This window comes from Anabrus simplex, chromosome 7 (genome assembly GCF_040414725.1).
Source record: "Anabrus simplex isolate iqAnaSimp1 chromosome 7, ASM4041472v1, whole genome shotgun sequence".
NCBI lineage: Eukaryota > Metazoa > Arthropoda > Insecta > Orthoptera > Tettigoniidae > Anabrus > Anabrus simplex.
In genome coordinates, this window is record NC_090271.1 from 171,086,240 (window position 1) to 171,147,187 (window position 60,948).

General features: G+C 40.8%; 1 protein-coding gene across 1 annotated transcript; it reads left to right on the forward strand.

The window, feature by feature from the left end:
- The first annotated feature begins 10,289 nt into the window (after window positions 1-10,289).
- On the forward strand, window positions 10,290-60,399 carry LOC136877418 (cytochrome P450 6k1). Its single transcript, XM_067151439.2, has 6 exons — window positions 10,290-10,413; window positions 39,069-39,329; window positions 42,477-43,165; window positions 50,631-50,852; window positions 56,339-56,590; window positions 59,406-60,399. The coding sequence occupies exons 2-6, from the start codon at window positions 39,076-39,078 to the stop codon at window positions 59,576-59,578; spliced, it is 1,590 nt and encodes a 529-aa protein (XP_067007540.2). The 5' UTR covers window positions 10,290-10,413; window positions 39,069-39,075; the 3' UTR covers window positions 59,579-60,399.
- Window positions 60,400-60,948: the final 549 nt, after the last annotated feature.

A 60,948-nucleotide genomic window follows, 5' to 3' on the forward strand; every position in this document is an offset into this window, starting at 1 on the left:
CATCAAAAGTGACACAGTTCTAAAACTCCAAAATTTACAGGTAGTGACATCTTCTGAGAAGGTAGAAAATTAATAACGTCAATAAAGTTCAGACTTCCTCCAGCAGAGGAGTTTTAACTGGCGCGCATTTAAATTAGCGGCGTGGAGGTGTACCACCCGGTACAATTATTATTATTATTATTATTATTATTATTATTATTATTATTATTATTATTATTATTATTTTGTACCTTCTTACAACGCGTTGCTATGAAATTGTTTCTCTGTAATTGAGTTTTTGTCCACACCAATCGTGTCGGGTCTTTAGCTCCTTGTTGACAATACGGCGTGAATCACAAGATGCATAGTGGGCAGACCACGCATAACAGTTTTGAGGAACTGCGCTTCTGTATGTATCACCACATGTAAGCCTCACACAAAGCACTTCGAATAACTAAAGAATATCTGTAACCTGGCAACACGTAACAGAGTAGGAATATCTGTACTGCCTCTAAAGTGTTACAAAATTATCGCTCGCGCCTGCGCAGGAGTGCGCCCTTAAAGCAAGCCGCTATGCTTCTTAATATCCGTCAGCCAATCAGAAACTCCTACCCTCCCCTTGGGTTCGTTCAGCTAGAGATGGGGAATCTGATTCTTTTAGAAGAACCGATTCACTAGAATGATTCGTTCATTTGATTCGTTAATTCGTTCATTCCAATACCACGTAACGGAGAGCCGAAAGCGAAACCATGGACTCAGAAGAACCATTCCGTTATTTTCTTTATAACTGCTACTACTTTACATGTTTACAGGTTACAAGAAATGAAATGTTCAAGGTATAATAATAATAACTGATAGCATTTTAACAAGAGTAATATCCTTTTTAGAGGTTACAGTCGAAAAATGCTACAGAACACAACTGTTCGACTAATCCTTTCTAAACTTAAGTAGCCATTATTCGAAATTATACGAGAATCGAATTTGAAAATTATAGCAGATAAGAACATTTTTGCGGCCATGTTTCACGCGTTAGTTCACGAGAACAAGAACGTGAACGTGAACCTTGAAGTAAACTTAACATTTCGCAACGAGCTGGAAGTTGAGTGTACAGTATATTAAAGTTCCGAGAAATGTGTGACTTGAAACGACGTGATAATTTCTTATTCAAACAATTTTTTCTTTTTTTGTAAAGTTAAGTTAGGAGTATTTGACTTGTGGACCGGACTTTTAGTTCAGGTAAAATAAAAAATAACAGAGTCGTTCTTCACAAGTTGCCTTTGATTCAAAATGGTGGCTACCCGATTTGGCGATGTGAATCAGAACGAACGAGGAACCAAGGAACGAGTTGCGGCTTTGCGGCTGCCATCTCTCGATTCAGATTTCGATTCACATACGAGTCAATTCATTTCGCTCACTGAACCATGATTCAGTCGTTCATTGCAATGATTCGTTCATTATGAATCACTCGTTCAGAATGTCCCCATCTCTAGCTCAGACAGTTACTTTTTTTATTAGGGTCTCCGGAGGAACATAATATTTCTGGAACAGCTTAGACTGATGGAATAGGATACAGTAACATGTTACGATATGTAACTCCCATCTCTAGTATGTTCTAATCTTTCTGCGGCTTCATTTACTTTTTCTACGTTAAGTACACGTTTTTCAACACTTCGCTTCTTATCGAGTATAGAACCAGTTCATCTAAATTTGTTTACGAGTTTCCGCACGGTCTTTCTATGCGGAGGGCGTACACCTAAAAATTGTTACAACTCACCTAACGACTTCCCTGCAAGACTCTGTTTTCATATAATTATCGTACATAAATACCCTTTCCTGTACCGTGTACGCATGTGGAGACATTATGAGAATTACACCTGGAAGAAACACTTCACAACTCGAGAACAGCTAGAGGCAGTTCAACACTTAATACACGTACTAAAGACGGACCTGAATTGCAAAGTGTGAGCATTCCCGTGCTGTCGCTGCGCTTTGTAACGGGAAGTGATGAGTCAACCGGAGGCAGACAAGCTGGGTGCGCCTGCCGGCCAACAGATGAGCGAAACTCACTGTATCTATAAATTGACCTCCTTAACAAGATAATGTTCCTTCTGTTTCTATTGTTTTTAGTTCTTCGGGATGCTTTTGGAGGTGGGGTGTGTACTTGAATTTCGACTTCTTTCTGTCGCAAAGGAAGGATAAAGGCCACCTTTCACTATCGCTCCATACCTCCGAATGGAGTGGTGTCACTCCAAACTCCCGAAGTGCACGTGGGTACCGCCGTCCGTTGGTGGGGGGGGGGGGGTGCGATGAATCTGAGGGATTTCTGTCGCGTTCGAAATCCAGCAGACCGCTCCAACACGCCAGTCAACGCGTCGTTACTTAATGAATGAGGAAATAATACGTAAAACGGCTCCAAGCCACCACGCAAACTTGCTAGTCAGTGGGGAAATAATCGTTCAAGTAGCGTCAGTCCATTGGAAGATACCGTCCGATACTCTACATGTTTCGAGGTATGTCTGGGGCGACTTTGTTTTGGAGGAGAATAATATAAACAACTAGCACTTACCCGTGGCTTCGCTCGCGTGGGTTTTGTCATCTGATAAAAGTAATCGTTCCTCGATACTGTACTAAGACATTATCTGAAAATCCCTAAAGTATAAAAACTCACCGAAGAAGTGAGTTTCATTTACCCCACAAAGTCTTTGTAAACCACGTTTGTTCTATTGGCTTTTGGGTTCTAAGATGCAATTTAGAACTGTAAGTGTGAGAAATAGTCTTCTCTCAAGTCGAAAAACGTTTAGTTTTAAAGAAGATTCCAAATATCTCCACCGAAGAAAATGGAAATTGCAACACCCAAAAGGAGTTGTGCTACATTGCTGCAATTGAACATGCAAGACGAGTGTTCGGTTGTGATTCGTTGATTACACTTTCAGGCCCCTCTGACCGCAAGTTTGGACAACAATCAATACAGGATGTGCCCACCACGAGCTGCAATACATTGATGAATTCGTCCAGGCATGGAGTCAATAAGGCCCTGGATCGCTTCTTGAGGAATTGTGGCCCATGATTGCTGCACTGCACGGGTCAGTTGTTCCAGAGTTGTGGGTGACTGAGGAGGGTTGGCCAGTAGTCGACCCATCATGTCCCACGCATGCTCAATAGGACTGAGGACCGGGGATCTGGCGGGCCTTTCTGAGGTTGTGATGTCGTGGAGAGCTTCTCCGGAGACGCGTGCAGTGTGAACCCGGGCATTGTCCTGCTGAAACATCCCATTAGCAATGTTCGCCATCATAGGGACAACCACTGGATTGAGTACCCTACCAATGTACCGTCGAGCAGTCATAGTACCCTCAACAAGCACTAATTGTGATTTCACATTAAAGCCAATAGCTCCCCAGACCATAATACTTGGGTTGGCCCTGTGTGCCTCTCGACAGTAAGATCTGGGCGGCCCCTCTCCCCGGTACGTCGGCGCACACGATTCCGGCGATCAATGCGGGCAAGACAGAAGCGCGATTCATCACTAAAGACGACCCTATGCCATTTGTCAACCCACGTCGATCTTTCTCGACACCAGGCCAGCCTTACACGTTGCTGTTGTGGGGTCAATGTAACACCTTCTGCAGGGACACGGGCTCATAAGCCAGCTGCACGCAGGCGATTACCAACTGTTTGTTGTGTAATGTGGGGTGCCACGGCTGCTCGAATTTGCGCTGCTGTTGCATGGGGTTCCATCCGGGCCATCCGAATGATGCGGCGATCCTCTCTCACAGTTGTCTGTCGCGCTGGGCCTGTGCCAGTTCTACGAGTGTGGGTACCTTCATTTGACCACTGCTGCCATACACGTTGTACCGTAGATACCTGTAGGCCAACACGTGCAGCGACAGTCCTTAGCGATAACAGCCCAATTATCCGAGCCCTCTCAAAAGGCGACAGTTGTTGATGGCGTGCTCTTCTCTGTCGTCGGAGCATGCTTGACGGAGAACTCTTCACTGCACAGACTGCAAGTCAACTATGCTAGACCAGAGTCCGTATACTGGAGTTTAATCCTCCACGACCAATCACGTGGGGAGACCTGTAGCAACAATCCAATGGGTCTGAAACTTTGATCGTTTACATGCCTACATGGCATCGTTCCATACCTTGAAAATCAGCACAAACGACCAATGCCTTCATGGTGTTGCAATTTCCATTTTCTTAAGTGTATTTCCACGTCAGTAACATCTTCAGTTTTTGAGATATAAGTATTCCCATAAAAATAATTCAACCCCTTTATCTGTCCTACCCCCTTCCCCAATCTACACAAGTAGATTTTACGAAAACAAAGAAAATACATATTTCTTTATTTTTAAAGGAGATTCCAAATAACAATTTTCACGTTTATAACATTTTCAGTTTTTGAGATGCAAGTACTCTTGTAAAAATAATTCATCTAATGTCTCAGTTATTCCCCCTATGTGGATTTTCCGAAAACAAAAGGAATCGTGTTTCTTTATTTTTAAAGGAGATTCCAAATACCAATTTTCACGTCTGCAACACTTTTAATATTTGAAATATAAGTATCCTCATACAAAGAATTCAACTAATTTTTCAATTCTTTCACCCCCTTAAGTGGATTTTCTGAAAACAAAAAATACGTATTTCTTTAATTTTAAAGGAGACTCCAAACACCAATTTTCACGTCTGTAAATTTTTGAGAGAATGCACTCCCTTTTCAGTCCTTTTCACCCCCTCTCTTAAGTGCTTTTTCCGGAAACAAAAAATATGTGGTTCTTTATTTTTAAAAGATTAAAAATACCAATTTTCACGTCGGTAACATATTAAGTGTTGAGATGTGCTATCGATACGCTCAATTTTAAAATTCATCCCCTTTTTCAATTCCCCTTATGCGGATTTCCCGAAAACAAATTACCTGTGTTTCTTTACTTTCACAGGACATTCCAAATACCAATTTTCACGTGTGTAAAATGTTACCTTTCTGAGAAATACTGTAGATATATATACAGGGTTATTCACCTAACATGTTACACGCAAATAACTTCTAAACCGTTAAAGATATCAGCATTCTCTTTTCATTTTCGTAAGTGGTACGCAGGGTCTTGTAAAATAACGTGCTACTTAGTCTCAAGGGGTGATTAACAACCGTGATATTGATACTAACTCTATATTTTTAAATGGAACGGCACAAATTTATACAGCTGATTTAAAAGTTCATCTGCGTACAAGTTCAAATATGTAAGTATTTTCAAAATTAGACAATTACTTTTTGAGATATAAATAAGAACAGCATGCCGCATCAGACGGCGTGAAGTCGGGCAGGACATATTGAGGCGCAAGCTGCTTCCTGGCCTTGATTTGTAACTGGCAGGACGGTTATAAGCTAAAACCCGACAAAGTTTTGGAGAAAATAGCCAAAAGGATGCCTCCTGATGCTTCTGGTGAACATATAGCGGAAAATTTGTGGTCAATGAATCTTACGAAGGTTCCTACTGTGTGTTTGGTGACGTGCGTTTCCTTACGATAGTTGGTAATTTGAATGCAATTTTAAGGGTTCTACCAACGCTACCAATGAGGCCCCCAATACCACATTGACAGCTCTTTTTGGACGCCACAAACAACCAAAGATATCATTAATTATTGCGTTTGTATCTTTTAATTTTGTTTTTATTTTTACTTTTTGTACTTCGTATATTTGTTATTGAATAAACCGGTTATTGTGAAGAAAATCAAACATTTCAACAATTCAGATTACTTTCATATATTCTTATAAGCCTAACAGAGTCCCGGGTATCATTACACCCAGCCTTTTTATTCATATTTCAGTGGGGTATTTCAGTTCTTCATATCGTTTGCTGAGAACAATAGTGACGAAAATCAGATAATTATAGCAGTTCTGAGAAATTTGTCTTCGAAATTTTGGCGCAAATTCCACCTTTCATTCCGCCATCACCGGTCAATATTTTTCAGATTTTTTTAAATTTACAGACAGTAAGTACACTTCAACTTAACGTAATATGAAAGTATTTTTGCAGTTTAACAAATGATTTTTTAGTTTTTCTGACTTATGTTACTAATGAATTACTTGTTATCATATTCCAAGAAAATATGGATGCATGCAGAACTGTTTACTCCCCAAAACACCACACATATCGACAGGATTATACAACCAATAAATGAGAAACAAAAACATATATTTGTTACAGCAGGAACATTATACTTTAGATTTCTCACTGAATAAAATAAAAAGCAATTATTATACAGGAAGTAAAATATAATACAGGGACTCACATCAAACCAAACGAAGAAACTAAATTGAAATTATAATGATAATGCAAATTATGTCTGTCAGTCCACATTTATGAATCAGATTTTTGTATCCCACTCGCATTCTAAGCTTGAAAGAAAGAAGCATGGAGAGACGGTATGGATCTGTTGCGAATGAGGCTCTGTAAGTCGTTAAATTTCTTCGTCGGGATTGGCAAAGGTCCCGTAGAATCTTTGATTAATCCATAACTTCCTATATGATTTGCACCTTTCCTTTCCTTTCGGCGAATGATTACCGGCTTAAGTTCATCTTCACTGTACGAGCCTTTGTAGATGTAGCGGTCCAGATGGTCCTTGGTGATTTTCACCATTACGATGCTACTGAATTGAAATTTCCCTCCATCAGCGTTTTCACTGAAGTGACAGTAGATCAAATCAGATGTAATTTTCTTCACATCAACGAAATCGGTGTGAGCACTACTTATTATAGCTGAAAAGTAGGCTGGTTCGTAGATGGGTCTAGATTTCAAGGCTTTTTTTTTACCTTTCTTTTTATAACGGAATGGCAGGAGTCACCTTCATTTTGACTGTGTTCAACTTCCAAGAACTTCAGAGTAATACCTTTGATTTTGTAGTAGGCTACCACGTACAAGAATGCAGAGAATGTAAACTTATTTTTCCCCTGTCCAGAAAAAAACAAAATAATTTTTACTAATTTCAAATAAATTAAGCACATTTAATAGAGTCACTGTTCCTTTCTTCCATTTCCTCTTCAGGTTCACACTGTAATAATGGAGCACTCATTTTGTGAAACCGCATTTGCACTTGGTTAACATAGGTCAGTTAGTTTCATGGCAAATTTCCCGAGGCTCTTACTTTTCTTCCGACAAGTAAGACTTTTCCTTATTCAGACACTCATATCCGAGAAGATATCTTCTGCACTTCCAAACTGATTGCCACGCGGTGACATGTGCCTCTCATGCACGAAGAGGGGGATGAATTCCCTCGATGCAGTACTGACGTTGAGCGCTCCGTAGCGGCTCAAGGTCACGTGGAATTTTTTCTTATGCTAGTGGCTTTACATCGCACCGACACAGATAGGTCTTATGGGGACGATGGGATAGGAAAGGCCTAGGAGTTGGAAGGCAGCGGCCGTGGCCTTAATTAAGGTACATCCCCAGCATTTGCCTGGTGTGAAAATGGGAGACAATGGGAAACCATCTTCAGGGCTGCCGATAATGGGATTCGAACCCACTATCCCCTGGATGCAAGCTCACAGCCGCGCGCCCCTAGCCGCACGGCCAACTCGCCCGGTACGAGGAATTTACGCTGCTTATGGAGAGAGGATTATGTTGTGGTGGACCCGCTCTTGCACCACGGATTAGTGACAATATGTATATTACTAATTACTTGAAAAATCTGATTAATTGTGACGTTCCCATAAATCGCCACTCTATAGAACACAAATTCTGATACTTCAAATTATTACTTTTAATTAAAATAGTTCCGTGGTTACCCATCCAAAATTAACATTAGTCCTCTCTTGTAAGGTGACTGGGCGCCAGACGAGAGTACTTGCGGTACTTATACTATTATGTAAGTTAAGTGATGTTTTGTAATTCCAGGAATTAGCTAGCCTCCGTTTAGGGTGAGTAAATACCACTTGCTGTTGTCGTGAGTGCTCAAGTAAATCGTTAATTTTAGCATGTATGTTAAATCCCGTAAGCCACCAATGAAAACAGCCAAGAATCTAATGGATGCTGGTTTCAATTTAAAAGAGGAATGGAAAGAGCAATGGTTTCGTACAGCTCCGGAGTGGCCAAGCCTCGTTAATCCAAACCACGCCCCAGCTGGTTTCAGTTTCCCAAGAAAAACGTGGGCATCACTAAACAGGTTTCGCACTAATTGTGGAAGATCTGCATTCTCCCTTCACCAGTGGGGCTTCAGGGACTCTCCAGCGTGTGATTGTGGTGCTTTAGTCCAGACCATGCATCATATAATGGACGAATGCCCTCTGCGTGCTTATGGTGGAGACCGAAAAGACTTTGCTGATGTCTCAGTATCCCTAGCGCAGTGGGTAAACAATATAGATATACATGTATAATTGTTCCCTGCTTACCATGTATTCTTTGCAGGGTTTTCATTTGTATAATATTGTATATGTTTGTCCATTTTTAAATTCCATACGCTTAATAATAATAATAGCATGCATGTTGCAATATACTACTTGTATGAAACCTTTCTTTTCAGTTCTCGCTAACATTTACCATGCAATGTAACGGAACGAAATGGTAATATGAAATAATATAATAACCCAATAAATATATCTCTATATAAGTAGATATAACATGATATGAAATGGTATCAAACACCAATTTAAATTGTACACCCGATAAAATCTTTCAGAGGTCTGTAACGACTTGGATGTTACACTGTTGTGATGATTTTTATCGACTTAACTCAAAATCGGCTATTTTTGCGTTACGTCACTATTATTCTCAGCCAGCAATATGTACACCCGGGTTCCAAAAATCGGAGAGTCGATTAAAGCCTCTCATGGTGGGGGGGGGGCCTTAATGCTTGTATGAAATTAGTATTTTGATTTTTAATAATAGAAGAACTCCAGCAAATGAAAATATGTTGGCTCTTCCATGCTCGTATAATTTCGCCAATTCTCTGACTCCAGTGACAACTGATGCACATGAGAATTATTAATTCGATTGAGGAACCATTTCTTTGCCCACACCCTTCTCTTCTTTTTCCTTGTCTTCACCGAAGGCACCAGCGATCACAATTCCCTCATTCAGTCCTTTACGTCAAGCACAATAGCTGATAATATAACTAAACGCACAGTAATGGTGATGGGAAAACGACTGGCGCGGGAGTGAGTGGCTTCTGCTTTTGGACGTCTTTCGTCTGGATGTCATCCGAATGCAAGCGCTAGTGAATGTTAGCCTTAAGCCATTCTAACACACGCACTGGATTATTTAACCTGTGGTACTACTTTGAAAAAGAGAAAAATGTATGATTTGTGAGCTCACAGCAAATTGTTTTATGACTATTACCTCAAACATCAAGATTTTCATTTCTATCTTTTGTATCACTTCGGATTAGAGAGGGTAAACATCCTTGGAAAGCGAAGGGAAAAATGCTGCGAAAGTCTGTCTTCCGATACACTAAGACTGTATGCAGCAGTGTCAAGGGAGACTAAAATCAAGAAATCTCTCATGGAAGGTAGGCAAGAGGTTGCTTGAATCCCAGTTTAGCATGAATCGAGTTTGATCCTTGGCCTTTGACTTCAACTTACCAAGAAATATTTGGGTATCATTGAAACGAGTACGAACAAGTCTGGCGAGTAAAGATTTTGGCAGTGTAAGTGGGGAGAGGAAGAAAATTCCATCCTGAGGCTGTGATATTATCTCAAACCATTCAACATATAGTCATGGGGAACCCCCTGAGGAGGTTTGAAGGAAACATTCATGATTAGCAATGCATGCGGCCATGGAAGGAGCTATCAGCTGGTTGATATCTCTGAGCATTCGTTTCCGATAGGGTCGCTACTCATCTGTGTATTTATCACTAGAAGTGCTGGAAAAAGCTCTTCATTTCGAATTTTTATATTTTGCGGTACTTTTTACTATTAGGCATATATAAGTTAAGTGATGTTTGTAATTGTATCCCTGAATCAAACTAAATAGGATAAGCGTTAGCTAGATCGGCTATGAAGATTCTAAGAAGACATTTGTTCAACACTGTACTAAGTAATTACCTTAAAAGATATTGTACATCTTTACAACGTTCCCTTTGTAAACATAATATTATTTAGGCTCAAACGTACATTATATGATATGCTTTGTCGTATTGGCACCCATAAATCTAGAGGCAATCAAATCAATTCAAATATGGGATCGGTCTAAAACGTAAAGCAATAGTCATTGTGGGCAACACGTGTGCATATGTATGAATTACATCATAACATTACATAGCAAAAATATCTCTACGTTACGTAAGAATATTATGACTGATACAGTGCATCAAGGATAACATCCACTTATCAGCTGGTAACTTAGTACAAAGGGAACCTCACATCAGACAGCTATACATTTCTGCACTGAAACGGCTACATACTGTGTGGAAACAGAAGTCTCCGTACCGACGGAAAATAGAAACGTGAGTCTTTAGCAAAGACATTGTTATAATTTGTGTTAGTTTTAATTATTTGGGGCCTAGTTAGTTCAATCAATCAATCAATCAATCAATCAATCAATCAATCAATCAATCAATCAATCAATCAATCAATCAATCAATCAATCAATCAATCAATCAATCAATCAATCGATCAATCAATCAATCAATCAATCAATCAATCAATCAATCAATCAATCAATCAATCACTACTGATCTGCATTTAGGCCAGTCGCCCAGGTGGCAGATTACCTATCTGTTGTTTTTCTAGCCTTTTCTTAAATGATTCCAAAGAAATTGGAAATTAATTGAACATTTCCCTTGGCAAGTTATTCCAATCCCTAACTCCCCTTCCTATAAACGAATATTTGTCTCAGTTTGTCTTGCTTTATCTTCATATTGCGATATTTCCTACTTTTAAAGACACCACTCAAACTTATTCGTCCCCTGATGTCATTCCACGCCATCTCTCCACTGACAGCTCGGAACATACTACTTAGCGAACAGCTCGTCTTCATTCTCCCAGTTCTTCCCAGACCAAACTTTGCCACATTTTTGTAACACTACTCTTTTGTCGGAAATCACCCAGAACAAATCGAGCTACTTTTCTTTGGATTTTATCCAGTTCTTGAATCAAATAATCCTGGTGAGGGTCCCGCACACTGGTATCATACTGTACTTGGGGTCTTACCAGAGACTTACACGCCCTCTCCTTTACATCCTTACTACAACCCTTAAATCCCCTGATAACCATGTGTAGAGATCCGTACCCTTTATTTACAATCATATTTATGAGATTACCTCAATGAAGATCTTTCTTTATATTAACACTTAGGTACTTACAATGATCCCCACCGAGCTCGATAGCTGCAGTCGCTTAAGTGCGGCCAGTATCCAGTAATCGGGAGATAGTGGGTTCGAACCCCACTGTCGGCAGCCCTGAAAATGGTTTTCCGTGGTTTCCCATTTTCACACCAGGCAAATGCTGGGGCTGTACCTTAATTAAGGCCACGGCCGCTTCTTTCCCATTCCTAGGCCTTTCCTATCCTATCGTCGCCATAAGACCTATCCGTGTCGGTGCGACGTAAAACAAATAGCAAAAAAACAATGATCCCCAAAAGGAACTTTCAACCCATCAACGCAGTCATTAAAACTCAGAGGACTTTTCCTATTTGTGAAACGCACAACCTGACTTTTAACCCCGTTTATCATCATATCATTGCCTGTTGTCCATCTCCCAACATTATCGAGGTAATTTTGCTGTTGCTCACAATCTTGTAACTTTTTAATTACTCTTTACAGAATACGGTAACATCATCTGCAAACAGCTTTATTTCTGATTCCACTTCTTTCTTTTCTTTTCCACCGATCATAGTTAATTTTTTTAAACTCCCTCATGCCTCCATAATAGTCCTAATTTTAATACCTTCCTTTCTATCAAATTTATTTTAACTACTAAAAACAGCTTCGTGATCACTAATATACCTATTGCTACGGTTTCTCTATAGAGCTCATCTGTTTTCACCAGAACCACATCCAGAATATTTTCCCTCTAGTTTGTGAATCAGCTGCCCTTCCCATTTTAACTTATTTGCCATTTATTGGTCATGCTTCCTGTCGTTCTCATTACCTTCTCAATTGCCATTTGGTAAATTGAGATCACCCGCTACTATCACGTTCCTTTCCATATCGTTTCCCACATAGCTGATTAGTTTATCAAATAATTCTGAAACAGTGTCAGCGCTACCCTTTCCCGGTCTGTACACCCTAAAGACATCAAGTTGCCTATTATCTTTAGAGATGAGCCTCAAACCTGAAATTTCATGTTTGTCATCTTTACATTTTTCGTAGCTTACAAATTTTTCTTTCACCAGAATTAATATTCCCCCTCCTACAATTCCTATTCTATCTCTACGACACACCCGCCAGGTTTGTGAGAATATTTCTGCATCCATTATATCATTTCTCAGCCATGAATCAAGTCCTATTACAATATCTGGTAAGTATATATCTATTAAATTACTTAAGTATTTTCCTTTCTTTACAATACTAAGTACTTACATTTTTATGACATCCATCCTTGACTTCCAGTTCTTTGTGCCCTTTTCACCACTCCCTAGGCCACCCTGTTTCCCTGAATGTACCTCCCTATAACCCTTCCAAACAAATTTCCTAACTTACATGTACCACTGCGGTTTAAGTGAAGGCCATCTGACCTGAGTTCTACATTATTCGGCCCCTTTGACGTAGACTAGGTATCGCTACTTGTACCAGTGCTTGATTAGCTCCTCCGCTAGTGCTCATCACTGTACATATTCTTCGCTGTGTGTTTGTGTAGCTCCATGGTTATTTCGTTAACATGCAGACCTTTTGATAGTCTGGGGATTTAAAAACCTTGTTTAATTCCTCTGCTCCGGCCCTGGTCATGTGTACCCTCTTCAATACTACAATTCAAAAGTAGGGTCCCATTCTCACAAACGCACAGGTCGCCTATAGGAGTCAATTCGAAAGTCCTGCCATCAGACTTCTCCGGAAGCCATACGTTATTATTACAGTAGGCCTATGTATTATTCATTATTGCGATTAATGTAATCGTAGGTTGCTTTTGCATTTTGTTATCATTTATTTTGTTTTTGCTTGGTGTTATCCACTTCTCAGTGTTTATTGATATTAGTGTACCGGTTCTTTGGCTGAATGGTCATTATTAGGCTCGTATTTTGAGGGAAAGTCCTTTTTTCCTTGAGTGTCCGAAGACGAAGTTCAACATATTATATGTGCATTCTGGGTCATTGTAGGCCAGAAAATGCTGGGTCTTATTTGTCCTTTTTTTCATTTTTCGGCGTTTTGTGGATTATTGGTCCTTTTTAGCCTTTTTAGGTTTAACGGCTTATTTTTGCAAATCGCCCACTTTCGACTACGTTTTTACTGTCCATTCACAATTTGAATCATCATTCGTTCACCCATCACGTCTTAAACATAATTTCTCTAGTAAATACATACATTTGAACCATACCTGAAAATGTAATGAAATGAAAGGAAATGAAATGAAATGGAAAATAAAACTAGTGCTTGAAAACATCACGGGTATCAAATTATGTGCAAGATAAGTGAAATAATGAAAGAAGAAAATTTTGATGTGAGTGTTTTTAAAGAGGAAGATCTCACTTACGTCAATTATGAACCCTTAATATCTGTTGATGAGGAGAGAAGTTTCTCGATGTTTCGCAACGCGCTGTCTGAAAAAGGTCAATCCTTTACACATAAGAACCTGGAGATGACTATTGTGATACACCGCAAAGCCAACTGAGGTAAGGTTTCCGAATTCCAATTTCTGTAACCCTAGTGTGGTTAAGCCAAATATGATTCCGGTTATACTAATTTCAATTTCTTTTTCTTGGATTCCGTTGCGGGCTCGCTGAATTCATTCTAGGTGGAAAAAATTTCTCATTTCAAATTGTGCAAGTACTTTTTTTTACAACACGAAATTCCTTTTTTAAATTGCTTGATGATGCTTGTTGTTTTAAGGGGCCTAACATCGAAGCTCATCGCCCCTTTTTTAAATTATGTTAATCTAAAAATATATAATATCTGAAAGAAGAATTATTACACTCAATCATTTCTGCACTGTATGTTGCATACCACCAGAATTGAGCATTTTTAAACATTACATTCCCTTATTGGTCTGCCTCTTGGTGTAGTGGTTAGCGTGATTAGCTGCCAATCCCGGAGGCCCGGGTTCGATTCCCCGCTCTGTCGCGAAATTTGAAAAGTGGTACGAGGGCTGGAACGGGATCCACTCAGCCTCGGGAGGTCAACTGAGTAGAGGTGGATTCGATTCCCACTTCAGCCATCCTGGAAGTGGTTTTCCGTGGTTTCCCACTTAACCTGAAGGAAAATGCTGGGATGGTACCTAAAATAAGACCACGGCTGCTTCCTTCCCTCTTCCTTGTCTATCCCTTCCAACATCCCCATCCTCCACCAAGGCCCCTGTTCAGCATAACAGGTGAGGCCACCTGGGCGAAGTACTGGTCCTCCTCCCAAGTTTTATCCACTACCCAATGTCACAAGCTCCAGGACACTGCCCTTGAGGCGGTAGAGGTGGGATCCCTCGCTGAGTCCGAGGAAAAACCAACCCTGGAGGGTAAACAGATTAAATTCCTTCATTAAATATGTAATTAAAAGTAACATTATTATTGAATTTGGATCGCATTTTTACGCCTTTTTACCAGTTTTGTCCCCTTATTTGATATTTTCAGCTCATTTGATAGGTCTTTCTAGACAATTTGTAGGTCTTCAACTTCCGAGTCCTGGTCATTATACTCGCCTTCGGATCAAAGGGTCGCAGATCGATTCCCAGCGGGGGCTGGGGATTTCGACTGTGAGTGATTAATTCCTCTGTTTCGGGGACTGGGTGTTTGTGTACACTTCTTCTCACCTATGTACAATACATCACACTATCAACCTCCACGGAAACACTCAACAGAGAATACATCCCTTCACATAGGTTGGCATCAGGAAGGGCATCCGATCGTAAAATTGGACCATACCAACACAAATTGCCGACTCCAAGTATCTGGGAAAAGGCCGGAAAGAAGAAGAATTCTGAGGGTCGCTAGGTAGTGGTATGTTTAAGACTAATATTTAAGATGCATTCCTTCTATAATTATTATGCCAAAATTTATAGATTATTTTCACTTCTTTAGTTCTGATGCCGAAAGGTTTTTATTTCAGCTTTTTGGCCCAAACAGTTGTTTGTTTCGTTGTTTCGATCTTTCCGAACGAAGCAGTCCTTTATTTTTGGAGCCAACGAGCGATTTAAAAGAGAAAAGTAGCTGGATCCATGGGTAACTCAGTCTTCTGAGTTTTGTAATATGTCTTTAAGTATAATACTGTACACCCTGCCTCACGTTATCTACTGTGGACGGACACCAGTTTTAGTTTTGTCTTAGAGCTCAGCCTTCTATCTCCCTTCTTCTCCTCTTTCTACCACTTTTCTCACACCCTAGTGGGCTCACGAGTGCGAACTTGGTTCTGTTTTATTGCTGGATGTCCTTCCTGACTCCAACCCCTATGTGAATGGATGTATTCCCTTTTGCGTGTTTCTGTGGTGCTTCGTAGTGTAGTGTGTTGTGTGAATATGAAAAGTATTTTCCTTCTTAATGTTAGCATAAAGGCATCGTTCTTCGCCACCAGAAGCAGGCTGGATAAAAACGACAACGCGGCGAGTTTTAGTTTTCACTCAAAACGTATGGTAGCATGGTAGCCGTACACCCAATTTGTGAAAATTCCTAGGGAATACAGATGTCCTAAGATGTCTGTTTGATTACAGTTCTTCTCACTGTTCAATTTCTAAGTCAGTTGGCATGGGTTATAGTCGATTAAGCTTCATTAAAATTGGGACGGTCATCTTGAAAGTGCAGAATGATTATTGTCGAAATTACTCTCTACTTGAAATATTCACCTTGGTGGTCTTCGTGTAACACTGAGTTATCGTATGTAGCGTCAATATTTTTTGCCCCATTTTTGCCTTAACGACGTTGGCCCACCTTTCGGGCCTTACAGAGTGGCACAATTTTGGATTCCTCTTCTTCATATTCTAACCGCCGACAGTTGCTCGCCATCCAGTTGAGAGAGCTGAAATTCTAGATAAATAACAGAGAATATCACTGAAGCTAATCACGTAGGCTGAAGTTATTACTGGCATTTGTTAGATATGATGTAGTCTATGCGTATCCTACGTAAAATAGATTTGTAATCATCAAACACATCGTCCTCTCTGACCGATTTTAGTCCTAAAATTAATAGAAAAACAAAGCACTCTGAGCCTTTAAATTCATTTTTATAGAAGATCAGGAGAACACTGTACATTTAAAGAAATTATTTACATTCTTCTGGAGGGAATTCCGCGAAGTAACACTGAACCCTTGAACTTACCATTCCATCGTTGGTCGGCCACGGCTGCTACAGTAGAACAATATAGAACTCTTAAATCATGGGTCGTTGCGGGAATAAATTCGGTCACGATCTTAACCAAACGATGGGGTTCAAAAGAGAGCCTAACTACTTGAAATGAGGAGCAAATATGTGCTTACTAACTTTTATTAAAATCGAAATGACACGACAACATTGTTATTTTAATATAAATCCTTGAGAGAAAAAAAATTATAAATTATTTATTATTGAATGTTTCAAACGCAGTCACATTGCATATCGTTGATTTATTTCTCACAATATCGAAGAGTTGCTTCGGTGAAGTTAGTACATTAGTGGACAGCGAAACTGAAAAACTGAAAAAGGAAAGACCTGAAAACCGGGCACCTAATACTCCAAACGAGAACTGAGAATTAATCCACACGATCCGTGGAAAATCTGACTTTCAACAAGTAGAACGCCTGATTTCCTCTCAGTTAAGGTTATCCACCAGTCGAATACCCTTTACGGATACGGAACACCCGCCGAATGGACCCTTAATCGAACCAAATTGACTATCACTTGCTTTGGATAGGTTGCGAAATATTGTGGAAAAGCACGGTGTTCACTACAAGTTAACAGCATCATTCACAATTGAAATAAAATTCCACCATGTATTTGTCATTCATGACACCCTTAAGTGATAAGGTAATCCCGATGCTAAATGTGCATCACCCAAACAGCTGTTCGGAAGGAACCAACAACAAAATGATCCGCGAGGATCTTACGTTACGTCGTTCTAAAGGAACAAAACTGCGAAATGCAGGAAACACTTATTCATCACGCATTTAGAAGAAATGCCAAACACTGAAGTTAATTAAAAAGTGGTAAACAACTTGAAAAGTATTATTACCAACCCGATTTTCAGGTTAGAAATGATTATGTTACGCTTAATGAAATTACCAGTCCACATTGAAAAAATATTACAACTTTAAGGAATTCTTTCCTTAAAAAAACAATGACTACCTTTACAGATCCGTCTACTTATTGTCTGTCCCAACACACTACCTATAAAATGATTACTTAATCGAATTCAACTACGAATAAAATGAAAGTACGACAAAGATTGAAAATAAAATAATATTACTGGCTGACGAATCGAAACCGCATTCGCAACTCAAGTCTCGCGCTAATACACTGAGTGTCAATATGCACACTATCAAAACGAAACGGACGTCAGAACGACAAAACAATTAAGTCCGTAAAATAAAATAACATATCGAAGTCATTAAAAATCAACACGCATGGAGAATTACAGTAAAAATATTTAATCTCCATCAGGTCGATATCCAATATTTGGGCAACCCTCATTCACCGATAGCGGCCCCGTTATCTCAAGGAACACCCTTCAGCTGTTGGAGCTACGCACTAGTTGGCCTCATTATTGTCGATCTAACCCTCTTCATATTCCATATTTTACTGTAGAGGCTACCTTCGCCCAAGTCACTTCGCAAAACAAAAGAAACATATAATCTGAGACTTGAGTATGTACAGCTGACATCCCAGACCTATCGTCGGGCTCACTTAAAATCTGTACATCCTAACACTAATATCTATGTACACGATACCTTCCAAATTCTATCGTCGGGCGTGAACTAGGACATCTCATCATCAGTAACTCCAAGGATAACATGTGACGTCCTAAATCTATGGTCGAGCGTCAAAATGGATCGTACTACGTATCCCCTAGCATATCAGGCGAACTAACAATTTCAAACCAACTCTGACATTTCAATACACGTCTCTTACTATTAAACGAATGCAAGTCGAAAAATGCAGTAAGTCTCCATCTCGTTACAATACGTGAATTCGAAAATAAATATACGTGACGAACAATTCTCCAACTCAAACACAATCTCAGCCTGTGCAATGAAGTTTTTAGGGAAGCAATGATAACTCCCAACACACGTCTACCATTTAGTGGATGTATTCAAAATAATAATTATCACTACCGCATTAGAAACTCTCAAATCGCCTACCGTCAATTCCAAATATTTATATCAATGACATATCCAGTGAAACGAAATTCAGTACAACACCAACCATGTATTCCAAATGCTCTTTTATCCTTGAGGTCACATTATCTTAATATTCATACGGGCTTTACGTAACTAGTCACTTGAGTTTTACTACCAAGATTTTTAACCTTTTACTAGAGTCGTTTTCACTTGGGATCTTACTAGAAATCTACGATGCCTCACACAGTAGTCGTCTCAAATTTCGGATTGGTAGCGGAATACTCTACAGCCTGTCACAATGCAGTCTGTTTCACAAATACTTCCTCGGCAAACATAGCCTGTCTCAAACTCATTCTCCTCGCCTTATCCCAGCGGTATCACTTAAAATCCAGGCTTCATTTCATCTTCAATATTCCTATCCCTCTCATCTCCACATGTATAATTCTTCGCTCTCGACCCATTTTTCTTATATTTCCAAGACCCCTTTCCTTTTTCAATCCTCTAGTGAAAACAACAACCATTATGAAATACACCTCTTTATTTTACTATTACTATGACTTTCGGACCTCGAGAATCCAAGAACACACCGCGACTTTCCGTATCATTGATATACACGATGTCCCAAAATTTTTATACTTCCCATGAATAAATATAACTCTATCGAATTTCACTGAAATATTCTAAGTGCCTGCGATCCTTGTAAAATATACCGGTTATGCACTTTTAACATAGACAAATTTACTTATCCCGCGGTAGACATTATTATTATTATTATTATTATTATTATTATTATTATTATTATTATTATTATTATTATTGACAAACATTTCTGAATTAAACTGATATTTGAAATTAAGATATTCGCTACGACTATTTTACAATTATAGCTTTCCTAAATTTACTCGCTTTGGACAATATCTCATAGAACATTAACACCAGATTTAAACGTCGCATTTTTACGGTTTCTTGACGTGAAATTTACAAACTAAAATTTTCACACGCTGACCAAAATTGTAACACTTTCGCCTGACAATTACAAATATCAACCCGACAATCATCTTGAAAAATTGTTGGGACAGAACAAAAAAATCTAACTACAACATAATACAAATATAGATAGACCTACAAAATGGCGCCATCCTCAGTATTCTGGCTACATTGTCGCCAGATGACCTCGTGCCTTTAGCCGTACATTTGCACAAATAACATCATCATTTCCCACATATCACTCTTACAAACACTGCCTTTTTCACACGATATTAAATTACAACACAAATCACGCACTTTCCTCGTTATAATGTGTACCACGAACCTCCCTCGTTCTGCAGTCAACTGCTACTGTCTGCTTTCGTCCCAGAGTTGTCTCTCTCTGTCACCCACAAACACACCAGGTGTTCAACAGATAACGAAATCAAAACTACTCTGACTAGCTTCCCAATTCTCTTACCACTTTCAAACGCACATAAGGTGATACAGTAACATTTGCTGTGTACTTTAACAGACGCCTATACTTTCACAATTTGTCGGCAATAGTTCAGAAATTTTCTGTCACCTTCCCTTTCTAACCGACTGGGTGGACCTCAGCCACGAACATGTACTAAGTCGTTTGTAGATCAATCTGGTACAATTTTCTGCTGACGACGGGCGTAAGCTACCGCCGCTTCAAAAACCAGATCGACACTGAAAAATATGCAATGGGGGGTTCCTCTTATAGTCTATAGGAGGGACGCTACACACACTACTAAGCTTGATTGCGTAATCTGCTAATTTTGCGTCCAATAGACCGATTTTTATGAGACTTGTCCCAGACTTCCGGACAGACTTGTAATTATTTTAGATGTTAATCTCATAATTTTACCACACTCACAACAGGTGAAATAAATTATTTCTGCCCGAACGTTTCGCGCGTTTTTTCATCCATTGACCTTGGCACGTGGAGCTAGTCCACGGATCTGACGCTGACTTGTACTTAGGCTTAACTGCATTTATGTTTTACCCTGGGGGTTCTGTCTTCAGGTAGGGTTTAAGAATAATTTAAATTATTTATTTCTTTATTTACTGTATTGCCAAAATCCCTCGTTACGCAGAATTCCGTGAATTTAAAGAATTAGCGGGCACTCGAAGACCGCCGAGGTATCACGGTGTTTCACGAGCCTGCCGCGGGTGAGATCTTTCCCACGCGACATCGAGGTTCTTAGGAGCGCAACATGGCTGCCCTCAAAAATAAAAGTAGCTTGTTGATTTGAAATAAACATTGAGAAAATAAAAAAATATTTTTCTCATCGTGGAATTATGGGTTCAACACGTGTCTCACATGTGCTAAATGATCTGGTTTCTCAATGAGTGGGTGACATCTACTGATGAGCGGAAGGGGACCATGTCCTACTGCGTTGAATTTCAGTTCGGAAATTAATTTACATTATTAAAAGTACGAGCCTCCGTGGCTCAGGCGGCAGCGCGTCGGCCTCTCACTGCTGCGTTCCGTGGTTCATATCCCGGCCACTCCATGTGAGATTTGTGCTAGACAAAGCGGAGGCAGGACAGGTTTTCTCCGGGTATTCCGGTTTTCCCTGTCATCTTTCATTCTAGCAACACTCTCCAATATCATTTCATATCATCTGTCAGTCATTAATCACTGCCCCAGAGGAGTGTGACAGGCCTCGGCAGACGGCACAATTCCTATCCTCGCCGCAAGAGAGAAGCTTCATTCATACTATCCCTGATCCGGTGACTGACTCGAAAACAGGTTGTAAGTTTTCATTTTCATTAAAAGTAGGCCTGTGAAAGGATGAAAATCTTACGCATTAATCAAGTCTAGTTAGGAGAGATAATAGCAAGATTAATCCCGCCTGATGGCCACCATCGTTAACACGTCAAGTCTATATGGCCTGACCCTGATGTTAGCCGGTTCGAGACCCGTTGGTGGAAAAAATCGAACACCATCAGAACGTTGGCCGGCAAGGAAGGATAGGCGGTGTTCTAATCACTAGAAAGCGTCCCAAAATTCTAGATTCAATTCCAAAACACGTCCACAGTGTTCATATGGAGTGAGGACACAAGGCGCTGTTGGTGGTGATTCGTCCGTCAGATGGCGACGCTACGCTTTGAGCAGACGCCTTTGTGTTAGTCAATAGGAGTACTCTATGTGCCGACACCCGGCTTCACTCTCTCCTACCTCATTACCACTTCACACACAGACGTTCAGGTCGCGAATGGGCGTCATATAGCAAGAACTGCACTAGGCGAGCCAAACATTGGCAGTGACAGATTGGCACTTAAAGAAGGCAACATTAAATTAATACCAAGGTTGATCTCGAGCTCAGTTCCGTAACCTACAATATGCTCCAGACCTCCTACAACAATGCAGTTAAAGGTCCAGAGATCTTTGTTTTTCTTATCGTGCGCATTGTGAGACATTTTTCCACCGCTGTCAACTTTTCGCAAGGGTTTCCGCTTTATTTACACTTATGCCAACAAGTTTGAGGTCATTGGTGAACGTTCGCCTCTAGCTGTTGTTCCATGACCAATATTTTTATGAGATGTTTGTGCATACGCTGAGCATAGCCAAACATGTAAGCTAGGCATGCCACTGGCTGCTACACTTTCTCATTGGTGACGCAGTCTGTGTACCGTGTGCTCAGAATCCGCCGCAAGCAACGATGATAAAACTGATGAAACATCTTCCACATTTCGCTCGCATGGGTGGCAATTGGCACAACAATGGCGAATACAGATGTAATTTAATGTTACCAAGAAAACTATCGATAAGGTCGTATCGAAGCCGACGATCCAATTTCGCTGAGAGGATGAGGACACCACAAAATAACTCTGTACAAAAAATTAACTACCATTTCGCACTGGATGGTGTCGAAATCGGGATTTAAAATCCGTATGACGACGCAGCTACTGGACAACCCCTGCAACTTGCTGGCGTGGTGCACAGCGGAGTGGAGTTGCAGGTGTGCTGGAGAGAGATAGAACGAACTGGCAGGTTACCGCGCGTCAAGGTTACTTTAATGTTAGGGGACGGATGTGAAACCTAATTGAGACGTGTTGATCGCCCGATAAAAACACAAATATTTTTGGCCCCTCTCGCAACGAATATGCACTTTAAGGCCACATTGTCCTTCTTAGCCTTCCATACTTGTCTGAAGACAATGCAAGCACTCCGAGCTCGGGAAGTTGCTCCGTTGTGTAATTGGTTGAGAACCATGAAATTTTAATCATGTCTTGAACCGCGGGGAAGAAAATTAAAAATGGAAAATATTCAAAATGCTGTTTCTCTGATAAACATCAAACCGGAAGTCTTCACAAGCCGGCTAATGTCTTTTAAATGGCGAAAACATATCCAAGGACTGTATTTTCTCTGTAGTGCCGGGAGGACTCCGGAGAATTTCTATACTTTAGCCAGGAGGAATGTGTTCAAGGCAGCATTTATCGCTGTAAGTATCCCAGGAATCTAACAGTAGCAAACACTTGTCATATCTTCCGCGAATGGGAATAAGGCTTCTTTAAACCAATACTTTAATTCATTTGCTTCCCATTTTCACTGATTGTATGGCTGTTACAATTATATTTGGGGCATGAAATATTTCTTTGAGGACACTCTGACTACAAGTTTCAATTGCCTTCTGTGGTACAATTAATAATTTCGTGAAAAGAGTACCAGCCATACTAACATTAGGCATAGTTGTGTACGAATGGGTATATGCACTAACTGCTTCTGTATGTTTTTCACCAACAAACGATATGCACTTTCAGGTCGTGCACGAAACAATTCTCATTTATATTGTATATTAAAGAAGGGATGTAATAAAAAATCGCTCTGTAACTGCTTCCACAAATTTCTTTGCGACTTCATCTTTTTACCTATTCTTGTTGCAGATATGCACGGGATACAAAATTTCGTGATTTTTTCTACTTTTGATTCGGTACTTTTTCTTGAAGTAACACAACTATTCAATGGATGATCTGAAATTATTTTGTGCCATTCAAATCTCTCTTGAAGTGTCCTAGGCCCACAGTCGCAGGTCTTCATTACAAATATTCTGCTTCAACCTTCTTGCTTCTGCAAAACGGAAACATATTTTTATACATCATTTCCTTTATTTAGGGAGACTTACTGACGTAGATTCTAATTGGTTCTTCCACATGTACAGTTAACATGGTGACGTAACCATACAATGTTTGCAAACAGTTGTTAATGGAAGCCACTTGCCGCACCCCCCACCCCCCCTTTATTTAACCATAAATGTATAGGTTTCCTCTTGCCCGCAAGATCTACAATGTGTGTTCTTTTTCTGTAGACTGGAATCATATCTTGAACTGGTAGATGTGTCAGGTGATTATGGTGTCGCTACACTAGATTGACGGGAGTCAGACTCTGGGCTCAAACTCGGATCCGTAACACCTCTCATACCTGGCAATGGTGTGCTGTCTTCTCTTTTATATGATGCAGATGAGGTCTTGCTGCTTCTATTGTCACTTTCACTATCATTATTTCTATCCAGATACGACTCCGGGGCATTCTGGCACCCATGGGATGTTTTTCGATTAGTTCGATCACATGTCGACGCATCTCCATTTTCTCCGACGTTATTTCACGGGAAGAAGAGAAATCTTTTTCACGCAAATCACTTAACGCATACTCTAGTAAATTAGATGGATTCATGGGTGCTCTCACAAACGAACATGGTGTTAACGCCTGGCACAGAATGTTCAAGATAACGCACTCGCCTCAGATGATCACCAGGGCTGTCCACGCCCAGCTATATGCTAACGCGTGCAACCTTGTTAGACATTTTCATGTCTATTTCAGGATCTGACAGCTCGAAATGGCAGCTAAATTCTTGTACAGTGCTTTCTTACGTTCTCCTCATCCTTTCAGCGAAATTTCATTGTTGGTTTTGACATGGCCGTATTGAAAATTCCCTTGTAAGACAGATGGAAGATTCAGCCCGGATAGTTTGAATTATGTCGATCCAAGCTTACATAATATTTAAGTAGTTAATGCATTCAATCTCGATTTCTTGTCTGACGTCACACGAACGAATGTGCTTGCACTTCCTGCACAAACGTCGCAACACAATGAATAATCCTGCGGTAAGATTTATGTTCTAAAAGAGCTCTTTGGCTAACTGGTTAGCATGCTAGCCTTGGCTCCAAGGATTCCCGGCCGATGTCAGTAATTTTATCCTTCATTGATTATTTCCTCGTGGCTCGGGGACAGGGTATTTGTGCCGTCTTCAACATTACATTTCATTCAAGGTATGGCCCCCTGTTCACACACACGAGGGTCACCCATCGCATCAGCTCAAAAGACCTGCACCAGTCCTCGCCGGAGGCTATATGCCGTTATTATTCCTAAGAACGTCCATGAAAATTTGCAGTACTTTATGAAGTTTGAGGATCGCCCAGATTGATAACCATATATTTATTACAAGTATTCATGAATTATTCACCACAAGAGAAGACAGGACGAAGACAGACGACGACATAATAATAATAATAATAATAATAATAATAATAATAATTGTTCCGAGGTATCTGTGGAACAGCAGAGGTGCAAGAAGGTGCGGGCTGGAATAGGTCTCAACTACCAAATTAAAGTTAATTTAAAACTTTAACAAAGGTTATATTTTCTTTTCAAAATCAACAAATGACAATAAATAACAAAAGTGTAACACGTACCAAGTAGCAAATCAACAAATTAAGAAATTATAGATTACAGTCGTTACAAGTTTTGGGCTTCGAGCCCCGTTTTATATTCCTTGAGCCCTCAGCTCACAACCACAAATTACCAAAGGGCAGAAAACCCCTTCATACCAAGGAGCACTTGCCCCTACTTACAATGTTAAGCCTCCTAGAGGCACGCAGAGATCAAATTAGGAAAGAGCAGTCCCGCTCTCAATTTTACAAGCCTATCAAAGGCCACAGCAAACTTCACTCCTAACTGCCCTCAAGGCACACATACAGTGAAACAGGGGTATCTTGTACCCAACCTACAGGGCGTTCACATGAAGAAAACAAAACACTGGGTTAATTAAATGGCCCGAAATACCAAATTGAAAGGAGGCGAAAACATGCACTCCTACACAAAGTTATTAAAACCTAAGAGGCACTAGGCCGATCATACAGGGGCTAATCCCAAGCTAGGGAGGTGAAACGTTTGAGAAAACTTTAATATTTTAAGGAAGAGAAAAAAACGGTTATGAGAACGTAGTCACCTCAATTTCCAAATGAAGGGGAGTTCGAGAGGGTAAAGCACTCTCTATCCCCGCTTTACAGCAAAAGAAATTTATATGTTTTACATAGACAGAAGAGAATTTACATTTTAAAAGGTAGGTTACATACTAAAGGTTTCGAACCTTCCCCGAGAGTTAAACTGCTGAGCTAGCAAGAACTGAAGATGTTAACCGGCCATTACCTTGTAGATGAACTGCTGCTTGAAGAAAGAGGCGCTTCCCGCCCCCTGCTACATATTCACACGCTAAGAGAGATGTTACTGAAGTGGAACCGAGACAAGAAAATCAGCAGTTTATATATCTTCGTGGAACATTCGAGACCTTTCAAGAATGAGTAGACACACCCCCTCACCTTTATTGGATAGCTTAGAGCAAGATATCTATGTCGGAGAAGACATACATAATTGGTTGGAAATAAATTAAAGAAATTTGGGATTGGCTCAATTCAAAACAGGCGGAAAGAAAGGATTTATATTGCCAACCCACAAACCACAGAACAAAATATAGTAAAAACAAAACTTATGAATTCGAAATTTCTTCAAGAAAGTTCATTCCTTCGCACCAGAGTGCGTAATCATAGTTTTTAGTAGAGACATCTGGTAGAGAACGTCCACACTTCTTGATCAGTTACCCACCAAACACATCAAAATTCACACAGAGCCATCTTCGGAGAAACTGGTGAGTTAATACAGTTTGTTAAAGTTCCGGCTTTTTCCTGTAGAGGAGTTTCAACTGGCGCAATATTCGAATTAGCGGCGTGGAGGTGTACCGCCCGGTGCAATAATGTTATTTGCTTTACGTCCCACTAACTACTTTTACAGTTTTTGAAGATGCCAAGGTGACGGAATTTTGTCCCGCAGGAGTTCTTTTACGTGCCAGTAAATCTACCGACACGAGGCGACGTATTTGGCACTTTCAAATACCACCGGACTGAGCCAGGATCGAACCTGCCAAGTTGGGGTCAGAAGGCAACGCCTCAACCGTCTGAGCCACTCAGCCCGACCAGATGACATGTAATCAGTTATATTTTAATGAGAGAACAGCCACCTTGAAATAGCAGTGGGCCGGCCATGTTGTTTGAAGGACAAACATGGTGTGGGGTGCATTCCAAGAGACCGAAAGAGGTCATGAGAAAGACAGTCGGAGCGATGGGACAGACATCGAGAAGATCGGTGTACATTTCACCTGGAGAGGACTGATTAGAGACCACATCATTGTTCTTCCTGTCACTTTTCCAGTTTCTTAGGGCTGGCTCTTCCTATGGATTTGGCCCAGTCTTGCGACCGCATGCTCTTCCTGGCGCCAGCCCTGTGTCCAGGCATGTGTTCCCTACGGTTTGTTTCTGTGATGTTTGGTAGCCTGGTGTCTTATGCGTAGATGTGTATTAGTAAACATAAACACAGTCCTCGACCTAGAGTTAAAATCTCCGACCCAGCTGGGTACCGAACCCAGGGCCCACTTAACCGAAGGCCACTACGCTGTCCATTCGACCAGAAAGCTGAACAAAAGGCCACAATATTCATTGACTTACCTAGCTGATAATGATGAAGTTACATCCTCAGTATTCCAAACGTGTTATTGTTTTCAAAACTGTCATTGCGTGTTTTCATTGTTTACCCATATACACAGAATTTTGTTTCAGAGAAGCAGTGTTATAATAATCTTGTGTTGCATTCCTTGTAAGCCAGGCGCTTCGTCAGAGGTGGATGGCATTGCCGTGTATTGAGGAGCTGCTTGTTATTGTGGTGGAAGATAGTACTTGTGTGTGGTGTAAGAATAGCAGGAATATTGGGACGGCACAGAGACCCAAGCCAAGAGAATTAACATTTCGTGATTAAAGTCCCTAGACCCGGCCAGGAATTGACTTCAACTCGTTCCTCGCTGTGGTGTAGCTCTTTTCAGGCACACCTCCATTGTGCATGCTTTCTTAATCACGTACCAGCCCTCCCGCCAGTCTTAAATCTATGGCAGTACCGGAAATCGAACCTAGACCTCCGAGGACGGCAGCTAATAACGTTAATCGTTACACTGCGAAGGTGGACATTTTAAGTTTGACCGCAGAGAGTTGCAGCCGCAGCTCCGAACGCTTAACGTTTGTGTCGCACCTTCTATTATTGTTGTAGTTATGAATTGAGTGTACATGCAAGCACAGAAATGGTGTCCCGACGTAAACAATCAACACTGCCCCACTCCAGTACTGGAAAGGAGGAGAGTGAGTGAAGGGGTAGTGTTGAAGGCCACTTCAGTACCGAAAAGAAGGGGAAGAGAGTGAACAGGTAGTGCTGAAGTCACAGTGTGTGTATTGCTGTACATCCTCCACAGTGCCCATTTCAATCACAACAGCCTTGTAGCGGGCTGTCTCCCTGTAGCAATGAGTTAAGCGAGGAGGTAGGGGGATACAATGCTTTGTTTATATCGGGACACCATTTCTGTGCTCGGGTGTACATGATTAACAGTGGCGGCCGGTGACAATTTGCCTGGTGATGGCTTTTAGTGACTGACATGGTCACACGTCGCACAAAATAAGTTCGCACTATCGAACCTGGTGTTTACGATATTAAGTTAACCAGTTATCTTATTCACATGATATACACACGCACAGGCTTATACTATGTAGACTATTAAATTTGTATTGACAATAGGCCTATTGCATTTCAAGTTATTATCTGAATTTAGCCCACCAGGAGAACATTTATGAAGGCCTGATTAAAATGTACGATAATTGAAATCCATGTGCCATCTATCAAATGTAACACTTTGTTATTTTTACATAATTTTCAATATTGGTATGGACCTACTTTCCGCTTAACTTTCAGTTTATCATTCTGTGATAAAGTAGAAAACGGACTCTTGAGAAGAGCACCTACCGAATTCATAATGTAAAATACGGTAGAAAAGCATACGAATCGCACTGCTGTGACAAGCAAGCTCTGTCTCACACATATGACTTCTCAGGCCCAGGTTTTACAGGCAAGGGCGCATGCCTGCCAACACTTTCTCGACAGGCCAGAGCCACTAGAAAGCGGAGATGCGGTGAGAGTCACTCAAGTGTGATCTGTTGCTGAGGAAAGCTATTACTGAAAAATTCTCCGCTGTGTGACAATGTCGTATGCATTTTAACTACAAATGTCTACTTTCTTTTCTTTTTTATGAATCTAGGAAGTGATATGTCACCGTGTCATGATCACTACAGCCGCCCTGTGATTAAAACTTTGTTCTTATTATAGACAGACGGAGTCACTTCTGATTATCGGTTCCATAGTCCTCAATTTTATCAGTATATCATATTGTACTAAGGTCATTAAAATATCACATTCTGGGATGAATTGCATTTAATTGACAGAGATAAAAGTGACACTTTACCAGATAGGACTTGTAAATATGTGCATTAGACTTCGTAACATTACACGGCATAATATTATTGCTTCGTAAAATAGCACTGACATTGACCGAGCTCTTATCAGCCATCAACAGTGTTCTTATCTCCGATGAAACTCACGGTTCATTTGTGTTGCCACCGATGGTCAGAGGAATTGCATGGATGATCACCTCTGCGGTATTAATAAGGAAGTAAGGAAAAAGAAACTACGATATCCTGGAGAAAGTTTTCATTGAAAATATATTTGCCGAGCTCGATAGCTGCAGTCGCTTAAGTGCGGCCAGTATCCAGTATTCGGGAGATAGTGGGTTTGAACCCCACTGTCAGAAGTCGTCGTGAAGATGGTTTTCCGTTGATTCCCATTTTCATGCCAGGCAAATGTTGGGGCTGTACCTTAATTAAGGTCACGGTCGCTTCCTAGCCACTCCTAGCCCATTCCTGTCCCATCGTCGCAATAAGACCTATCTGTGTTGGTGCGAAGTAAAGCATCTTGCAAAAAAATATATACAGTATTTATAAATTTGGTCTGACGCGAAACAACTCCAGGGGCGCTATGCTACGTGGCCCTGACATGTTAGACCAGTGGGGGGAAAATTATACTTATACACTATTTTAGTCGCCTGAGACTAGGAATTATTTTTAAAAATGCGCCAACTCAGTTGTCTTTTCAGCTAATTTTTTCGTTTAATTTCTTTAATTATTAAGAGTAATACTTAGCGGAAATACGCACAAAATGTCGTTCGTCGCGGCTAACCGACTTGTACAGCGCCACAGCAAGTAGTGGAGACCCGCGGAGCAACATGTAGCATGTACTGTGACGAGGGGGAGCAGGGGTATATTTTTGCCGCGGTCACCCGCCTGCCGCGCGCATTCGTCACTCTGGCAGTTTCACACAGTCAGTTCTGTCTAGTGTCAGTTACTTTGTTACTGTGTAGTCAAACACTAAATTAATTGTAAATTCTATAATCACGCCGTACTTCTATTTACTGTAATTGTAATACTTATGGAATTATTGTTCGTTTGGTGAAAGTTTTATTGTGTACTATTCGTATTATTATCGCACATAAGTTGGTAGACTGTCAGCATTTATGTCTCTACCTAAATTCGCTCAGAGAGCGTAAAAAACAATTTTATGGCTAAATTTTTCAATTTTGATGTCTACCCCTCTCCGCTTTTTCTTGTCTATACATTTTCGTACCCCACCCCACTTCTTATTCTCAATTGCCGCTACGGAGTGGATTTTGTCACTAACCAGGATATGTGTAGAACAATAGATAGGGACAGGTACTTATGGAGCTTGATTTCATCATTATTTGTAATATTTTTTAACAATTTGTTTCACGTCACACCGACACAGATAGGTCTTAAGGTGACGATGAGATAGGAAGGATCCAGGAGTGGGAAGGAAGCGGCCGCGACCTTAATTAAGGTACAGCCCCAGTATTTGCCTGGTGTGAAAATAGGGAAACCACGGAAAACCATGTTCAGGACTGCGGACAGTGGGGTTCGAACCCACTGTCTCCCGAATGCAACCCCGCAGATGTGCGCCCCTAACTGCACGGTCAACTCGTTCGGTATTTGTATTTTTTAAATTGATGTCACCGAAGATTATTGGAAAACCATACTTGATTCCCGATTCGTGTCAGGGTTCTAAGCAACGTTTAGGATGCCAGAGAGAGAGATTTTGGCCCTCTTCTTCTGAATTACGTTCCTGATAGAAATTGTGGAAAATGCAATTATCTGGGAACTCGAGTATTAACTCAGCATGAATATTACTTTCCACTACCATAAATTTATAATTCGCATTAAAGGTTCATTTTGATACTGACAAAGGCGCGCTATAATGAACAGAATAATGATTACTACTAATAATGGGTTTTATCGTCCCACTAACTAGTTTTACGGTTTTCAGAGACACCGAGGTCGAAATTTTGTCCCGCAGAAGTCCTTTTTTACGTTCGAGTAAATTTACCGACACGAGGCTGACGCGTTTGATCATCTTCAAATACTTCCGGACTGAGCCAGGATTGAACCAGCCAACTTGGGGTCGGAAGCCCAGCGCTTCACCCGTCTGAGCCACTCAGACCGGCAAATGATTTCGTGAACTACTGTAAATATTACACTTCAATGATATAATTTATTGATTTTATTTTACATTTTATGGCCTACATCGAACCACTCCAGTCAATAATACAAAGGATTTCTTGATTTCCTATCAGCCCAGTATTTTTTCATTCTGACAGATATGCCTTCCTTTGTTCTGTTGAAAATACCCTTCCATTAGACCTTTTATTGATCTTGCTCTATAGCCTGGAGTGTGTGTCTTTAAGAACCTTAATTTTTTGTTTTGTTTTTGAGATCCTCTATTTTTATTTGTAGTCCTTTAATATCCTCGTTAATTTCCGTGATCCATTTAATCATGGCCTTGCTATTCCATAATTTTTCAATTATTCTTCTGCTAATTCTGGTGTCAGGTGTTCTGATAAGATGTCCAGAGAATAATAATAATACCGAGCTCGATAGCTGCAGTCGCTTAAATGCGGCCAGTGTCCAGTATTCGGGAGATTAGTGGGTTCGAACTCCACTGTCGGCAGCCCTGATGCTGTTTCTCCGTGGTTTCCCATTTTCGCACCTGCTGTACCTTAATTAAGGCTACGACCGATTCCTTCCCGCTCCTGGCCCTTTCCTGTCCAATCGTCGCTATAAGATCTGTGTCGGTGCGACGTATAACAACTTGTTAAAAATACTACTACTACTACTACTACTACTAATAATAATAATAATAATAATAATAATAATAATAATAATAATAATAATAATAATAATAATAATAATAATAATAATATGCTAAGATCGTCATAAATCGATCATTGCCGATAGGCAACCGTATGGTAATAAACATTAGAACTGTTCACTTCCTTGAGATATTTATCTTGCAGTCTCCTCGTGTGCTGGCGTGTTCTTCATTTTATTGTGGTACTGTACGGTATACACTGAATATAGATAGGGTGTGTCTCATACTTAGCAATACACACAACACCCCCCGGCCATGAAGACGAAGCCATTTTTGTTGATTTGATTCCCAGCATACCTAGTAGCCTAGCGAGTAGCGTTAATTCTCGAATTCCATTGGTCAATTGTGTTAAAGACTTGGCAATTCTTTGACCGATTAGAACACGTTCTAATTCACTTTCAATCCTTTTGCAGACTTATCAAGTATTGCAAGCGATTTAAAAAACAAACTTAAGAAGAGTTGAAAATTCTCGTGTAGTCTTGAATTTAACTAAAGTTTCCGGTATAGTGTACAAAAGGCTATGCGTACTGCTTGAAGCAGGGTACGGCGCGTGGTATACCTCGTAAGCCGAAGGGCAAACGAAGCTACTACCTATTCAGAAACATTATATTCTACTTCAAGCTTCTCCTTTGGGCAAACCATTCGCTAAATTTAAAAACAAAGTCATGTTTTGCGAGCTGCGAACATTCGTCCCTACATCCCTTAAGGTCATTTACAATATAAGAACTGCTACTTTTCATTGTGGAATTGCTTATCATAATCAAGATATTCGTTCAACCGCAGGTACATGTTGGATCTACACTCGTAAGTACGAACGAAATCGTATGTAGACTAATTCGACGCAGGTCAAAACGGTTGAAGACTGGCTTGCGACAGAAATTATTGCCTTGAAAACTGCGACGTTTTTGTCAAAATGTATGATCCTGTCAGCAAGTGCTTCCGGCGATCAGTTGAATGTTTGCTAGTTTTCTTTGTGTGCGTGAATGTGTGTGTGCACGCGCTTATTGCACTATTTGCGCTTCATGTGCTGCTTTTTAATTATTGTAATATTTTCATGAGGAAATTATTTAAACAGAAGTCTAGTAGTGTTACGAATTTTATTTATTAACACATTTTCGTTTCCCGCTAGTCTACACATTATTATTATTATTATTATTATTATTATTATTATTATTATTATTATTATTATTATTATTATTATTATTATTATTATTATTATTATTCCTGGCGTTTTGTCCAATTTTCCGCGGGTGGGAAATTTTATTTTAGTCTGGATTCCCTTCCTGACACCAACGCTATGCGGAGGAATGTAATCACTATAGGGTATCTTTGTGGTGGTTGATAGTGTGGTGCTTTGTTGTGTGTAGATGAAGAGAAGTGTAATGAGACGACACAAACACCCAGTCCCGGAACCAGAGGAACTAACCATACGCGGTTAAAATCCTAAATAAATAATGCCGGGCTGAGTGGCTCAGACGGGTGAGGCGCTGGCCTTCTAACCCCAAGATGACAGGTTCGATCCTGGCTCAGTCCGGTGGTATTTGAAGGAGCTCAAATACGTCAGCCTCGTGTCGGTACATTTACTGGCACGTAAAAGACTCCTGCGTGACTAAATTCTGACACCTAGGCATCACTGAAATTCGTAAAGCCAATCATATTATTGTTACAATCCTAAATGCATCTCAGCAACATGTGTGCATCTTGAAGAATAAATTCAATTTAAACTTGACTACATTAAAGCCAGAGGAGCTGCCTAAGTGATGCGATAAGGCGTGCTCGGTTCACCTGAAAGGAAATGGTTCGAAGTCTAAAATTTTATAGAAATTATTTCCACTGCTGGAGAGGCACATGACCCTGAGCTACACGCAGTCTACACAAAAGTTGTCATGTTAATTCCTGGGAGCAAAGGTTGTCTAGCGTACAACTAACCACTCTATTCCACTTAGTGTCGAGTTTACCTTCTTCTCCACCAAGGGCCCTTTCATAGCTCTTACGAAGAAGGCTTTATTATGCCTACAATAATGCTAGGAATCCACCTACAGCATGAGTTATAAGGGCTGGAAAATCACATAACAAATCCTTTAATTTACAACTTTCACAGGAATATTTTCAAAAATAAAATGAAACAATTGTCCTTAATATTCCATCAAACCAAAACAAACCAAGCACTTTGCCACAACAGCTCCGAAGGCGTCGGCCTACTTAGCGACCGCTGCTCAGCACGAAGGCCTGCAGTTAACGAGGTGCACATGGTCAGCACGACCAATCCTCTCGGACGTTATTCTTGGTTTTCTAGACCAGGGCCGCTATCTCACCGTCAGATAGCTCCTCAATTGTAATCACGTAGACTGCGTAGATATCGAACCATTCCTCAGATCCAAGTAAAAATCCCTGAACTGGCCGAGAATCCAGCCCCCTCTGGCTAAGAGGCAGGCACGCTACCCCTACACCGCGGGGCCGGCTTTATTATTTCATAACTCTATCTTACAACTTTTAGTTACAATTCACACGTACGTAATTAATCATTTATAATGAACTAATATTTTCCTAAACATAAGGTAGATACAAAAATAACATGCATGTACATATTTAATTTTCTTAACATATCATCATTTACTTTGCAATAATTGAGAAGAAGTCTAAATGTGGTGAGCTATCTGAACTAATATATTACACAAAAATAATTGGACTCTTTTATATATTCATACCTCCATGACATGCAAGCACACTGAAATGAAAACAGACACTCACTAAAAACAGACACTCAATGAAAACAGATACTCAATGAAAACAAACCATATTCTTTGCAACAATTAAGAATTCTTTGAACGCTCAGTACTCGACGCCATTTCACAACGTGTCATGAACAAAGTGGTCCCTTGTCCACACCAACATTACTTCGTGGTAATTAAGCGTTTTAATCAGAAGAATCGCCACCCTTCACATGGATAATACCTTCACAACGCTTTCTCATGATTCTGAAAAGGCGCTGCATGTTGAGGCAGACGTCTTCTTTCCTCCTAAACGACGCCCACTTTCAAGGGTTTGCAGTGTCTTTGGTAGTCCCACAGGCGACCATTTCAACGATAATATGCGAAATAGGGATTATCCGAGAACAGCGCAGAGCTGCAGAGTCTTAGCTGATGATTTCTAGCAAAGTGCATTCTCTTGCCACGATGTCGTCCGTCCAGTGCAGGTTCTTGAGAGGGTCATCGGGATCTTAAATTGGCCTCCTGAAGGCTGTTTATGACTCTTTGGCCACTAACTCGTACTCCAAAAACCTGCTGTAGGTCCACCTGTAGTACTCGTACTGTAACCTGACGGTTTCGGAGAGCTAGTTGACGCACACAACGATCCTGTTCTGGGGTTGTTTTCCTTTGGCGGCTCACAGATACGAATCGTATTCTTAGCAACCTCTAAAATTTTAGTAACGGACCTCTGCAAGTAACCTTCTTGAAGTAGTGCAAGTGCATGAGTGGCTACATTCGACACGACAACTGCTTCTCCCCGTCGCCTAAGTTCGTCTACACGATCAGCCATGACTTACACACAAACCAACCTTCGCACACACTGTATTTAGAAACACCAGTACCTACCAAACATCCCAATGACAGAGGAGCCTTCTGTTATGTAAACAGGGCATGTTATTGTTGTAATCGTCCAATATTCACCCCGCTTGCATTCGTACAATGTAGTTAGAAATATCTAAAAAACCAAACCAAACCCCATGGCACTACAGCCCTTGAAGGGCCTTGGCCTACCAAGCGACCGCTGCTCAGCCCGAAGGCCTGTAGATTACGAGGTGTCGTGTGGTCAGCACGACGAATCCTGTCGGCCGTTATTCTTGGCTTTCTAGACCGGGGCCGCTATCTCACCGTCAGATAGCTCCTCAATTCTAATAACGTATGCTGAGTGGACCTCGAACCAGCCCTCAGGTTCAGGTAAAAATCCCTGACCTGGCCGGGAATCGAACCCGGGGCCTCCGGGTAAGAGGCAGGGACGCTACCCCTACACCACGGGGCCGGCAGAAATATCTAAAGACGTAACAAATTTATTTTCGTGCAGTGTATTATAAAGAAAATAAGTTTTTGAGATTGTCTGTACGTCGGGGCTAATCTCCGGGAACCACTCAACCGATTCCATCAGTAATCTTATTTTTTTCAGTATTGTCATATCTATCATCATGCCACATTATCATAGGAGCAGACAGTCTTTCTTAAATAGAGCAAATTGCGAAATATTGTGCTCCCGGGGCCCCTGAAATGTGAATAAACTACCTCAACATTTAGTCCTATTAAAAATAAAGAAGTCAAAGGAAACGTACGTTAAGGTTAGGGGTACAACAGCGTTGAGTTGCAAAGCACGCCAGTGTGTCCATGGAAGCGTAAAGCGGTCGTTTTTCCGAAGGCCCGTACGACCAACTGCATCGCGCTCTGCAACGTACGTCGGAGTTTCGAGTTTTGCGGAAATATTAATTGTATAGCCAAGTGTTAATACGTGTTTATAAGACTAGTACAATAAATAAAAAATATTACTTTGTTTCGTGTGATGGAGGGAGTCATTAAACGAATGATAATTAACACGTCACTTCTAAATAATTGTTCAGAATGTAAATACCCTACATTATATCACAAAATAATAGAATAATTGTATTTACTTTAATGCATCTCCCCTGGCGCATTTCCACAGCTCGCATTCGTATTTTTACACATTAGACAGTTCTTTATAACTTCTTCCTGGCCTTTTCCCAACTACGTGGGGTCTGATTTTAGGTCCGATTGCCTTTCCTGACACCAACCCTCTTTGGAGCGATGTATTCACTATTGTGTGTTTCTGTATTGTTTATTAGTGTAATGTGATATGTTGTGTGTAAATTAATGTCTATCAAGACGAACATAAACACCTAGTCCCCGAGCTGGCAGAATTATTCCCGGTAATGGCTACGAATACATCTTTCGCTCTTGTTTATTTATTTATTTATTTATTTATTTATTTATTTATTTATTTATTTATTTATTACAATTTGCTTTACGTCGCACTGACACGGATAGGTCTTACATCTACAATGAGATGGAAAGTGGGAAGGAAACGGCCGTGGCCTTAATTAAGGTAGAGCCCCAGCATTTCTCTGGTGTGAAAATGGGAAACCACGTAAAACCATCATCAGGACTTCGACAGTGGGGTTTGAATCTATTATATCCCGAATGCAAGTTCACAGATGCGCGACCCTAACCGCACGGCGAACTTACTCGGTCCGTTCGCTCTTAACATGGTGTGAACCTTCTTGAACGATTATTTCCCTTAACCATTCGCAAGAAAATGTAAGATAGCGAAACAAACTGTACGACACCAGACATGGTAAACATTCATAAAGCAACGTTCGTCTGACCAGATACCCAACGCCCGTTGAAAAGGACATACGACTGCTGAACGTATATTCAACCCTCGTGTGGCTCCCGACCTAAAAGCGAACACGTGCCTCATCCATTAGAAGTGCAGGATCTAAAACAATTCATGTTCCATGGCTACGGTCTTAGACACGCTCATTTATGTATAGAGGCTGGGGACAGATGATGATGATGATGATGATGAAGATGAAGATGATGATGATGATGATGATGATGGTGATGATGATGATAATCGTATGGACTCAGCGTCCGACTCATTGGCGAATGGTGAGCGTTGAGGCCTTCGGTTCAGAGGGTCACGGGCTCGATTCCTGGCCGGGTCGTGGATTTTAATCGCCACTGGTTAATTCTCCTGGCTCGGAGACTGGGTGTTTGTGTTTGACCCAACACTTTTCGCTTCAAATTCAGATAACACATCACACTAGCAACCACCACAGGAACACGCAACACGCAATAGTGATTACATCCCTCTACTGTATATATTGTTGGCGTCAGGAAGGGCATGCTGCCATAAAACAGGGTCAAATCCACATGTGCGACTCAGTTCGCACACCCGCGACCACACGGGTGTTGAAAAAGCAGTATAAAAAGAAAGAAAATAAAGTATGTTCTCAGCTACCGTGTGCAGACATTTTAATGTTTACGCCATCTGGTTGCCTGCTCGTCAATTTCGACGTTCCGTTTTACTCTAGGTCTACTAGATGGCAGGTAAAACCGAATCTCTCTTGGGCGTCTTTGGCTCAGTTTTAATTAATTTTGTCGAGTAAACACGAAATGGTTCGTCAGGGATCCTTTACTGTACATGCCAACATCGTACGTCATGGAGTGTCGCGTGCACTCTTTCCGCCTTTCAAAATCTCACTACCTCTGCCGGGTTTGAACCCACCATCTTGGGATCGGGACGCCGACACTCTACAACTGAACTTCTGAGGCAGCTAGGAGACAGACGAAATGTGACAGGTTAATCAGAGTTGAGTTATCATTCGACAGTTGTTACTGACATTGTTCAAACCCGATTTGTAGTTAAACCGCGGGCACCGCTTGATCTTAAATGCCGTAAATGAGTGGAGGGGCATTATGATAATTTACATTTGTTAGAATTTGAAGCATATTATTATAACCTGACGTGTAAGGTTAATGTGGAATGTGGGTCCTCTAAACTACTCAGGTGGAGGTAGTGGTCTTTATTATTTTAAGACGAAGTACAACTAGACCACCATACTCTATATAACACTAATCAGAGAGAATAAATGGAAGGGACGCGACACTTCGAAAAATGAAGGTATAGCCCGAAAGAAAGACAAAGGCCAAGAAGTGCATGAAGATGAAAGACTCCCTAGGCCTCGAATACTCTAATACCGTCAGGGTCGGAAAAGAACAAGAATTGATAAATTCATAAGGGCTTTTTAATAAAGGTGTACAAGCTCACACGGTTAACAAAGCTTGTTAGCGCTCGCCCATTTAACATCCGTGCTTTCATGTTAAGTTCTATACAACGGATGTACATTGTAAATAACTATTACAGTCCTCAGAAACAAGAAGTTATTTGCCCTGTCTCGTGAACAAAAATATTTTCATTGGATTGGTAAAAATATATATATTAAAGAAATTTACTTTTAGTAAATACGGTAGATTTTATATTGCATTTCCTGTCTTTTCTGAGCTTGCGTACTACCGAATGAGAAACATATCGCACAAAAAAGCAATAAGAGCACAAAATTTGTTAATGAAAGGTAAATATGATAAAATATAATTAAAGAGAACAACATGAATTCGCAGTCCCTAGAGTGCCAACGTCTGACCCAATATGCCCGTACAAACTACACCCACTATGACACCACCATTTCACATAGTTCAGGTATTATAATTAATCATTGTGTGTTGCAGCTCTACCATGGGTCTTGTGTTCGACTCTTGGCTTTGGGAGGCCATTGCTGTCCTCACAGTGGTCTTCACCGTCGCTTACCTCTACGCCACCCGTCACTTCAGTTACTGGGCTAAGAGGGGAGTGCCGTACATCAAACCCCTACCTTTCATGGGAAATGTCAAGGATCTCTTCTTACTGAAGTTCTCTTTGGGTGGCTTCTGCATGGACGTTTACAAAAAGATGCCAGGAAAACCGTACGTGGGATTCTTCATATTAGACCGGTAAGTATAGTCGGCGTCACTTAACGTTGATACCAAAAGAAAATATTATAATCCCCCGTCCCTTGCCAACTGAATTTATTTATCAAGTAGAAGTCATCGTTTCAATACTCATTCATTTTATTGTGTTTTTGTACATATTAAGTAGGATTAATTATAGTCAAATTTGAAATATGTCAATTTTAAGCATACAATAGTCGTAAATATTAAGCAGCTTTAATTTTACTCAATTTTCAATTATCTCAATTTTAAGCATTAAGTAAGAATAATGTATTTTTAAGATAGTTTTCACATGAGGCATCACTAAATCTATATATTTTACCTGATATTAACGGGTGTCATATCTGAGGGAATCAGAGACCCGGCACCTTGGTGTATGATGTTCATAGGCGATATCACTCATTCTATCAACAGTGATCTGTATTTAAGGCTGTCGGCCAGGCTATAGATTCCCTGCCAGTTGTTCACCTAGTCTTTTATTAAATGATTCCAAAGAAATTGGAAATTTAAATATGTGCGGTAATAATAATCATCATCTTACGGCCTCAGCTACCGTGTGCAGACATTTCAATTTGACGCCATCTGGCTGTCTGCTCGTCAATTTCGACGTTCCGTTTTACTCGAGGCCTACTAGATGGCATACCGAGTAAACCGAAACTCTCTTGCGCGTCTATGGCTGAGATTTAATGAATTTTGTCCGGTAAACACCAAATGTGTCACCAGACATCTTTTACATGCCGACATCGTACGACATGGAGTGTCGAATGGACTTTTCTCCGCCCTTCAAAAATCCGACTACATCTGCCGGGTTTGAACCCGCTATCTTGGAATCCGGAGGCCGACATTCTATCACTGACCCACAGAGGCAGCTTATATGTGCGCTAAGAAGAAACCAGAGACGGAATAGAAACTGGAAAACTGGATACAGCCCCTGAAGAGGGCTAAAGTTTACTAGGAAGAAGGATGAGTGTATGTGATTTGGAGTTTCTAGTGATAGGACAGAGGAATTCAGATTAGCAGAGCGTATTGAAGAATGATTACACTGATGATACTTGCTGTACCTGGTATCAACGGTGGCCAAAGTTGGAGATCTACATTGTAAGTGCAGAAATAGCCCTTAGAATGAAGGGTGCCTGGATGACATGGAAAAAATAAATCAGATGTGTTCTGTGGCAAAACATATAACGCTAAATTCAAAGATATTGCATATACCTAGTAATACAGTGGCTAGAACTGCAATGCTATACAGAGCAGGGACATTGATAAACAGAAAATCTGAGGAGAAGAATCTTGAAGTAACAGAGATGAAGATGCTAAGGTGGATATGTGAGGTGACGAGGATGAATTGGATGAGGTATGAAGTAATATTTGTAGTGGTTATGAGCACATTTCGAGACAGGGGGGCAGTATTTGAAATGAATGTGTGGATGGGGTAGGAAGATATGAACAGTAGTGGCGATTGGGGATTAGAAGGGGGAGGTAATGTACGACAATAAAACGTACCCGGATTTGTGGGATATAGCGGCGCGGCGACAGGGGATGGTAGAAATATCAAAACTGAAAAAATCTACAAAATGGTAAGTTTTTAATCTTCTCTGAACGAATTTCGACAGAGAAGTAAAGGTTGACAGTCTACCAACTTATGTCGGTAATAATATTTTAGAAATTCTGATTCAATTCTCTACGACAAAACTTTCATCAAGGGAATAAAATTACACACGCATTGGATTTAAATAAAAGTACGTTGTAATTATAGAATTAAAAATCTTTTATCATTTGACTTCACATTAAGAAACTAACAGACAATACAGAGACTGCCAGACTGACGGTTGCCGCGGCAAGTTGGTGAATTATACCAGTGACCATGCTACCCTTCCTCACGGCACACGCAATGCGTCCACTACTTGCTGTGGCGCTATACAAATCGGTCAGCCACGACAAACTACATCTTGTACGTATTTCCGCTAATAATTTTGTTAATAATTAAAGAAAATAAGGGAAATAATTAGCCGATAAGACAACAAGACTAGTACAAATTGCTTGTTTTAAAAATTTAGATAATTCCTAGTTTCAGCCGCAACAAATGGAATAAAAACGTAATGTTTTCTCAACAAATTGGGGAGGGGGCAACTGTCCCCCCTCGCCCTCTAATCACCGCTAGTGGATACGAAGTCGAAAGAGACGGTGGATATATTATGTGAAAGAATAACGCAACGAAATTGTTTGATGGAAGTTTATAACCAGAATCGCTGACCCACTTGAACAAGGAAAGGCGCAATAAAAGAAGAAGAAAAAGTCAAATGAAATAATATTCTTTAAGTAACCTGTAGCCAATTTGGCTCTTTAAATAAAACCATTTTAACAAGCGGATAGGCCTGCTTGTAAGAACAGTATCTGAACATGAACTGTAATGTTTAAAATATGAGAGCAATCAACTTCATATAACTGCTTATCATCATTTTGACAACGAACAACTTTCTCAGGTGTGGTTATATTTTGTCATTTACGTCGCTCTGTCACTAAGTTGAATTTATATAGTTGTCTTTAGATTATTCCTTTGTAAGTCACATCCGATATAGAGTCTACTTCATTGCTTTTCAAGTGTGAAAGTGGCCACTGTTACATGCCCTACTAGTATATGTAAGCTGAGTTGGCGTTAGATCAATTTTCCTATAGGGTTTTACCTTTGCATCTAAGAATGTGTTCAGCCTGAGTAGAACATCAAGGAAGAGATCATATCATAGCTGCAACCTTTGCAGTCATTTTCAACATACCTCTTTTTTTTATGAGTTTGAAAATGTTCGATTTCGCAACCTAATTTCCATACAAGTAATATTTAAAAGTTTTGGACCGTGTTCGTTTTGATTTCAATTTCAGTCACTACTGATCTGCATTTAGGGCAGTCGCCTAGGTGGCAGATTCCCTATCTGTTGTTTTCCTAGCCTTTTCTTAAATGATCGCAAAGAAATTGGAAAATTATTGAACGTTTCCCTTGGTAAGTTATTCCAATCCCTAACTCCCCTTCCTATAAACGAATATTTGCCCCAGTTTGTCCTCTTGAATTCCGACTTTATCTTCATATTGTGCGGCAATTAGTATTTATGTAAAACATTTTAGAGATACCATTGTCACCATATTTCTTTGTTTCAGGCCTGCTCTTGTATTACGAGATCCAGATTTAATCAAGAAAGTACTGGTCAAAGACTTTAACTACTTCGCTGACAGACATGTGAATTCTGATGTCCACGTTGATCCGTTGGGCTTCAATAATCTCTTTGTAATAAAGGGGCAGCAGTGGAAATACCTTAGAATGAAACTCTCTCCGACATTTACCTCTGGCAAGATGAAGAAAATGTTCAGTTTGGTAGCTGACTGTGACAAGCAGATGGTTGATCATCTGGAGGAGCTGACAAATAAGGATCCCACCAGCGCCCTTGACATTAAAGAAATTGCAGCGAAATGCACGACTGATGTCATCTCCACATGTGCTTTTGGCATTGCGAGCAATTCTCTACAAGATCCCAACGCAGAATTCCGTGAGTTCGGCAAGAAGACGTTTGAAGACAACATTGCTCGAGCTTTGGAAGTAGCTGTGTTGTTCTTCGTGCCTTCATTGGTCAAACTTGCGAAACTACATTTCTTCCAGAAAGATGCGAGTAACTTCCTCCGTAAAGTGTTCTGGGACACGATTGATCAGAGAGAGAAGAGCAAAACAAAGCGGAATGACTTGGTTGATTTATTGATCGAGCTGAAGGACAAGGGAAGTATTGAGGTGGAGGAGAAGGACAAGGCAGAGGTGGAGCACTATGACCATGACGCTAGCGTGGTGCAGAAGTTTGGTAAGTGCATTATAGTTGCTACTGCATCATTAGTCGTTGTTTGTGTGTCCAAGGCGAAATAGTAGAAACTGGAACTCAGTCCGCCTCCGTAGCGTAACGGTTACCGTTATCTGCCATCATCGGAGGTCCATGTTCGGCTTCCGGCTCTATCAGGAATTCAAGAATGACAGGAAGGGTTGAGATGTGGTCTAATAGATCTACGCGGATCACCTCCATCGGGGGTGTGCCCAAAAAGAGCTGCTCCATCTCGAGGATATGAGGGGTCATGAGTTTACTTTTATTGGAACTTGATATTCAAACCTCTGGTCTCCCTACTATTTTTAATTTTTGGTGTAGAACGCATACAGCTTGATAGGTACTGTCGAATTTATTTCACTTGTTTATCGTATGGTTTTAGTGCCAGGAGTGTCCGAGGACATGTTCGGTTCGCCCACGTGCAGTTATTGTAAGGCAGACCCTCCAGCAAAGGTGGGCGGCATCTGCCATGATTGGGAACTGCCTGTTTTTGTAGTGGAGTATACTGTTTTGTGTGATGTGTGAGTTGCAAGAATCTTGGGGAGAGTACAAATACCCAGTCGCCGAGCAGATCGAAATAACCATTTTAAGGTTAAAATCTCCAACCCGGCAGGGAATCGAATCCGGGGTCCTCTGAACCGAAAGCGACTACGCCGCCTATTCAGCGAAAGAGCCGGAAGGTATTGTCTAAATTAAGTACCTAGTCGGCTTTATTGCCAGCCTCTGTGGTGTAGTGGTTAGGGTGACTAGCTGGCATCCCCGGAGGCCCGGGTTCGATTCCCGGTTCTGCCTCGAAATTTGAAAAGTGGTACGAGGGCTGGAACGGGGTCCATTCAGCCTCGGGAGGTCAACTGAGTAGAGGGTGTTCGATTCCCACCTCAGCCATCCTCGAAATGGCTTTCTGTGGTTTTCCACTTCTCCTCACGGCAAATGCCGGAATGGTACCTAACTTAATGCCACGGCCGCTTCCTTCCCTCTTCCTTGTCTATACCTTCCAATCTTCCCATCCCCCACCAAGGCCCCTGTTCAGCATAGCAGATGAGGTCGCCTGGGCGAGGTACTGGTCCTCCTCCCCTGTTTCATCCCCCGACCAAAGTCTCACGCTCCAGGACACTACCCTTAAGGCAGTAAAGACGGGATCCCTTGCTGAGTCCGATGGAAAAAACAACCCTGGAGGGTAAACAAATTAGGAAAGAAAAAAGTCAGCTTTATTGGTGACATTTTAATTTCTAATTCTAAAAGATTTACAAATCTTCAAGACCGTGTGACCATGGGGTAGCGGAAGTGATCGGCTGATTAAACAGATGTAAAGATTTCAGCAAAGATGAAAAAAACAATGCATGAAAATTGAGACATGGCGCCTGACACGCTATGTGTTAGGAATTTAGTGCGCACTTTTGGGACTGGATTTCCAGCAATTTTAGCAAAACAAATTTTTATGGTGTTGAAGGATTTCCTCCTCGTCTCCTCTTAAGTATGCAATTCAGTAATTATTCGATTTTTTCATGCGACATCTTCCTGCAACTGTGTATTACATTCAAGTTTCTTAGCACTGGACCTGTTTATTAAATAATCAGGTTAACAAGCAAAACTAAACAAAATATCGGTTCGTACAATTCATGCACTAATAGGTTAAGCCACTGCCTTCTTGTTAAGCCATTTCTACTACGTTTCAAAAATATAATCAGCGTCTGAGAAAATGGAATTGGCCCGCGTGTAGGGGTAGCGTGCCTTGGCCAGGTCAGGGATTTTTACCTGGATCTGAGGGCTGGTTCGTGCATACGTGATTACAAATGAGAAACTATCTGATGGTGAGATAGTGGCCCCGGTCTAGAAAGCCAAGAATAACGGCCGAGAGGATTCGTCGTGCCGACCACACGGTAATCTGCAGGCCTTCGGGCTGAGCAGCGGTCACTTGGTAGGCCAAGGCCCTTCGGGCCTGCTGCGCCATGGGGTTTGGGTCTGAGGAAACTGACAAAGCCCTCAAGGCATCGCAAAAGTTAATTCAACTTGACACTGCACATAGCCTCCAAGTATGTCTGTTGGCAGATAATTCAGGGCTGATATCAAACAGCTGAAAGCAATCCTTTCAAGTAAAGACTATCCTATGCTTCAATATACGCAGAGTGACGGATTTGCTCCAAGTTTCGAGGATGGTCACCCTTTCAGCGCTTTAGATACGACGGGATTTAGAACAAACCGTTTCGAAGCAGTGTTTTAAGATAATTCAAATATCTCGAAGACAATAATAATAATAATAATAATAATAATAATAATAATAATAATAATAATAATAATAATAATAATAATAATAATATAAATAATAATAATAATCATAATAATAATAATAATAATAATAATAATAATTGTTACGAGGATACCCGTGGACCAGCAGAGGTGAAAGAATGTACAGGGATGAATGGGTCTAACTACAAAGTTAAAGTTAATTTAAAATTTTAACAAAGGTTATATTTCTCTTTCTTTCCTTTAAAAAAATCAACAAATAACACTGTAACAGGCACCAGTAGCAATAACAAGTCTAGAAGGGACAAGATTGGTGGTATAAACAGAACTTGGGCTTCAAGCCTTCACTTAACAATTCCTGAGCTACACACTTTAACTTTACTAAGATCATAACTTTACTTAAGGGCAGAAATCCCCTAATACCTGGAGCACTTGCTCCCAAAATTGCAATATCAGGCCTCCCAGAGGCAATTTTACAACACTTGAAAAATAGCTCACCCGCTCTCAGTTCCTAAGCCTATTCCAGCCAACACAATATGAAAATCTAATAATCACTGGCCTTTTAAGGCACTATTTACAAATAGCCATCTTATTACACTGAGGTATCTATTACCCAACCTACGGGGCCTAAGTGAAAAAGAAAAGGTTCAATAAACGGCCCGAGTACAACCGGAATGGAGTCAAAGGTTGAGCTCCCAAAAAAAAAAAAAAAAAAAAATCGACCTATAGAGCACTTGGCCAACGAAACAGGGGCTAATCCAAAACTACTGAGGTAGCGCGAATGGAGATAACTTCAATACATTGCAGAAACAAATGCGGTACCTCAAACTAAGATGAAGGGGAGCTCGAGAGTGTATATCACTCTCTATCCCCGGTTTACAGTTAAAGATTTATTAAATTTTACATGAGCCGACAGGAGATTTACATTTTAGAGAAGTTAGTTACATATTTAAGGTTTCGGACCTTTCCCTCAGGTTAAACTGCGGGGCAGAGAAGTAAAGATGTTAACTGGCCATTGCCTTACTGAAGAACTGCTGTCTGATGAAAGAGGCGCTTCCCGCCCCCTGCTTGACACACACACTAAGTTAGACGAAGATCAAATGGCCAGAAGACGAAAAAATCTGCAGTTTATAAACCCTCGGGGAAAGTTCGAGACCTTTCAGGAATAAAACAGCCACACCCTCACAATTTTATTTGTGAATGAAAAAATCGAAGAAGAAATACAGGATTGGTTGAAAATTAATTCCAGAAATTCTTGATTGGCTAAATTCAAAACTGGCGGAAAGAAAAGATAAATATTGCCAACCTAAAGATGAATGAACAAAATTTAGTAAGAAAAACTTATGAATACAGAATTTATTCAAAAAAGTTCTTTCACTTAGCACCAGGGTGCATGATCATAGTTTTTAGCGGTGACATATATGAGAGAATGTCCAAACTTCTAGATAAGTGGAAAACAAAACAAACAAAACAAATTGAAATTCACACAGTACTGGAAACTTCACAATAACAAAATTTTAGTGTTGCCATCTTCAGAGAAAAATTATAAGTTGGTCCAGTTTGAAGTTCAGCGTCTCTCCTGTAGAGGAGTTCTTTAAGGCGCAAGATTTAAATGTGCGGCGTAGAGATGTACCTCCCGGTACAATCATCATCATCATCATCATCATCATGCCCGCCTCCAGAGCGAAATGGTTAGCGTGCTGGCCTTGGTCCAAGCTGTCCCGGGTTTGAATCTCGGCTGGGTCTGGGTTTTAACTTTAATTTTTTAATTTCGGTCGCTCGGTGTATGCGTGTTTTTAACATTAAAATTTAAAAGTTATAAATAGGGCCCCAGACTCACAGACGCGATGGTTGCTTATAGGCGTCAACCCGAAAGATCTTCACCAGGCCTCTCCGTAGGCCATGTGCTATCACCATCATCATCCTTAGTCGTGTTACTTATTCCTGAGTTTCGTGACCACACTTCTCGTCGCAATTCTGACGTGACTACACTATTCTTGCCGATCTTCATCGTTCCTCAATATTTAGTCGAACTGAAAAATCGCTGATCCTCTTCACCTGGCCAGTCCACCTGTAAGGTTTCATTCCTTTCGATTTATTGCCTTCTATTTCTCCCTTTAAAATGGCATTTTCAAGTTTCACTCCATCTCCCCTGGTTCTGTGACCAGAATTCTTTGGTTCAGACGCGATGACAAAGGTTCAATGTTTTCAGCTCTTCTATGATCGGGACATTTGTTCTTCTTTCAGTTCAAGGAATGCGTTGCATTCTTCTTCAGCACCGCATACCAAATCCGTTTATGCGTTTCATATTGGGCACTTTACAAGTCCATGTTCTCATTCGCAAAAGAAAACTAAAAACAGAAGATTTCCCAATAGTCGGTCTTTTGTGTTTGTTGTTATTATTCTGTCCTTCCAGATCTTGGTTACCTTTTTTTGTGGTAACGTTTTCAAGGACGGCATTCCGTTTTCTCCCCTCAGAATTCCTTGTGCTGCTGATTAGCGATTCAAGATGTACAAAATCATCCATAACCTCTAGTTCTCGTAAATTGACTACAGTTTAAGTTGTTCTGCTCGGCCAGTTATATTATCATTAACTTCGACTTGTCGAGAATTATCTTTATTTAATTCATACCCAAAATTTATCGTTTTCATTTCTAAAATCTCTATCAATTTTTGTTCGTTGCTAGCAAGCATTGTTGTGCCATCAGCGAAGCGTAGTTGCTCATTTTCCTCCCACCAATCCAGATACCTCCAGTATGACTGTCGAGGGCTTTTCTTACGAAGCATGACGATAATAACTTCGGGGATGCCTGGCTCCATGGCTACTTGATTACTTCATATTTATTTTTAAAGAGTCTATACAGAGCTCTCCTCCAACTTAGACCCCGTGTTGTTAGTAGTGAACAAATTAAATCGAATATACAGTTATAAGTAATAAACAAGCTATGATAGGTATAGTGGGCCCTCCACGCAATGGTCACTGCGCTTTGGAATCTGGTGGTTACCAGATATTCGGCGATTGCCAGGAATCGCAAAGCTACTCACGATGCTAAAAGGATTTGGAATAATAAGAATAATATCTCCCACCAGTAGTGATAACTGCTGGTCCACGGCTAATTGATTGACATGCTGGTCTTCGATCCGAGGGGTGCGGTGTTCTATTCCCTGCCGAGATGGGGATTTCAACCTTCGTATATTAATTCCTCTTTCTCCAGGGCTGAGTGTGTGTACCAACCTGGATAGGGCCTCATTCTCACAGAGTCTCAGATCGCCCATGGGCGTCGCTCGAAACACCTGCACCAAGCATCTCCGGAGGCCACACGCCATTAATTTTTATTCTCTCACCTCTTTCTCCACTCTAATGATTGTAGAGAAACTGCCATCAGCTCTTACTGATGAAATGATGTTCTCATACAAAACATTTATCAAAGAAATGAGATGAGCTCGAACACCAATCTCTGTTAGAATCTGCCATAACTTGCCCCATGAAACGGAGTCAAAAGCCGTCCGTTTTTTAATCCACATAGCAAATAAGGACAGGAGTGCAGTATTCTCGTGATTTTTCAATTATTCATCTCATGCGGAGAATCTCTCCCCGCGTTCCTTTTCCTTCAACAACTCCAGCCTGTTCTTCTCATAGGTGAGTTTGAATGTAAGACTGCTTCCACGCCATGTCAACGCGATAGTGCGATAATTGATACAGTTCTTGATTCTCTCTTTCTTGCGGATTCGGATGAAAATGGAGCTGGCTCAGATTTCGGTCATTCTCCAGTGTTCCAAATTTTATTACACTGTATGTATGTTTGTTTAGTCCTCAGCCCGAAGGCTGGTTGGATCCTCAACAGTTCCGCCATAAGCTATCATAGATGGCCTAGGCATCACTGAAGAGGCGTACTAGGGAAATGAGGAGTGAGGTAGTTTCCCGTTGCTTTCCTCACCGAGCCAGAAGTTGCTAGTACATATCAGTCTGCCAAGCCCACTGAAATGCATGCACCAACTGACCCTATAAGCAATATTTTCACACCATTCATAGCAGGGACTGGCTGCAGAAGGAATGGCATTACTAGCATCACTCATACCTCAGTCACTTTCATTTTGTCAAAGCCAAGGGTAAAGCTGAGACAGATGAATGAAAGTAACAAAATTGCTCTAGCCCATACCAGAAGACATAGTGCACTGTAAACACTAGGTCCCTCCAGCAAAGGCACTTTATTACACTACAGATGAAATATATCTACGCCTTCTTCTCGCATCTATTTGATAATTTTCCCTGCTGTGTTATCGGTTCGTGGAGGTTTAGTGTTCTTTAGGTTTTTGGTAGTATTTTTAATTTCACTGCGCAGAAATGCAGTTTCTCCTTTGGAAGACTGTTCCTGGATGCTCTGTTGCTATCTGACGCAATGTACTTCCTCTGAATATAGCGTATTGCGCAGTAGTCCTTCAGTGGCTGCTTGTCACCAATTAATGTTCCCCTTTTAATCACAAACAAATAATAATCATAACAAAAGTCTAATGTTCCTAAAATCACTATGGATGTTAAGAGATGGCGAAATGTCTGAATTTACTCCCACAAATTTTTCTAACATGCCGGGTGCCAACGACAGGGTGTAGTCGCATTTACTAATGAACTGAACTGGAATGTAGCACTTCATCTTCGGAACAGGGCACTTAACTAGCCCAACTATGCCATCTGGGTCGGCCATAGAATTAAATGTAGTGAAACGGCAGTTCCTGAAGAAAGATGCATTCATAAAATATTATCTTTGATAAATAATCAACGTCAATAGTCAATAATAGTTATTACTAAGATGTGTTGCATGTGAATGAAGTTGTGCATTACAACGAACACAAACATTCCCGAGCCAGGGGCTTTAACCAGACGCAGCTAAAGCAGCCAGAGGCCTCTAAACCGATACTACGCTCACCAGTCAGCTACCGGACATTCTGTATAATATATTCCTCAAATATAGCGAAACAAATAAAGCAAAACTCTTAGTCCCTATATCAAAGAAACTAACCACATTACCGACCTCGCTTGGAATCGAACCTGGGGCCATACGAACCCCAGGCCACTATGTTGATTAGCTAAGGAGCCATACAACCACAACAAATACGGTTGGTGTTGGTGATCTGGGAAAAGGATGTTTTTTGTATTTTTCTAATTGATATGCTTCACGTCCTGATCAGTGTTATTTTCTGTCTCAAGATTTCTGCGGAGATGATCTGGTGGCTCAGGCAGCCATCTTCTTCGTGGCTGGGTTCGAGACTTCAGCCAGTACTATGAGTTTCGCCCTCTACGAGCTTGCCCTTCAACCTAAGCTACAGGAGAGACTCCGAAAAGAGATTACAGACGCCCTTAAGGACAATGACGGTCACATTACTTATGAAATGGTCTTTGGACTAAAGTACTTGGATATGGTGATATCAGGTAAGTCATTTGCCTTATCTCACGTTGTATACACGCGGATTTCAAGGGTTAAGTGGTTAGAAGTAGAGATAAATGAAGATAGCTTGTTTCATGTTAATCAGTGTATTGAACAAAAGAATGCTATAGTTTGTTATTCATAGTTGGCAGTTGTCCAGTGTGTCGTATGTATTCCAACACGGTCTCTCGTGAATTAGAAATAAAATATTATCTCTGATAAATAATCAACGTCCACATGGTATATGGATTAGTGTCATGCAAAAACACGCTGCATGCTCGGTATGGCCGTGACCGATCTTCGCTTCTCAGAGGCGAAGCGAGCTATGTTCGCTCGACCTTGCCCCTCGCTCCTTCACGCGCTATCTCAGTCACAGGCCTCCCTCAGTCATTATTTAGCCGTAGGCCTACTCAAGTTTGTCTCGCGTAACTTTACCTATCGAAACATTACGCTTTTACCACAATGATGGACTGATTACTGAACATGAAAATACCAAAATACCAATAGTTATTCATATGTTTGGACTGTGTTTCTGCCTCATATGTAAGAAAAACTGGAAATAACGTAGTAAATATCACTCCTGTCGGAGAAATGGTCAATGAAGTTCACGTGCTGTCACATGTATTCCTCCTGGCTAGCGTACTTCACTGCTCTATACACAGAAACTAAATACACATTATTAATGCTGCATAAGACATATACAGGGTGAAGCGTAATTCGCGCACTCAGGCGTCGCAGCGCGACTCCTCACATGCCAGCAATAAAAAAATGTCTCTTATAAAATTTCGTCTTGCGAGTATATCCGGCAGAAAAACGACGTTGAAGAGTAGCAATCTGGCAACACTGCAACCACATGTAGGGTAACTACCTCTGTCAGCGGAAGGTAGTCGTAATGTACAGTTGGTCCAGTGGGTAGAGTTTTTGGTTGGCATGCAGGAGGTCGAGTGGTCGATCCTGGGTTGAGGCGTATGTTTTTTATTTCGTAAATGTAGTCCAGGTGGTATGGAATCTGGCATCTTAATCGTCAACAGCGATTGCAGTAGGTCCTCTAGAAACCATTTGCCCTTACATACTACGATCCTAGAAATGGACGAACAATCGTTTTCATTGGTCAGCTTTAAAAGGTGCCCTTTCCACGTCCTGGGCGTGAATTTATTCGCACCGCTTCATCTACTAGATGTGAAACCTGTTTTCTTTGTACCCTCCTCCAGTGGTCCCATAGATTAGTACCAACTATTATTCTTGCCTCGTTCAGGTCCATTACATTTCGTTAGGGCCTTACGTTACGTTACGTTACGTTGTTTCAGCGTTACAAAATGTTGTAAATGTAGGATACATGTGACCTCAGAAACGGTGTCTTACTGTATTACAGTAGGTAATGTCAGATGGAAATTAGCAAATAAAAAATGCGCCTCAACCCAGGATCGACCACTCGACCTCCTGCATGCCAACCAAAAACTCTACCCACTGCACCAACTGTACAGTACGACTATACACTGCTGACAGAGGTAGTTACCCTACATGTGGTTACAGTGTTGCCAGATTGCTACTCTTCAACGTCCGTTTTCTACCGGACATATATTCGCAAGACGAAATTTTGTTAGAGACATTTTTTTATTGCTGGCATGTGAGGAGTCGCGCTGCGACGCCCGAGTGCGCGAATTACGCTTCATCCTGTATATCACTACTAACCATTCCAAAGACATTTTATGTGAACTGTGCATATTTTTTTGCTCTTGGCTTCACGTCGCGCCGACACAGATAGGTCTTATGGCGACGATGGGACAGGAAAGGGCTAGGACTGGGAAGGAAGCGGTCGTGGCCTTAATTAAGGTACAGCTCCAGCATTTGCCTGATGTGGAAATGGGAAACCACGGAAAACCATCTTCAGGGCTGCCGACAGTGGGGTTCGAACCCACTATCTCCCGAGTACTGTGCAAATTAATAAGTCATTTTTGTTTCAGCCTTCAGTCCATAGACTGGTTCGATGCAGCCCTCCATGCCACCCTATCCTGTGCTAACCTTTTCATTTCTACGTAACTATTGCATCCTACATCTCCTTTAATCTGCTTGTTATATTCATACCTTGGTCAACCCCTACCGTTCTTACCACCTACACTTCCTTCAAAAACCAACTGAACGAGTCCTGGGTGCCTTAAGATTTGTTCTATCATTCTATCTCTTCTTCTCGTCATATTTAGCCAAATCGATATCCTCTCACCAATTCGATTCAGTATCTCTTCATTCGTGATTCGATCTATCCATCTAACCTTCAGCATTCTTCCGTAACACCACATTTCAAAAGCTTCTATGCTCTTTCTTTCTGAGCTAGTTATGGTCTACGTTTCACTTCCATATATTGCCACGCTCCACACGAAAGTCTTCAAAAACATTTTTCTAATTCCTATATCAGTGTTCGAAGTGAGCAAATTTCTTACCTTAAGAAAGCTCTACCTTGATTGTGCTAGTGTGCATTTTATGCTCTCCTTACTTCTGCTATTTTACTATCCAAGTAACAATATTCATCTACTACCTTTAAGACTTCATATCATAATCTAATATTTCCTACATCACCTGCCTTCGTTCGACTGCACACCATTACTTTTGTTTTGGACTTATTTATTTTCATCTTGTACTCCTTACCCAATACTTCGTCCATACCATTCAACACCTTCTCGAGATCTTCTGCAGTCTCAGATAAAATAATAATATCATTGGTAAACCTCAAGGTTTTGAGTTCCTCTCCTTGGATTGTGATTAACTTTCCAAATTCATCTTTGATTTCCTTTACTGCCTGTTCTATGCAAACATTTAAAAGGAGGGGGATAACTGCAGCCTTGGCTCACTCCTTTCTGAATTGCTGCTTCTTTTTTGAAAGCCCTCGATTCTTATAACTGCAGACTGATTTATATACATATTATAGTTAATTCTTCGTTCTCGGTATCTGATCCCAGTCACCTTCAGAATCTTAAATAACTTGGACCAGTCGACATCCTTGCACTTCTCCTTTAGCCATTCTCCCTTAGCTACCTTGCACTTTCTATCCACTGGATTCTTTGATCGACTGTATTCTTTTTTGCCCTCTTCATTTCTAGCATTCTTGTATTTTCGTCGTTCATCAATCATTTGTAGTATCTCCTGAGTTATTTACTGATTCTTAGTTGATCTTTTCTTCCTAACGTTTCTTCAGCAGCCCTACTGGCTTCATTTTTCATGACTATCCACTCTTCCTCTATTGTGTTTCCTTCAGGCCAGATCATGGGATTCTAGTCTTAAGGATGAATTTCCTGCAACCCATACGCCTCACACAACACTACCCGTCACTACAATAACTCAACTTCCCATACACGGCATACATCATCCACCCTAATAGCAAACAAATTACTCATATGACATATGGAGACCTTCCAGTTTAAAATATTAACGACAAAATATACAACTGAAATAATGTTAATAATAATAGGAATAATGACAATAATATCTCCCACTTCTAAATACAGTAGGAGGACGATGTATTTAGTGCTCTGGTCCACGTCGGGCAGACGACCGATCTTGTCCAGAATAGTAACGACAGCGTTGGATTAAACACAATATGGCATGCTTTAAAATCACTATTGATTTATACACTAGAAATGGAATCTAAATGCACATAGCACTGAAGCAGAAAAACTCTCAGCCAGCAAGTATACCACATAGGAATTTCCATCATTTTCTTTACGCATACTTGCATCAATTCCCCTAGAGAGTACCAAGTACCTAGTACCCCTAAGTACCTTCTCGTTTTACACCCAAATGGCCTAGTTCCAGACAAAGTAGGGTTCCTGTTCGCAACCAGTGGAAGACATATTACAACGGAGAGCGTTCTCCTGCCAACTCTACTGGACCTACAGTATCTATCCTTCACAACAGTATTCAAATCACAAGAGCAGCCTCTAATTAAAGCACAGGCTAAAACTACATCTCTGTTGCCTGAAACCTCTGTACATTTTATCTTGACGCTTAAAAACGCGGCCCCTCGGAAAACGATTCGTCTCATGTACATGGCGAATCTCAGTACTTCTCAAACAGGGGGTATTGTCACTCAATAAGAAAGCATGAGCAGCCTGCAGACTTTAAAGCCACATTACTCCTTTTCGATGTGTGAAGTTAGGGAGACCTGGTTGTAGAATATCAACTCCATTCAGGTCTCAGACTATAATTTTATAAGATCGGGCTGTTATGATGAATATAGACGGCTTAGAATTCACCTCCAGATGAACATCATACATGACCAAGTAATTTTTAACCTCAGATGGTCTATACTGGAAAATTATGACATTAAACTAAATTACAGAGGTTCGCCACTAACTAATATTTCACTTTATAATTCAACTTACCAGTGAGTAACTGAACAATAACTGTGGAAATTATTTTCTTTATTTTCACAGCTTTTACTAATCGTCGGAGGCTTCGACAACGTACACCACTTAACTTGTGTAAGTCCTTCTGCAGACTCACAGGGAATGCACCTAATGGGAGCAGCCGAAGAAGAGTACTTAGTGCTCAACAACGATGAGTCTGATACCCGATTTCCCCGACCTAATCAAGCCCCCTTCAGCAGTATACGTATAGTATCTCCTTAATTAGAGTTTGGCTTCTCCAGACAAGTTCTACAGGACAATCTTGGTTATGACCGATTTCCAATATTCTTAACGCCGTAAAATCCATCCACCAGTAAGCACACAATCTACCCAACATTCCGCTGGAAAACTGGACATCCTGACTGGACGAGTTACAAGGAGACAATAGATCTCATCCTGGAGGAGAACCACGAAACGAACGACTTCGTCACAGACTCTGAAACCTACTGAGACTGCATTAATTGAGTAGCCTGCCTTCATAATTCCACAGAATATACGATATGCCTACAGCAAACGATCACCAACTCCCTGGTGGGATAAAGAATGTCAAGCTGTGTTGCATGACAGGCGTAAGGAACTTCACCAATATCAACAGCGCTCTTCTGAAGTAAACCACCTCGTCCTACAAAAAACGCAAGCGAAAACAAAACGTTTATTCAAACTTAAAAATACACAGTGTTGAACTCACTCAACTCCTCCATCAATCCTGCTACATTGTAGCAGAATATTAGTCGTTTTGAAAACGCACAGAATTGCTCGCAGTTTACTTCTCGTAAGACATTAATGAACATATATTGCGACAGTTGCCACCTGTTTTATCTCATATAGGCCACACACCATTCAATACGGTACCTATGAAGAGAAATTGCATCCACTATTTCGTCCAATTGAGCTTCAACAACAGATCAAAGCCTTAAAGACGAGCAATAACACAGCCCCAGGTCCAGATACCATTCACTCTCCAATGCTAAGGAACATGTCCAGCAGCTGTCTGGATATTAACTGGTAGTCATACAGTTACTCGAATGAATGCATGATACCACAACGGTCACTTGATATGTAACGTAATATTTTTGTTACCTCTGTTCCAGAGACGCTGAGGAAATATCCTACCCTGCCGTTCTTGGATCGCGTATGTTTGAAGAACTACCACATTCCTGAAACAGGACTGACCATTGAGAAGGGCACCCCTGTCTTCGTCCCCCTGCACGGCCTTCAGAAAGACCCGCAGTACTACCCCAACCCTGAACGATTCGATCCAGAGCGCTTCAGTGAAGAAGGAAAGAAGTCACGTGTACCCTTCACATACATGCCTTTTGGAGAAGGACCACACAGCTGCATTGGTGAGTACGTTTTCATATCACAAGAGGGAGTAAGGAAATATGTCTAGTAATGCATAGTGGGGATGGGCGAGTTATTTTGATCTGCATGTACGAAAAGTTGGCTTTACGAAAATCAGCAAACTATAGGTAATACATTTTATATTCCGATGTCACTAGGTAATTCCAAGCATTTGCTAAAGGCTACAATGATACATTAGGCGCGATGATGCAACCTCCCCCGCGGGGGTCTCGAGCTGTGAGCACTCAGTGGACTTCGGAACACCATAGCGAGTTAATGTGTCGACCAGTTTAACAGATTCTAGTCTAGTTTCGTTCGCAAATAGACAGGCTAACAGCAAATTCAAGTATATTTTGTGATTACGTGATTATGTAGAAAGACAAGGTGAATAAATTTTTGACGAGTCGGTATTTTAACCGCCTAATTATCAATTCCCATCTCTTGTGGAACACTATTAGAAAGCTAACCCCGAGCCCAAGATGATGATCTCACAACGGTTGCAGGACAAAGTTATGTGGGGTCGAAAACGTGAGAATTTCTAAATTTACGTTATTTCGTCTTCTAAATGTAAACTCCGACCCATGATGTGTGCATCACTGAATAGGGAAGCTTACGTCCAACACAGTGGTACCACTGCGGTAGACTTAAAGACCCTAGAGTAGAAATTACATGGTGTACGAATTTTTCAAAATTAACGAATATATTGAAACATATGGTCAGGCTCTATGATTAGCTATCCATGTCACTACATGACCAGCGCCTGATAAGTTAGTTCCCAATAAATATTATCTATAGCTTAACAAATATAAAGCTAAAATGAGTTAAACGATTTATTTATTTATTTATTTATTTATTTATTTATTTATTTATTTATTTATTTATTTATTTATTTATTTATTTATTTATTTATTTATTTATTTATTCCCATACAGTTTGACACAATTGCAGAAACTACTTTTGCCTAGCAGCGTCCACTGTGTTCGGATAATGTTAACGTTGGTCATTTAATTTCGACATTTTGCCCGTACACATAACACACTTTGTTAACCGCAGAATTAAGATTTGAATGAATGTGAGCCGTTTCCCAACTGATGTATGTACTCCAACGAGCTAGAATAATAGAGAGGCGGAAGCGCTGCCTGGCTGAACGTAATTGAACGTACGTCCGCTATATTCTCAGTGGTCACATAAAGCATGGTGACGTGGCTGTGGAATGACGAAAATCAGCTGATTGTAGGGTAATTCGAAAAGGATATAAGGGGAATCCTCATACAGTGACATACGAACTGGCAACGAAATTGGAACCCTGCTGGACTGTTGTGGTTAAGCGTAAATTACAATAAAAACCGTGGACATAAATGAGTATTTACGACGAAAATCCTTAAAACGAAAGGGACCTACGGTAGGTTATAACCTTATTCTGATCATAGCTTTAAACGCAATGCATTCCCACGAGTAGCACTATAATTGTTTAATGTAATTATTGCTTATAATTTCTCATTACGGTATCGTACTGGAATTGCTTTTTTTATACTTCTTTAACGTCGCATTAAAACATCGAAGAGTTTCGGTAACGGGGAGATGGAAAAGAGATAGGATTAGGAAGGTGGCGGCCGTGTGTGAAAATGGGAAACCACGGAAAACCATCTTCAAGAACGCCGACGGTGGGATTCGAACCCACCACCTTCCGAATGCAAGCTCATAGCAGCCCCTGTCGGTGGAGGCGGTAGAATAAAAACCAATATATTCCCTGCTTGTCGTAAGAGGTGACTGAAAGGGGCCCCACGGGCTCTTCACTTGGGAGCGTGGGTTAGTGACCACAGGGAGCTTAGCTGAGTCCAGGAATTGCTTCCACTTACTTGTGCCAGGCTCCTCACTTTCATCTATCCTATCTGACCTCCCTTGGTCAACTCTTGTTCTTTTCCGACCCCAAGGGCATTAGATTTGCGAATACTAGGGAGTCTTTCATTTTCATGTGTTTCGTGGCATCTGTCTCATTATGGCAGACATCTTCGGTTTTCGAAGTTTCGAACCCCTTCCATTTTTTCTTTAATAATTTTAACAGCTGTACTTAAAACAATAATCACCATCACCACCCCCACCACCAAGCTTACAGGTGCGCGACCCTAACAGCAAGGTCAATTCGCTCAGTACTGGATTTATTAGGTGAAAAGTAACCTTCAAAATTGTACATTGTGACCTGTAGCCTAATGTTAAATATTAATGCCACTGACATCTATAAAAAAACACTTCATTTACTTCACAAGTAGCTGTAAAATACTGTTTTTACTACGCTTGGTGTACGTTTGACTGAAATAGGTCTACATCAAGCCAATACCCAAGCACAAGGCGTAGAGAGTAACACATAGCCTTCAGGACAATTATGGGGGAAACAAAGAACGAACCTGAATATCAAACTTTTATGAATCACACACCAACAGCAGAAGGCAACGAAAATGAACTCACAGAGACAAAAGATAAACAGATAAGCTACCAAGAAATAATCATTTATGATAGGCCTAAGCCCGAAAAAGGGAACATTATCAATCACCATACATACGTAAGCATGGCATTGTTGAAAGCGAGGATCTAACTTTTCACTTCTTAAAGCTTACGATGATCAAACGCCACGCACAATCTCCCTGTCACTTGATCATTATGTTCTCGCGCCAACTCACTTTGTTTTGACAACTCGAAGCATGGCTGCCCTTGATGAAATTGCCTCCGTTAGGAGCGCTGATGTCAGGCATACACTCCCCCCCCCCCCCCATATTATTCTAGCTCGTTGATGTACTCTGTATGTTTTATTGTCCACAGGAATGCGATTTGGACTTATGTCGGCCAAGACTGGAGTGATGCATATCCTCACCAAGTTCGTGGTGGAGGCCAGTGAAGATACCCCAATTCCACTTCCGATGAGCACAAGAGGCGTCGTCATGACCCCCAAAGGAGGAATTCCTCTGAGGTTCAGAAAGTCGCCTCTTTTGTAGACAATCTTACTGTATTTGAGAAGTATTATTACATGAAGTCTTCATGAATTTAACAATTCAGTACAGACATCTCAGGAATGGCCGAATCATGATGGATTTAACCCTGAAGAGTATATATATTGGTGATTCTGGCAACATGCATCAAGAATATTATCTACGTATCATATTGTGGAACAATATTGAAGCATGAACTACGAGAAATTAAGTATTAATAGCACAAGAAATATAAAATACATGTATATGATTGTTTAACGACTTTGTGAGTTTGAGAAAGGGATTGTAATTAATCAATCAATCACTACTGATCTGCATTTAGGACAGTCGCCCAGGTGGCAGATTCCCTATCTGTTGTTTTCCTAGCCTTTTCTTAAATGATTGCAAAGAAATTGGAAATTTATTGAACATCTCCCTTGGTAAGTTATTCCAATCCCTAACTCCCCTTCCTATAAACGAATATTTGCCCCAGTTTGTCCTCTTGAATTCCAGCTTTATCTTCATATTGTGATCTTTCCTACTTTTAAAGACACCATCCAAACTTATTCGTCTACTGATGTCCTCCCGCGCCATCTCTCCTCTGACAGCTCGGAACCTACCACTTAGTCGAGCAGCTCGTCTCCTTTCACCCAAGTCTTCCCAGCCCAAACTTTGCAACATTTTTGAAACGCTACTCTTTTGTATGAAATCGCCCAGAACAAATCGAGCTGCTTTGTAGTCTTCTAAATTGTTTTACACTGTATACTATTTTCGGTTGGACGTTTCTTCTTGATCAGGATTTAATGTAATAACAATACCTGTTTCTTAATAAAGTTATTTTTAATCCAGTTTATTGTACTCATTGTAAAAAGCATTAGTATGGTCGTAATATTGAAAGATAAAATCTGACAGTTCTTAGAGAGAGGTCCGTTTACTACCTACCTGGGTGGGAAGAAGGGGGTAGGGGATATGGTGGCCATGGAAACGTGGGTTAGCCCACTGCGTTTGCCATGGAGATAAGCCTGCTGGCCGGGCCGAGTTGCTTGGAGTTGCCAAACCTCTCACTTCTGAGCGATCTGAACGAACAAGCAAGTGAGCAGGAAACGAGGGGAAGGAAAAAATGAATGCAGGAATGTGGCAACACCGTGCAATGGCACGTGTAATGCTCCTCCCTCCAGCCCTAACTGTCAACGCGCTTCTTTCAATATTACGGGTATAGTTGCTGTACCGTCGGGTTAGTTTTGAACAACTGCAGCAGTGCTGTCATCTAGCGTAGAAGAGTGGCAGCAGTAGAGACAGAGTATACTTCAACTAACAACAGTCAGTTGATGTAGCGTTATTGTTGAATGGTTCTAGAGGTTCTGGAACGCGCTTTAACATGTAAAGGCGCGATTTCC

What these genes read in the sequence shown, in the direction of transcription:
- LOC136877418 (XM_067151439.2), top strand. Translation starts at nt 39,076, where the DNA reads ATGGGTCTTGTGTTCGACTCTTGGCTTTGGGAGGCCATTGCTGTCCTC. An exon ending in GGATTCTTCATATTAGACCG is followed by an intron (nt 39,330 to 42,476) that starts GTAAGTATAGTC and finishes TCTTTGTTTCAG; the next exon opens with GCCTGCTCTTGTATTACGAG. An exon ending in AGGACCACACAGCTGCATTG is followed by an intron (nt 56,591 to 59,405) that starts GTGAGTACGTTT and finishes TATTGTCCACAG; the next exon opens with GAATGCGATTTGGACTTATG.